We start from the raw sequence: 72,089 nt of genomic DNA, 5'->3' as shown, positions 1-72,089 counted from the left end.
AATGTAAAACTATGGATATTCTAAAAGAAAATGTTGGACAAAACATTTGTGGCCTGGAGACATGACATCTAAAACACAGAGCATAGAGGCAAATATTGATCAATGGAACTTTGTCAAAACTTAAAACTTTTGGGGGAAAATACTTACCCATCCCCTATCTGACACGGGACTTGCATCTCAAGTACGCAAATATATGGGAAGTTTATATCTAGCATATATAAGCACCCGAAAATCTCTCAAAACTAAGCAGGAAGAACAACCCAGTAAAGGTGAGAGCAGCACTTTACCAGAGAGAATATTCAGGTAGCGAATGAGCATTTGAAAAATATTCAACATTGTGAGTCTTTAGAGGACCAAAAATAAAGCCACAATGAATGACCACCTTGCATCCACTAGAAAGGGGGAAAAATGGTGGTGGAAATGCAGAATGGTACAGTGTTCTAAAAAACATATTGACAGCTTCTTATAGACTTAAAGATGAACTTGCAACATGCCCTGATGCTCATGCTCCTGGTCATTCATCCCAGACATGCAAAAATTTATCTTCCCAGCTGGGTGTGGTGGCACATGCCTGTAATCCCAGTGGCTCAGGAAACTGAGGCAGGAGGGTTGCAAGTTCAAATCCAGCCTCAGCAACTTAGCCTGTCTCAAAATGAAAAATAAAAAGGGTTGGGGATGTGGCTCAGTGGTTAAGTGCCCCCAGGTTTAATTCCCAGTGCCAAATAAACAAACAAACAAAAAGCCCCTCAAAACAGAAAAAAAAAATCAACACACACACACACACACACCTTCCCATGAAAAAGTACGTGAATATTCATAGCAGTTTTATTTTTAATAATTGGAAACTGGAACCACCGCAGGAGTCCATCAACAGATGAGTGTGCAGCAGCCTTTGGATCTCAAAGGCAAACCCAGTAAATGGAGATCAGAGGATCTCAAATCCTGATGGAAGGTCATGTACAGTGTAATTCACTTGGAGAATATTCCTGGGTGGGCCAAGCTGTAAAGATGGAGAACAGACTGTGGTTTCCAGGGGTTAGGAGGAGGTGACCACAAAAGGGACATCATGGGGGAGCTGTTCTGTGGAGAGACAACATGGACAGAGCCTGAGAAACAGGAGGCCTTCAGGAACGTGGACTCCGGCTATTGCAGGTAGCTGAGGGTCCCTCCCCTCCACCCAGCAGCCTCACACAACCAGGACGTCTATGGGGGTGAGTGAAATTCTCTCTGATTTTCAGTGTGTGGGTATTCTTCTCTGCATCAATTTCTACCTTAAAAATGTTTTCTGTGGCAACACTAAGTCAAATGAAGTCATCAGTGCACATGTAGAAACCAGGTGGGCAGGAGGCAGGTCAGCTGCTCCCCTGCTGGGGTGTTTCTGGGCTTATTCCTACCTGTGTACTCTTCTGCTTCTTCCCACTCATGTCCCTGAGGGTTTATCCTGAATAGGTCCCAGGAGTGGATCTGCTCAGGTGCTGATAATTTAGAGCCTTAGGTAAGACCGACACATTTCATTTACAATGGATCTTCCTACAGGACACATTGGTTTTGGTGTAGAAGGAAAGGGTTATGGTTTTCTGTTCTAATGATGTTGTTCATTAGACATCCAGGCTCGATACTGAGTCAAATCTTAACATCTGGGCTGGGGTTGTAGCTCAGTGGGAAAGTGCTTGCCTGGCATTTGTGAGGCACTGGGTTTGATTCTCAGCACCACATATAAATAAGCAAAACAAAGGCCTGTTGACAGCTAAAAAAATATTTTAAAAAATCTTAACATTGTATTACAGTAGTTGTCTCCAGTGCTTTATATCAACAAGCAACCCTGATAAGCTTTTATATGGCTTTCTAAGACTAGTTTTGTGATATTTGGGAAAATTTCTTGGGGTTGTTAAATGAGATAGAAGTCATAGCATGTAAGTTCCTATGTCCGGAAAAATTTCTATCCAACATGTTACCCAAAAAGGATTCGATTTTGTAGTAATTCGTAAGGAATATGCCTGGAGATTCCAATTTTCATGGTGTTCACAAATATGTTTACCTTTTAAAAATATTTTTATTCTAATTAGGTATATATGATAGCAGAATGCATTTTGATTCATTGTACACAATTGCATCACAACTTTTCATTTCTCTAGTTGTACACGATATAGCGTCACACCATATATACAGGCATATGTACCTAGGCTACATCTCATTTCACCTTCTTTCCTGCCCCCATGGCCTCACCCCTCCCTCCCTACCTTTTTTTGATGCTTATAGAGTCTGACGTAAGTACATATCATTATTGCATTAAGTTTGAAGAGTAAATGGAAGCTTAGAGAGGTTAATTGCTTTGAGACAAACCCCACAGCTTGTGTTAGAGCTGAGCGCCAAGAACCAGGAAAAGGAAACGTGAGCACATTAGTTGAAACAGTGAAGTTACTAAAGCCAGGAACTAAGAACAGCCTTGGTCTCTGGGGAGTGTCAGTGGGGTTGCAATACAAGGAGGGAGGGAGACTTTCATTTTTAATTAGTAAAAATCATGTACTAGAGGTTTTCTGTATCTATGCATGTCTTGGATATTGTAAAAAGAATCCAGATTGAACAAACAACCAGGAGTGTCATCAGCCATCATGATGGGTTCAATCCCCATACCCGCCTCCATCAAAAAAGTGGTATTTTAAATATACTACATTTTTAAACCCCTGCTTTGTCTTTTTTTTTCCTTTCAATATACGGCGACTTGGAAATGGTCTGCTTCTTGAGAAAATCAGATACGGGGTTTCCAGCTCCTGTCTGTGTGGGGTTGCACTGCATATTCCAGCCTTGATTTCCCCTGCAGAATGTGCACATTGAATGTCATTCCGCAGCTGAGATTTCCCCTTTTGTGTGTTGTTTTTGCCATGATTTATGGCCTGGGCTTTGGTCAAAGGGTCAACTGGCTCATTGGGCTGGACTTGGCCAAACTAAAGCAAGACACATGGTCTAGTGCTGGGGAAGAGGGTGTCCCCTCAATAAGAGTTGTGTCTGGGGTTTTTGTAGACAAAAATGGTGTGTCTAAGCTGTTTACCCTTATGAACACACAGGTATCTGTGCCACTCAAGGCCATTTTACTGGGAAATTCAAGGCTCCTACAGAGTTGGAAGGCAGAGGCATGCCCAGTTCTCAGAAACCGATAGAACAATGCACACAGATTTGATGGTGAGGTGCTAACCACACAGCAGAGCTGGGTGTCTGTTTTCATTGCAGGAATAGCACTCATAGTTTCAGGGCCATCCTATTCTACGTGCGTCAGGGCCAAGCAATGAACAATGTGCTTGGTGAGGCACACACAGGCAAATCTGAAAGAAGGTTGAAGATGGCAGAGAGAACAAGAAAGGATGCAGAGGTAAGGCCAGGGGAAGTGTGTATTTACAAAGAAAATCCCAGTGATATTTTCTATACCACGTTCCCTTCTGCAGGTGACCTTGCCACCCCACCTTCCTCTGTTGGAACCCAGGCCCAGGCCAAATCATCCAGGTTCTCCCTCTCAGAACCCAGCCTTGCAGCAGCCCCAGGAACTGGGAGGACACATCTGTGTGCCTTGATTCACTCCCAGCTGCACTGAGCACTGCGTCGCCCCCCTGTCCTGGGGAACAGACACGTATGCAATGGAGCCTTCAGATACTTCCAACTCCCAGGTATTGAGTCACCCCAGCCTTCCTGTCTTTCCTGCTGAATCCCCAGAAATCATGGAGCAGAGGGACATTGTTCCTGACCCACAGATCCCATGGAAATAGCAAAATTGTTCTTGTATGCCACTCCACTTCTGGTGGCTTTCTAGTGTATCAGCATTTCTCTAGGCCAGAAAGTGGCAGGTGGCCAAGGAGAGTGCGTTGGTGTGCAGACCTGTAGCATGTAGTTTTGGGTTGTCTGTGCAGGCACCAGAAGATTATTGAGGAAATGTTCATGAAGGCTGGAGGGGCCTTGGTTGGACATGGTGAATGCTGGAAGAAGAGGGAGAAACTAATGGAAATCTGAGAAGAAAGAAACTCCATTTGTCCTGGTAGAAAGTTCCATAAAAATGACACTTGTTGTGATATTGAAAACAATAAATATATCTAATGAACTCATGGAGTTACTTGAAAATATTTCTAAGCAGAGTAGTCTATATAACAATTTATTTATTTTAGCCACATTTAGTAAGAACAGAGATATAAGATGGAATAAAAGGAACATGTCCAGTTTCCAGGTCAATTTTAGAGCACATCTATAGAAGTGCCAGAACTTTCTGGATTCAAAAATAAAAATTTCAAAACTCCTGCCTCTCCTAATAGCAAGTTTCTCAAATTTTCCAAAAATTTCCTGGTAAAGATCAGATCAAGGTGTGGCTGTTTGAATTTTTTGAAGACCTTGTGTCTTGGTCTGTTTTCGTTGTTCTAACAAAATACATGAGGCTGGGTGGTTTCTAAGTAAAAGTTCAGGAGCCTGAGCTTCCCGGATGGGTAGACCCATCTTCCCAGTGGGGATGAGGATTGCTGGCTGTGTCACAGCCTGGTGGAGAGTATCAGGGTGTAGGCTCCTGTGACGGGGAGAGCTCACAGGTGAGACAGGAAGCAAGAGAGAGGGGCCTAGTTTAATGTTTACAAAAATAACAACCCATTTCTCAGGAACTCACCAATGGGTGCCAAGAACTACATTAATCTGTTCCAAGGACAGCACCAGAGTAACTCCACCTGCCACTAGGTCCCTCCTCTTAAAGGTTCCACCACCTCAACACCACCACAGTGGGACCAGGATTCCAGCACACGAGCTCCCAGGGACATGGCCAACCATAGCCAGACCATCAGACCTCAGAAGGGTCCAAGGGGACCCTAGTGAGGCCTTTCACCAATACAGGGTGCCCTCTGAGTTTCTGAAGGGCACATCTCCCAGACCTCCCCTGTCAAATACTAGGGTGCTAAGAATCTCTTGTTTTTGTTGTTGTTTATTAGGTTATCATGGAGGATATTATAAACGACACAGATTAACAGCCATTTGAAGCTGTACAGAAGGCAAGGTCTAGAAGGGTCCCAAGTTCAGGGTCTCCCATCCCTGTGGATTTGGGCTGCCTTACCCTCTCGGCACAAGATTGCGTGACCACCCTGGAATCTCCCAAAGAACCTTGAGGTCATTGTCCCTCACTGGGGGGGAAGATAGACAGAAGGTCCTGTATGTGCAGTTTCTGTCTAGTGGGATGACTGCCCTCAACACACACCATAGAAAGCCATAGAGTGTTAAAGATAATTGTACTAAGCAAAGCAGTGCTGGCGTGGTGAACAATGACAGAAAAGTGAAATACAAAGACGCCCATAGGCATCAAATTCTACAGACAGGAAGAAGTCTCCAAAAGTAGTGAGGAACAAACATGAGACAGAGTTGATGGAAAAGGAAGGATGACTCTGGAGGGACCAAGGGTGCTAGGTGCTTGGGGTGGAGCCAATATACAGGGAGAAGCATCAACAGTCAGCAGAAGGGGCCCAAGAACAGAACCAGTTCTGCCAGCTGCCAGTTATCCCCTAAGACAACCTCATTAAAAGACGTGCAGGGGCTGGGCTGGTTGAAAGCACAGAAATTGCCTCATGCAATTGTGGAGGCCTCAAGACCCAAGATTCAGGGTGAGGCAGTGATCAGGAGATTCAGGAGAACCATGGTTAGTTCCACTCCAAGTCCAAGGGCCCCACAGTCAGAAGAGTCCCTGGTGTAGGTCCAGTCTGAAGGGCCGCAGGCTTGAGGCCCAGGAAGAGCTGCCATACATGTTGAGTCTGAAGATAGGGAGAAAATACCACCACCAACGCTCCAGGTTGAAGGCAGTCAGGCAGGTGGAGTTCCCTTTATGCAAGAGAGGGAGTCTTGGTCAGCGTGGGCTACTCTAACAAAGTACCATAGAGTGTGTGGCTTATAAATATCAGAAGTTTCATTTCTCACACTTTGGAGGCTGTATGACTGAGATCAGGTGCCAGGTCAGAAGGGTCACATTCTGGTGAGTCCCTTCTTCCAGGTGCACAGCACCACCTTCAGTTGTATCATCACGTGGCAGAAAGAGGGTAAGAGATCTCTGGAGTTCCTTTTGATGGGCACTAATGCCAATCAAGAGAGCTCCACTTTCATGACATAATCACCTCCAAAGTTCCCACCCCCTGGTATCATCACACTGGAGTTGGGATTGCAGTACAGGAATCTGGGGAGACAGAATAATTTAGTCCATTAAGGAGATCCAGCCTTTTGTTTAAGCCTTCATGTGGTTAGGTCAGGTCCATGTACATTAAGGAGGGCACCTGCTTTAATCATCTGGTAGCTTAAGTGCCAAGTCATCAAAAAAACCACTTCACTAAAACAGTCACAATAATGTTTGACCAAACATCTGGGCACCTCATAGCTCAGTAAATTTAAGTATTACACAGTGTTTTTGACATCCAGCATTTCAGTTTTATTTCTTCTTAGGATTTCCATCACTCTACTACCTTTCCCATCTCTTCTTGCATGTTGTCTACTTTTTCTTTTAGAGGGCTATGTTAGTCTGTTTTCTGTTACCATAACAAAATACCTGAGACTGGATAATAAATACAGAAAAGAGGTTTATTTATCTTATAATTCTGGAGGTCTAAGAGCATGTTGGTAACATCTGCTCAGCTCTGATGAGGGCATCATGTCAGATGGTCACACATAGTGGGGCCACATGTAAAAATGCACATGAGACAGGAATACAGAGATGTCCATGGGGTCAAGCTCACTATTTTATAATAACCCACTTCATGAGAATTCACTTACCCACTTAAACAGAGAAAAGCATTAATCCCTTCCAAGCAGTGTCCTGGTGTCCTAACCACTTCATTTGAGGCCCCAGCTCTTGAAGGTTCCACCACCTCTTCACATTGCCACACTGAAGACCAATCCTCCAGTACACGAATCTTTGGGGGACAGAGTCAAACCGTATCCAACCTAAAGCATCCCTCCCCAGGCTCCCAGGGTCTCTGTCTGCCTTATCATGTGCAATGTGTTCACTCCATGATCCCATTAATTGGGATTTTTTTTTTCTTTTTTTGGTGTGAAGTATCTTGAGTTCTTTATGTATTCTTGATATTAATCTCCTTTCTGAGGAATAGGTGGCAAAGATCTTTTCCCATTCAGTAGGTTCTCTCCTCACACTCTTAATTGCTTTTCTTTGTTGTGCAGAGCTTTTTAATATGATGCATCTAGACCAAAATTAGACAATTCCCATGAAAACAGAAGAGAGATCGGGGGATTAGAGAAAGGGGATAGAGCGGGAGGGAGGAGAGATGGGAAAGGGAGGAAGAGTGGGATGCAATTGACCAGGCTACGCTATGTACATATATGGATACCCCACACTGGACTTCACCTGTATGTGTATCTATAAAGCACTAATTAAAAAAAAACTGTAGATAGAAGGAAGACCAGCAGACGGAGGAAGGGGAACTGGGGGAGGGAAGAGGAGAGCAAATGGAGAGGTACTGGGGACTGAAATGAAGCCATTATAGGCCATGCTTATATAATTATGTCAAAAGAACCCCACTATTATGTCTAACTATAATGCACTAATAAAAGAGTCCTCAAATCCTAACTCATTTCAGCATCATTAAAAAGCCAAATTCAAAGTCTCATTCAAGGCTCAAGGCAAACTCTTCCCAGCCTTGAGCTCCTGTACAATATAAAACAAAATACAATAAAATAAATTACAAGCTGGTGCAGTTCAGAGGTAGAAAGCTGGCCCAGCAAACACAGGCACTGGGTTAAATTCTCAAGGCAAAAAGGAAAACCAAAAAGTTACAAGCTTCCAAGAACAAGAGCAGGACAGGCTCAGGGTAAAATGCTCCTGGACATTAATAAGTGAAAGGGTCGTAGGCCCAGCAAGACCAAAGATCCACAGGGCAGACTCCAAGCCTTAAGCTCCCTGATTGGCACCCAGTGCAGATGGCAGTGTCTAAGGGCCTTGGGCAGCCCTGTCACCCCTGGCTTTGCTGTTCAAGCCCACATGGCTGCTCTCCTGGGCAGTGCAGTGACGTCTGTGGCTTTCCTCTTTGGTTGTTGCACAGAGATGACTGCTCTGCATGTCCGAGATCTGGAGGTAGATGCACTCCCATGGCTGCACTAGGCACTGCCCCGGGGGTGGTGGTGAGGATTTCTATGGCTCCCCCACCCTGCAGCAAACTTCAGGCTGTGTTCCCACGTTTATCATTAAAACCTTGGGTTGCACTGACACTAACCTCACCTGGGCCTGCTTGAACCATGGCTGGAGCAGCCACAGGGCACTGTGTGGGAAAGCAGGGAGCAGAGACCAGGGGAGATCCTGACTCTGGGGAGACCCTGGACTCTGGGGAGACCCTGGACTCTGGGAAGATCCTGGACTTTGGGTCCATAGAGAAAGCCCTGAGCCTCTTTCCCCAAAGCACTCTGCTCTGGCAGGCTTCTGGTGAAGCCACTTTGATGGTGAGACAGACTTGCAGGTTTCTGAGATGCCCCCAGAGTCTAGTGGAAGGAAGTAAGTCATTGGGGATGAGCTGGTTCTGCAGGAATGCAGGATACTGGAGTTAGGGGGTCATGGAGGCTTCCACTGAAATTTCAAAGGAAGGCCTGGGAGGCCAGGCCAAGTGTAGAAGGGTCAGAATCCCTGCAGACCACCTTTGAGAGGGTGATGTGTGAGATGTGAGAAGGAAGCCAAAGCTGCAGTGGAGACCCCAGGGATTAAGAGATGCCAGTAACATGGAACATCTGCTGAAGACAGCTGCAGAAATCAAGCAGAAACAAATCAAGAGAGAGGCCATGTGAGCTACAACCAGCAAGGCCATAGGGGCAGAACTACACAAGCCCTTTGGAGAGCACTTCATGTCACGACCTGCATGGCTGTGAATTCAGGTACCAGACTAGGGCCAATGAGGGGATGCAGAAAAGACAGACAGACACACAAGTAGAGAAAAAGCTGGGGCTTGGAGGTTCCCTAAAATACTTGATAGGGATACAGTGACCCAGAAGAAGCTCAGCACATTTATTATATAGATATAATCATCAAGAGGGATATCGTGAGAAAATTTCTTCAAAACAAGTAGAACAAAGGTCATAAGTATAAGCAGCCCAATTATGATTATCAACTTGTGCCCATAGCTTTCTACCCCTAGGAAGCTATGTCTGTACCTCAAGGTACCCCATGGTGGGCACAGAACCTGCTTTGGAACAGGGTGTCACCATGGCAACTGGGAAATCTTGGATCAGCACTTTTGCACTGAAAGTTCCCAGGAGAGACACCGCCCCTGTTGCAGGACAGCTCAAACACCCTAATTCTGTCACTGCTCCTGATAATCATGATGCCAAGTGCCCCAGATGCTGGATGTGGAGCTATGGATGTGTTTGCCCAGCAGATTTCAGCCTTACTTTGGTCCCATCCCTTCTTTCTATGCTCCTGTTTGGAATGAAATATTCATTCATTTGTGCCATTATATATGGAATATCTGTATTTTTCTTTTGCTCTTTACAGGGCCCACAGCCAAGAGTTTGCCTTGAGTCTTAGCAGAGATTTTGGATTTGGACTTTTGGGCAGTGCTGGAACTGTTAAGACTATGTGATTCTTGGAGATAAACAAAATGCATGAGTTTTGGGGGGCCAGGGTGAAATGTTATGGTTTGGATGTATAGTATCCCACAAAAGTCCATATGTGAGAAAATGTAGGAATGTTCAGAGGTGAAATGACTACATCATTATGGTCTTAACCTAATCAATGGATTAGTCCATTGGATGGATTAAGAATTAGAATGGATTAATGGGTGATAACCATAGGCAGGTGGGGCTTGGATGGATGAAGTAGGTCATTGGGGTGTGCTTTGATAATATCATCCCTGGTCCCTTGGACTCAAGTTCTCTCTCTGCTTCCTGGCTGCCATGTCCTCCACTGCTTTCTTCTATCAAGCCTTTCTGCCATGATGTTCTGCCTCATCTGGGGCCCAGAGCAATGGTGTTGGCCTACCATGACCTGAACCTCTGAAACTGTGAACCTGGTTGGCCAACCATGACCCGAAACTCTGAAACCAAGAGGGAGGCCATGTGAACTACAACCAGCTGTGAGCCAATATGAACTTTTCTTCCCCCAAGTTGTTCTTGCTGGGTCTTTTGATCACAGCAATGGAAACCTGACTAACACACCATATGCTTGTCAGGAGCAGCATTCTCTCCCTATTTATAATCAATTACTTTGGTTAATAAAGAGTTAGGGCTGTAAACTGTGTATCCATTTCTCAAGGCTTCTGATTGATTCTCTGGGCTCCTCTATATCCTTTCAATGAATTTCTTTTCTGGATGTTAGTCACACTCTGTTTATCCTAATTGCAACTCAGACTCCCGAAAGAGCCAGGGGACTTCAGATGGAATTGGAAATGTTTGGGACTTGAGAAGTGAAAAGACTTGCAAAACTGAGCAAATCCTCATGGGATGTTTGTCAGAAGTGACCCATGTGGTAGAGACATTGATCATGCATGTGCTCACAGACACAAGCACCAGCAGCATCATGCAGTGTACATACTGAAATTAGCAAGGATATACAAATGAAGAAATAGATGGGCAACTCATCCCCGGAACTCAGTGTCACCCAGAGAGCTGAGCTGGGGCCAGGCAGAGTGTGAGTGGATGCTCCATGGAAGGCTTCAGTTGTTCTTTACTAGTTTGGCGGAGAGTCTTGATAGAATAGGGGTGAGAATTAGAGGCTATATAGGACTTTAATTTACTCATCCAGAGTGAATACTTATACATTGTGCCCTAGAAATACTGCGTGTCTCTTTTTTAGGTGCTGCCCTGAGATCTCCTCTGCAGATCCTCTGCAGATCTTAAGTGAAAGCATCACACGATCTTTCCAAAACATAATGAATCATGGATTGAAAAATGCTTCATCCCCAGGATGCTGTGCACCACAATCGTTGCTCCTCTCTCCCGCTGCTTTGGGGGATTTTTCTGTAGCTGGTGCTACAATTCCTGTCTCACGTTCTCCATAGGGGAAAATGTGAGGTCTCAGGAGAACCATTGATGCAGTCAGCAACCAGTTTCCAGGAGTTTGTTCAAAGCTGGGAGCTGGTGGAGGATGTGGGGTTGAATGTTGGAGCTTCCAAGAAACAAATGAATGAAAATCAGAAAGCCCATCAAAGCAGGCTAGGAGAGTCCTAGCGCTGAGCATGTCCCCCTCAGCCAGGGGATTTCCCCTCTTGCTTTGTGGGAAGGGTGAGCTTGGGAAGCCACAGGGAGCCACAGGCCAACCACTCCTTGAAAGCCTGAAGAGCAAGTTCAATCCACACCTGGCACATAAAATGTAAATCTGATAATTGTATTTCAATTTCAGATAAAAAGATAAAAATCTTCAGTATAAACGCATAGCAAATGTTGCACTCAAATACTCCAAACAATGGTTTTCTTATTTATCTGAATGTCAAATGTATCTGGGCTTCTGATGTGGGTTGGTGAGGTTTATCTCCAAATGGTCCATGCATGGGCGTCTCAGTCCTCAGGGTGGTGGTATTGGGAGATTGTGGAATACCAAAGAGGTGGAGCCTCATAGGCGGTCCCTAGGACTTTGGGGTGTGCCCTGGAAGGGAATATGGGAGGATTCCTTGTTTGTACTCTTTACAATGTTATTGCAAAAGTCCAAACATTGCCCCACCCAGCCCTCTGTCTTTCCATCTGAAGATGTGATCATTTATATCCACATGTGTTCCATCCCTAGCTGTCTATAATGGTGGGATGCCATGAGGGACCTGTCCAGAGCCAAGCTGATGCAGGTGTCATACCTGCAAACCTCCCTCCAAAACCGTGAGCTAAATCAACTTTCCTTCACATGTTATTTTAGGTTTTCCATTACGATGATGAATGCTGACTAATAAAGTGTCCTGTGCTTTCATTTCCTGAATTTGGCCACCTTAACAAGCAGCATCTAGCTCCGGTGTGCGTGAAATGTCCCTCCACTTCCTCGTAGATTTGAAGTCAAGGAATCCCAGTGCTCCTTCAGAGACCTGTTTAAATTAGAGCCGTGGAAGAGGAACACTTAAGAGAGCATGAATTACTTCTACCCCGTCACACTCTTAACACCACCCCAGCTCAAGTCCACTTCAAGACCAGAGTGAGATCTCATGTGCAGTCGGGTCCTCTTCAGAGTGGGGAGTTCTCTGCTCTGGCCGTGGGCAGTCAGGGAACATCACGGAGGCACATGGGGCTTCAAGCTGCACTGAGTCCAGGTTTCAGGTCTGACCGTCTCCCACAAGGTCTTCCTGTGGCTGCTCCGAAGCCAAGGCCAACAGAAGCTGCCTCTTGGGTAAGGAGGAGCCCAGCTTCCAGTCAAACCAGCACATCCCCAGTCCCATGCACACCTAGCTTTCCTGTTCCACTTTCACTTTCAGCCCATGTCCCTCCCTCTGTCCTCATTGTCCACATGGCACTTGAGCCCTAGTGCCACCCCCACCTGATCAGGAAACTCGCTCCCTTCCCTGGATTCTCATCGTGTCTTTTAGGTGTCTCCTGTGTCTTCACTTTCTTAGATTCCAGGCAGTCCAAGGCCAGGTCCCAGGGACGCTTCCCCCCTCCTGATCACCCAGATCCCCAAAGAGAGCTAAAACTTTTGAACATTCTCCATGAAGGGAACCGATGAAGCTGGATGCAGTGGTGCACACTTGTGATCCCAGTGACACAGGAGGCTGAGGCTGGTGGATCGTATGTTCAAGGTCACCCTGGGTAACTTAGACAGCCCCTGAGCAACTCAGTGAGACCCAGTCTCTAAATTATAAAAAGGGCTGGGGATGTGTCTCCGTGGTTAGGCAGCCCTGGGTTCAATCTCTGGTACCAAAAAAAGTGTGTGGGGGGACAGATGACTGAAAATCAGCCCCATCACCAACTCCATTCCTTTCCACAGAGCTGGTTTGTTTCCTTGCACATCTGTGCTCACACTCACAGGGATTTCCAGTGATGATAGGGGAGACGGAAGAAGCAATTTGTGGTTGTGGGATGGGGCTCCTACAGAAGCCCAACACTGGAACCAGTCTGCTGTTCTCTGGCAATTGAGGACATTACCCAGTGTACCCCAGGGGAGGGCTGGTCAGCTTCCAGGTGAGGGAACCAGATCTTTTACCATGGAGAGCTGATGTGAGTAATAGACCCAGCACCCTTTACCCACCTGGGGATGTAACTATAGCTAACGCTGTTATTCTAGAAATGCTCCTATAAATTTATGGGTCTCCTGGGGCAGATGACCTTGAGACAAAAGGTCCCAGGTGTGAACTGTGACTGCAGAACTCCTTCCACCATCAAGGAGGGCACCAGCTGGGAAGCCTGCTGGGCTCCAGGAAGGAAGGGGCATGGAGAGAGCAGAGGGAGGGCGTCAGCACCTGCCCCTCCTGAGACAGGACCCTGCTGTGTTCTCCATCCCTCCACCTCTTCTCCCAGGTTCTCCTCCACCTGCTCTGCATCTATGTCTCTGGATCCCAACTGCAAAAAGCCTCTCTTTTAGTTTTTTTCAGATGGAAAAAAATAACTTGTCAGAGGAGCCAGAGCGGACAGTCTCTGGAGGAGGCTTAGAGAGGTCTGTAATGCTGGGATGTGGACAGGGGCAGGTTGCACTACAGCTTTAGAGACTGAGGGTCATTTCTCATCAGGACAGAATGACATGTAAAGCAGACCCAATGCAAACATGGTGTTTTCATTGTGTGCTGAGTTGAAAGGGATGCGTTTTACTTATGATTTTGCTTGCAAATTGTGGAATTTGTTAACTAGTTCTGCACTATTTCCTTATTTTTCCTGCTTTGCTGACTCCCCAATCAAAGTGTTGAAGTTCATTTAGAGAACTGTGGGCTTCAAAGCCTCCAGCTGTAAACCTGCTGATGGAACTGTGTTTCTCTGGTTGGCTCCATCTTCCTTTCTGGACTAACTAGTCATGCCACTGGCTTCTCCTTGAGGAACAGAGGGGAAAGATCTGGGTCCAGGATGCAGTCTTGGATGGAGATATTTGTTTTCATTTAAGGAGGAAGACTGACAGATTACTCAGGCAGGCATGGCCGCCCCTTAGCCCCAGGCCACTGCGTGCTTGGCTTTGGAAGGCACAGCACTACAGCCCTGGGGACTGTGACTCTGTGTTTTACTGACCTCAGTTCCCACCAAGAAAACAACGTCATGCTAGAGACCACTTCATCCATGAATGGTGATTAGAGAGCACGTTTCTCCTCTGTGCTTGGGTTCTGGCTGCAGGAGGGGTGCTGAGTCCAGGCCCTGGGGCTGCAGGGAGCACAGGGGAGAGCTGTCCAGTCAGCACTGCTCAGAGAAGAGGCCAGATAAATGCCTCCCTGGACTGGGGAACCCAGGCACATTATTGACTAACCCCAGACAAGAAGTGGGGGCTGCATGGCTTTGTTCCAAGTCCCACCCCAGGGGCAGGCACTGCCCGTGCTTAGAGCAGACCCCCTTCCCCTTCCCCACTTCCTCTCCATCTGGTCCTTCTGTTGCTGAGGTCATTTGCTCTATTTCTGCCCACTCTCTCTGATCCTTCTCTGTCATTCTGACTTTCTGTGTTTTTCAATCTTCAAACATCACTTAAACTAATTGTACAGATAACGAAGCAGAATAGATTAGGGACCCTCCTGCAGGCCCCACTCCACCTGGATTAGCAGAGCTGACCCAAGCCTAAGGATCTACCTTCATCCTGACCCTTGTGGTTTTCAGAAAAGCAAACTTTCCCAACTGTAAACAGTAAGACCCTGTTTCCAGCCAGGCTTGGTGGCACACACCTGTAATCCCAGTGATTTGGGAGACTGAGGCAGGAGGACTGAAAGTCCAAAGCCAGCCTCAGCAACTTAGCAAGACCCTACGCAACTTAGAGGGACCCTGTCTCAAAATAAAACAAAAAGGGGTGGGTATGTGGCTCAGTGGTAATGGGCCCCTGGGCTCAATTCTCAGTACCAAAGGGGGGAAAATCCTGTTTTCTAAAATTTTGCCCTTCCATCCCAAGAAACATACACAGAGATCCCCCTGCAAGTTTGACCTATAGTAAACTAGAGGGGAGAATCCTCTACTTAAAATCTCATATATATTCCTTTTATCTCATCCATCCAATGTAAAACCCAGGAACAAACATTTTAGCAGATTCTCAATAGATAATATGGGTAAGGCATGGGAATCTGTCAGTCATCCTCAATTACCATGAATCACTCCTAGAAAAAAGCTCAACAAAGGTGAACAAAGAACTCAGGAGTCATATAAGCCCATACCCGCTCTGAGTGGGCAGGCAGATGTCTATGCCATGCTCCTGCCGCCAGGGCACAGCATATCTCCCTCCAATAAACTCTCTCAACTGCTTTCCTTTGTCTCAGTGAATTCTTCTTACCTCCCACCCCCTGCTATACTGGCCATCATCTAAAGGTCTTGTGACAGATAATGTAGGAAAATAATGTAGAAAATACACTGAGAACTAGAGATTACACAGTGAGAGCTGCTCTTCACCACACACCCTCCCTTCCCCAGAGGTATTGCATTTATAGGGTGAAGTTCATGTTTTCCCATAAATTCTGCATAGTTGAATACATACATATACGTGCAGGCTGCACATTTGCTTTTTATAGGTAGAATATTATACATAACTCCTTGAATCCCCAAGTGATCACAGGTACACTTCTGCCTGAATTTCCATAAGAGGGATAAATTGTAATGGATTTCATTTGATCCTTTTGAAAGTCATTTAGTTTGCACCTTATTTTTCAGTCTTGACCTAAAAATGCTACAACAAATGTACTTACATTATAACATGGACTTGGAAAGCTGCTTTTGCTAAAAACAGTGACTTTACTCAGGTCTGTAAATGCCCAATGAGTAACTAAAGCAGGATAAATGTTGGCATCTCCTCCTTTGTTCACATCTGTCTCCTTTATTAACTTAAACTTTGGGTCAGATCTCTGCTTACCTCTGCACAGAGTCTTGTCAATCATTTCAGGTGTGTTCGTCTAAAAACAAATAATACAAGGTTTATCAGCCTTAAATTTACCTGACCTCTCATCCCTCTTTGAGATTTGCAGCATCCTGTTTCAGATGCCTGGAATGGCCCTAGAAGTCTCCAGTCACCGTCCTGCACCTTCCAGGAACAGCAGGAGGCAGGCGCACTGCACCATGGTGAGACCCTCCCTCCAAACAGTAGCCTCTTTGGGGATCACAGGTCTGACAGATAAACATCCTGAGTGACCAACTCAAGTTGTTCCCATGAGTAGACAATCTCTGCCTCCCATGGGTAACAGACTTCACACCCCTGCACAATCCTTCCTCCATTTAAACCTAAAGCCCCTGTCAGCAACCTGAAGACGGGGATGAGATGCTTGATCTCATTTTGCCTTCCCAACATGGCCATGTTGATTGAACATCTTTTCCTGTTCTTCACCATCACCTTTTCTGGTTTTTTCTTTTTGGGTGAGTGAGTGGACCTGACTTGTTGGAACCCCTAGAATCAGGTCCCTAACAGCATTTTCTGTGTACCTCTTTGTGCACACATCAGAGGTTTTGGTCAATCACAAGAGTGGATGTGGAAATGCTGATGTAAATAGTGCAGGACAGACTGAGCCATATGTGAAGAAAAAAATTAAACAAATTCCTTACCTAATCTAAAAAGAAGAATGAACAAGAGCACATTGAGGAGTTTGAGTCTATGAGTTTACACGCATTTGGGATGGCTGCCAAAAAAAATTACTAACTCCAAACACTCCACAAGACAGCCATGTTAAGCAGAAATTGTATTCCTGGAGATAACACCTAAAGTTGTGTAATGGTGCAGGTCCTGGGGAACTTGCAACTGAACTGCCTCAATCATGTTCATCACTTTTAGGGGAAAAGAAATAATATAAGATTTCTTTTTATTTTATATTTATTTTTTAGTTTTAGGTGGACACAATATCTTAATTTTATTTTTATGTGGTGCTGAGGATTGAACCCAGGGCCTCACACATGCTAGGCAAGTGCTCTACCACTGAGCCACAACCCCAGCCCCAATATAAGATTTCAAGGTGAACCACCTTCACTAAATCATGACAAGAGGGAGTTATTCAAAATATACTTCCTCTCCAAAAGGAAGGCAGAGCTTGGGGGCTGGAACTCCTGTGCCCTCCCTTGCAGGGCTAGGTCTAAATACTCCTTATCAAGGTAGTTGGATTCCAGTTATTCTGGGTGAGTGTGATGTACTTGGAAGGGTTTAAAAATGTTTTTGTATTTGGAGGAAAAAGAAGTCATTGATAATGGGATAAATCACCTAAGTCTCCAGTTAATTGCAGTGGTAGAGAATATTTGCTCTGTGGAGCACAGGCCCAAACAAGCTTCTAGCCTGCATTTGGGCTGCTTCCCAGTCTTAGCATTGGGGTTGTTGGCTTGGGTGGAATCCAGACTTTATGAATTGCAGGAACCAGGAATCAAGGACATGAATCTTTCTTCTTCCTCCACCTCTCTATCAGCTCAGTTTTTTCATCTGCAAACTTCCTTTAATTCAGTGGCACATGGGCATGAGGTCAAGTTCAGGGATTCAGTACACAGTGAACTAGAACACCAAAGCGCACGTCTCCTTGACCAGGTGCGGCTGAAGAGGTTACTGAATAAGAAGAGTCTATGGTCAGCAGTCAGAAGGGATGGGCCCCCATCGAGTCTTGTTCAGATGCAGGAACACACCAGGAGGCTAACAGGTAGAAATACTAATGGACACCTCAAATGTAAAGGGCTAGGAGGCTCACCTGTGGGAGCTGGCCAGCTCCTTTGTCCCAGAAGCAAGCAAATGGGACGTGGGAGTGAACCCAGATGGGGGTTATAGGAAGAATAAAAACTCAGGCTAAAGGACACACTCATTACTACTTCTTTTCCAATTTTTTTTAGTTGTAGATGGACTCAGAACCTTTATTTTGTGTATTTATTTTATTTGGTGCTGAGGACCTAACCCAGTGCCTCACACAGGGTCCCTAACCCTGAGTTGACTTAGGGCAGGAAAAGTATTGGTATGTGGAACTTAGGTAAAGAAGTTGGCTCAGAGCTAGGCAAGTGTTCTACCAGCTGAGCTACAACCCCAGCCCAACAGATGATACTTTTTCAATGTCTGTTTAACATAGATTTTTCTCTATGCCATATAAGCCCCTAAACTAGTACACCAATTTTTGTGTGTGTGTTAACTGCTTCCCTCCCCTATCTCAGGAGTTCTATTTTTTCTTACTTAAATAAATCCTATTCCTTTTGCTATTTCCTTCCATCATTGCCCATGGATTTTATTATTCAAATTTATAGGACAGGAACCCAGAAGGCGAGGCTGGGGCTATGGCTCAGCGGTAGAGCACTTGCCTAGGCACAGGCTTCGATCCTCAGCACAACATAAAAATAAACAAATAAATAAAATAAAAGTATTGTGTCCAGCTACAACTAAAAATATATTTATAAAACAAAAACCCAGAAGGAAATTGGTGAAGGGGGAACCTAGTCTCATCTCAAAACTCTGGTATCATTTCGTCTTCTCTATAAAAGCAGGACACTTTCCCACGCCCTGTTTCTGCTTTCCAATTTTTCTCTTATATCGCTACTTGGGCACCTTCTCTTCAGTCTAGGACCTCAGAAAGATACACACCAAATGAGCAAATAAATGCACACATATGTAAGTCATGCTCATTTAACTGGAGATGGGGAAGAAGAGGAAGATATGATGATTTGCATTAGAGAACGTAGTGTGAAATCAGGTGTCCTGAAATCTGCTAACCAAGGAAATGAGCAGAAATTTTTAAGAGTTTCATTTTTAACCACAGAAATGGTAGCATGACTGCTGCGCCCCTCCCCTGACTCAGGCAATGGCAAGGCCCTACTGAGGTGGATGGCGCAAGGCGTCCATCCTCTGGAGGAGCGCAGTATGTTTCTGGGAATGGGCTGGTTAGTTTTTGTATTCCTTTAATAAGTATAGTTGCAACTTCTCATATGACCATTAAGTATAAAGAAAAAAAAAAACATGACTTTCCCAATTAAAGAATAGATCTGTTTGCTCTAAATGCAATGATTCCGCTGTGGAGTGTAAATTGTTAATGTTTAATGAAAAACTCCCTGTATTCCTGTCAGGGAAGTTTTTGAGAAATTAAATTAAAATCTAGAGAAGAAGAATTAATGTTATTAAGACAGATTAGTGCTTAGTACTGGGCAAGTTGTTCTTGTTCCTGTGCACAATGGTTTGTGTTCTTACTCTTGTTTGATTAAAATTAATAGCCTCTTTTTTCAAGTTAACCACTTGCCGTAACCGTGGCACCGGTTCTAGTCAGTAAGTCAAGAAAGAATAGTCAAGGTATAGGCCAATAGTCTGGGACATTTCTAACTATTATTAAAAGCTAACTAAGCAGAAACAGCTCAAAGCAAAACGTGAACTGAAAGGAAAACTGCTTGCTTATACATAAGCCAAGATACATTCTCCTATTCTAATTGTAGCTGCGTAATATTTTGTTTCTTTGAAAAATGATTCCTGTTTTGTAACCACAAAGTACTGTGAGCCTGCCAAAATGAAAAGTATATATGATGAACTTCACAAGTAAAGATTGGGATTCAGCACCTTCACTTTGGTGTCTGTGTGGTTTCTCCATCCCCCTTCGCCGACTCCTCACCATGCGTTCGTCTCCTGAGACCCCCTGTTGGAGCTAGTCTCCAACACATGACATTTTAAAATAGTAAAAAAAAAAAAGATTGTAGCATTTTCTCTACCCTGCTAAATAACCTTTAGAAGTGGAGGTGAGGACTGTCATACATACAGCCATGGGGAATGACTAGAAACAGAATAATATTTTTTTTGATATTAATAACTGTGAAACTCGATGAAATATTTTGGGCCTCAACTTTCAGGTATTGGACAAAGGTAGCATACGTTCTCAACCTCTCACAAAGTGAGCTCCTGGATAACCAAGTTCTGTGCCTGGACACTTTCCCAACTGAAACGCAAACTGTGTTTTGCTCTGGACATTGATAGAACTGGGGCGTCTCTGGTGTGGCATCCAGAAAAGTGTGCAGAGGTGAGTCTCAGGTGTCCGTATGAGTTTTGCTAAAATTCCATATGAGAACCAGTCTCCACACAGCAGACATGACCACCCAAAGCCTACCAGAGAGCAGGGCTTGAGGAAGAGCTACCTGTCATCTATACCCACATTATTTTAATCTGTGGAGGTGACAAAAATAGAGAGGCCAATGCCATTGAAAGAAGTCTGAAGTTTCTCAGTTTGCTAGAAGTGAGAGGCCCAGCAGGTCATGTAGGTCACTGAGGATGCACCATGCTTGCTGAGGAGGCATAGTAGGAGTGAGGCGCAATCCTGGACCAGAACTGTTACACTTTTTTTTTTTTTTTGTGGGAAAGGCAGGGTAGGGCAGGAGATCCAGCCCAGGTTTGGCTAGTTTGAGTAATGTCACCAGGCTATGGGACTTAGAGGTATTTGCTGATTTTCTGGTCCCTAACCCTGAGTTGACTTAGGGCAGGGAAAGGGTTGGTATGTGGAACTTAGGTAAAGAAGTTGGCTCAGAGCATGATCTCTGGATCACGGGAGAGACGTAAGCAATGTTGGCAATTAGGCATATAATGAATGGATATCAAAGAGACAAATACTCTAAGAAAACACAAGCACTATAACAGTTGGGAGGCAAAGGAGTCATGATAATCAAAAGGAATGCAGGTTTCTGGATTGAATTCTTCAACAGGAAGTAGGCGTTGGGAACAATTGACAAAATTAGAATCCAATCTTCACATTAGTTAATAACATTGTGTCAGTGTTAATTTCCAGTTTGGAGAACTGAATTCAGATGGTGTAAGCTGTCACACTGGGGAAAGTTGTGTGAAAGATTCATAGAAGTTTTGTTCTTCTTTACAATTCTTTTGAAGTCTGACATTATTAAAAATAGTAAGATAGAAAGTATTTTACTTGATACATACAACACTATTAGTGGAAGAGTTATCATGACCATCCCCCAAAGATATAACCAAGAAGCCCTATGGGTTTTTTCATGCTTGATATTACTATCCTGAACTCTTCTTCTTCTCTGTACTATGTATCTAGGCTCCCTGGGATTTGGCATGGTCCAATGTATTCTTTGGAACCCTGAGGCACAGGTAAAATGGCTACCACCCATAACACAACTGATCAGTTGATGGGCCAGATGCTAGAGTAAAGGCATGCTGGTCATTTTAGAATGTGGTGGGCATGTTGTGTACACTCAGGGAGGCAATGTCCTGACTACCAAATGTAACCCAGATAAATCATTCAAGACTGAACTGGTCTGGTAGTATGGTATGCATGTGATGTGTCCCCCACCCCCAGATCTCATGTCAATGCAGGAATGCTTTGAGTGTGAGAACGTATCCTAATCAGTCCATCCTAGTTTGAATAGATGGACTGGGTGGTAACTGTAGGCAGGTGGGGTATGGTTGGAAAAGATGAGTCACTTGGGGTTTGTCCTGAAAGTGTTCATCTTTCTTCTTGATCTTCCTCACTTCTCTCTGTTTCTTGGCTGCCATGAATAAAACAGTTTTCCTTCATCTGGCCCTGCACCATTTTGTGCTGCTACATCTTGGGCCCAGAGCTGTGGGGTCAGCCATGAATTGACCAAGACTTCTGAAATCATGAGCTCCAAATAATCTTCCTCTAAGTTGTTCTTATTGGGTATTTTGGGTCCAGCAACACAAAACTTACTAAAGGAGGAACTGGTACCAGGGGTGGGGCTCTGCTATTGACTAACCTGACCGAGTGGTTCAAAAATCTTTGGAAATGGTTTGCAGGAGGAGTTTGGATAAGACTGTGTAGGGAGCCATCTGTGAAAAACACATGAGGATCTTCTCTTGCATGAAGCCAGGGAGATTTGAGGTTTAAACTTGGGAAATATTCATGGCTCTCCCATGCAATAGATGCCTAAGGCACATGACCTTTATCTTTGCTCTGCTAGGAAGAGCTCTCGTGGTTGCTCCAGAGATGTGCATAACTGTTGGGAAATGGACAGCTCACCTTTAGCCTTTTTTGGAGAAGAAATTCTATAAAAGGCCTTTGACGTCCCCCAATATAAATAAAGCAGGTGTGGGCTCCATTTTGCCATAGTATGGAAGCTGTATCCATATGATCAGCTTGCTTGTCCCCCCCTAACTTTGAAAATATTTTCTGTATCCTGTGGTTTTTTTCATCATTCTAATTTTCATAGCTTTTATTTCTCAGCCAGCCCGTTCCACTGAGGGGAACCCCATTTCCATCACCTGTGCAAGACAGGGGTGAGAAGTCAGGCTGGAAAAACTCTAGAATGTTGGAAGCAGAGCTTAATAGGTGATTCTGGTGGGAACTCAGAAGGCCAGAATGAATGCCCATAGTCATGCGATCATCGCTCATGACGTTTCAGAGCAAAGCTCAGAGGACTCTTGGGAAGTGGACTAGAGGCCATTCACGTTACATTCTGTCAGAGAGGCTGTCTACAATTTGACCGTATCCTGAGATTTTCAGTGAGGCTGAGTATAATAGTGTGAGCTAGTTAATCTGCTGGAGGAAATTTCATGGCGACCTAACATTCAGTCTGTAGCATGGAAATTGCTGGCAGTTTTTAGCCAGTGTACTGTGAGAATCAGGAGCAGAGAGCAAGGCTGACAGATGTTTAAAACTTGCAGCTCCACTAGAAAATGACTTGTAAAACTAGGATCAAGGAAGGTGTACTTATTAAAGAGATTATAGTCCTAGACATTCTTTGTGGAATTAGGGCAGAGGATGGGACCTGTTTGCCCAGCTGCCTTTTGGTCTTATTTTAGTCCCATTCCTTCTTTCTAAGTCCCTATTCCTCTCTTTAGGAATGAGAATGTTTACCACTGTATATTGCATGCACACACACACACACACACATTTATATATGACTTTCTTTTGATATTTACAGGGGCGTGTATCTAAGACTTTTCCTTGAATCTCAGAGGAGATTTTGGACTTGGACTTTTGAGCAAGGCAGAATATTATGGTTTGGATATGAGGTGTGGCAATAAACTCCTGTGTGTTAATGCAGAACTATTCAGAGGTGAAATGATTAGATTCTGAGAGCTGCAACCTAATCAGTCCGTCTTAATTTAAATGGATGGACTGTCGGCAGGTGGACATGATTGGAGGAGCTGGGTCACTCGGGGGTGACCCAGCTTTCTTGTGGCCCCTTCCTTCTCCCTTCTCCGTCTTTCTGTCTTCTGGCTGCCATCAAGGGAGAAGAGCTCCTCCACCATGCTCTTCTTCCATTATGTAGTCCTTCACCTTGTGCCCAGAGCAATGGTCTTAGCCATCTCTGATTAGACCTCTGAAACCCTGAGCCCCTAAAAAACTTTGCTTCTCTAAGTTGTTCTTGTTGGGAACTTTGGGTATAGTGACTCAAGGCTGATTAAACATCCAGCCTCTACTAACAGTCCGTATTGCCTGGGCTTTACCTGACAGCAACACATGCTGGGAAAACTGCGGGGACTTGGCAAACATTTGTGTCATGAGAAGCAGAATTACTACTAGCATTTAAATAAGATCATTTTGCTGAGAAATCTTGATTGACAAAATATTATTACAAACCACATTTCCTCATTATTAGTGGCTTAAAAAACAACACTCATTTCTTTTCCTCACACACACATAATTGGTGCAAGTCTCACTTGTGTTTCACATAGTGGTAATGGGTGAAGAGAACTGGCCTGGAGAATTTTCATCCAGAATGGCTCATTTGTGTTCCCTGGAAGCTGGTGCTGAGTGCTCTTTGGGAGCTGAGGCCAGGCCTTTGACTGGGGCCCTAGTTCTCTCACGTGAGCCTTTTGATAGGGCTGCTTGGTCTTTTTTACACCTGACAGATGAGCTCCATGAGCAATTTTTTAAAAAGTGAGTTTCTGAACTGGGGATTGAACCAGGGGGTGCTTCAGCACTGATCCACACCCCAGCCCTTTTTATTCTTTATTTTGAGATAGTATCTTGCTAAGGCTTGTCTCAAACTTGCCATTCTCCTGCTTTGGCCTCCCAGGTTGCTGGAATTTCAAGTGTGCGCCACTGAATCTGACTCATGAGCAGGATTTCCTAGAAGAGTGCGCAGTAGCCTCAAAGTTTATAGTCTACCTTTGGAAATTAGCCATGATGATGGAAAACCATGCCATTGACACAAAACTCAGACCATTTCCAACACATTCTTCACTGCATTCCCAGATTTAACAGGGTGGGAGGACAAATTAGATTCTACTCTTCTGTGGGAAAAATAGGAAGCATTTGTGGCTATCTTTAATCTACCAGATACATGGAAGTATCAATATTTAAAAATAAATACTTCAGTCTCCGTGCCTCAGGCCCCACGTGGTCACCACCACTCCTGTAGCTCTCGTTGTCACCACCTCTGAGTAGAAGATGGTGGTGCCTGCCACATATGCTGATTTTGGCAAATGTTCCAGGGACATCTTCACCAAGGGCTATGGATTGGGCTCAGTAAAACTTTTTTTCAAAACAAAATCTGAAAGTGGATTGGAATTACAGTCTCAGGCTCAGCCAGCACAGAGATCACCAAAATGACAGGCGGCCTGGAAAGCAAGGACAGGTGGAGGAATGCTACCTGATATCTACAGAGAAGCAGGGCAGTGACAACACACTGAGGCTGTGGTGGAAGACTATCTTGCTCCTGGACTGACACTGACCTTCAATTCATCCTTCTCACCCAACACTGGGGGGAAATGCTAAAATCAAGAAGAATACCAGCAGGAGCACCCCAACCTGGGCTCCACGGTGGCTTTGACATCACTGGGCCTTCCCTAGGGGTGCTCTGGTGCTGGGTCATAAGGGCTGGTTGGATGGATGACAAATGAATTCTGAGACTGCAGTGTCCCAAAAGATCCAGAGCAACTTCACAGTTGGCTACAAGACTGATGAGTTCCAGCTTCACTCTAATGTGAATGACAGAAGCAGAGTCTGGTGGCTTCACTTAACAGAAGGTGAACAAGAATTTTGGGACTGCTGTGTATCTCACCTGGACAGCAGGAAACACTAACACCTGCTTTGGAGTAGCAGCAAAGTGACAGTTCCACCCCGATGTCTACTTCTCAGCCAAAGTGAACAACTCCAGGATACACCCAGATCCAAAATCAGGTGTCAAACTAACACAGCTCCACTGGACGGCAGGAATTTCAATGCTGGTGGTCACAAACTTGGTCTAGGACTGAAATTTCAAGCAGAAATGAATATTGTACCCTGGTTAATTTTAAACTATTTTGCAGCATAGCTGCCTTCGGAATTTAGTGTACCTTTTAATGTTGTATGTACGGGATACAAGAATTGCTCAAAAATCACGCTAGACCTTAGGTCAAAGAGGATTCAGTTTTAATGCATTACCATTTATTTTGGAGTATAGAGGGAACCTGAGTCCAAAAAAAAAGTCCTTTCAGCTGTAGACTTGTGTGTAAGAGGGACTTGGTAGCCCCTCTACAAATACTGGGTCTCTCTCTCTTTTGACTTAGACATGACTGGAAGCTGATAATGTGTGAGCACTTTGTAAACTGTGCTGAGTAAAGGAATGGAGGTGTGGGCTTCCTGAGAATCACACCTTGGTTTCCTAATCCTAATGGATGAGAAGCCCGTGTGGGGTGGTGTGTACAAACTCACCTGAAGGGACTTTTTTAGACAGATTTTCATGACTCTTTTCTTCCCTAGTCCATCATCACCTCTTCTACACCCAAAGTAGTCTGCATGGTGTGGTTACTGTTTCTTTTGTGCCATTTTGGGGTGGTATATGCAACAGTATATGAAATAGCTTGAGGAGCTCCAGATACAAGCTGGGCAGAGGCTGCATGATTGTGATCCACAGTGATAACTCTAGGAATCTAAATTGGACTTCTGTTGTATTCTCACCACTATTTTTTAGCAGTTTAATGGGGACACTTTAACATCTTCCCTTTTGTATGGAATTGAAACTTCCCCTTAAAATAATGTAATTAACATCACTTAAAATGAAACTTGAACATTATTGAAACCTCTAAAAACTCAATTCATTTTTTGGAACAGCTTTAAGTTTATAGAGAAATTAGGAAACAAATAACGGTTTCCATACACCTTCAATCTGTTTTCTCAGTATTAAGTTCTTAAATCAGCATGGTACATTTGTTATAATTAACGAAGCAATATTGATACATTGCTACTGATTAAAGCCCATGGCCTACTCAGAATTCTCAGGGTTGCTCTCCAGACAGGGAAATGGGAGGTTTCAGGGGAACTACTGAGGCAATTGGAACCAGTTTTTAGGAGTTTGATCAACGCCAGGAACTTGTGGGCAGTGTGTGGGGCTGAGTGTTGGAGCTGCCATGAAACAAATGAATGAGAACAAGGGAGCCCATCAAAGTGGGTGTGTCCCGGGGGCACGCTCCCCCCAGCCAGCAAACTCCTTCCCTGGACTCTCCCTCACTTTTTAGGAGCATCCTTTCATGCCTTCCCCTCTCTGGGTCTCAGAGAGCTCAAGACCAGCTCCCAGGACCACTGCCCAGTCCCTGAGGAGCTAGGTCCCCAAAAGAGCAGTCCCAAAGCAACACTCACCTTAGAATATCAGAACTACCTTACAACATGCCCAGGTAGGAACTATGAGGACATACAGCCCATCAACAGCTCATTCTTCCCCCCACAGGACTGATTTGCATCCTCCCCCACCTGTATTCAGACTCAGGGAGTTTCCAGGGAGGAAAGGGTGATGAATAGGGAGGAGGGGATTTTTGGTTTAGGGATGGGCTCCCACAAACCCCAGAACCAGAGCCAAGCCTGTTGCTCTCTGGCACCCACATCTAATGCACCCCAGGGGAGAGCGGGCCAGCTTCCAGGTGAGGGAACTAAATCCATTACACCATGGAGAGCTGACGAGTTGAATAGACCACAGCACCCTTTACCCACCTGGGGGTACAACTACACCTAATGCCACATTTCTAAAAATGCTCCTCTAATTATATGGGTCTCCTGGGGCAGATGACCTTGAGACAAAAGGTCCCAGGTGTGAACTGTGACTGCAGGACTCCTTCCACCATCAAGGAGGGCACCAGCTGGGAAGCCTGCTGGGCTCCAGGAAGGAAGGGGCATGGAGAGAGCAGAGGGAGGGCGTCAGCACCTGCCCCTCCTGAGACAGGACCCTGCTGTGTTCTCCATCCCTCCACCTCTTCTCCCAGGTTCTCCTCCACCTCCTCTGCATCTATGTCTCTGAACCCCAACTGCAAAAAATTCTCTCCTTATTGGAGAGTGGATACTGGGGATTGAACCCAGAGGTACTTTACCCGTAATTCACATCCCCAGTCTTTTCTGATTTTTTAAAAAAATTTTCAATAAGTTCTCACTAAATTGCTGAGGGTCTATGTTACCAAAGCTGACCTTGAACTTGAGATACTCCTGCCTCAGCCTTCCCAGTTGCTGTGCCACAACACTGGGCTCTCTTTATCTTTTCAGATATAAAAAAGACTCATTCAAAGATGTCCAGTGGATGCTCTTTGGCAGGGGCTTAGAGAGGAGTCTGGTCCTGGGATGTGGGGATGGGCAGTTTATATTACAGCTGTAGGAACCACAGGCTCTGAGCATCATTTCTTACCAGTATAAAGAGCAATGTGAAATACTCCATTTTTGTTGATTGTGTGATAATTTGAAAAGAATGGTCCTTTCTTGATGTTTTTTTTTCTTGTCACTTATGAGCATATAGAACTCTTATTTGTCCTCCTGCCTTGATGATTTCCCAAGGAAGGGCTTGGAGTTTATGTTGGAGTCCAGGGCCTCAATGCCTGATAGGAGGGCTGTGCACTCACCGATAGAGTTGATTTTTCTGGTGGTCTCCATCCTCCTCCCTGGGCTAGGCAGTCATGCCCATGGTCTTCTCTGTGATAGATTTTTGGGAACAACTGAAGACAAACCATAGAGTTTTGTCTGGATGAGGTCTGAGGCATTTGTTTTTGTCCAAGGAGGAGGAGATAGAGAAAAAAATGATTTCATCAACACAAGGACCAGGCATGGCTGCCCCTCAGGCGACAGCCCTGGGGACCTGCGTCTCTGTGTTTTACTGACCTCAGTTCCCACCAAGAAAACAACGTCATGCTAGAGACCACTTCAGCCATGACTGGTGATTAGAGAACACGTTTCTCCTCTGTGCTTGGGTTCTGGCTGCAGAAGGGGTGCTGAGTCCAGGCCCTGGGGCTGCAGGGAGCACAGGGGAGAGCTGTCCAGTCAGCACTGCTCAGAGAAGAGGCCAGATAAATGCCTCCCTGGACTGGGGAACCCAGGCACATTATTGACTGTCCCCAGACAAGAGGTGGGGGCTGCATGGCTTGGTTCCAGGCCCACCCCAGGAGCAGGCACTGCCCGTGCTAAGCAGATTCCCCTGCCCCTCCCATCTGGTCCTTCTGTTGATGAAATAATTTTTTTCTATCTATTCCCACTCTCTGTGATTCCCCTTTGTCATTCCATCTTTCTCTGTTTTTTAATCTTCCAATATCACTTAAATCACTAACACAGATAACGTAGGAATACATTATATTGAACAATATTCATCTGCTGACACAGCCAGGGCTGGTCATCCCTATCACACATCCCCCTCTCCTCAGAGGAAGTTTCATGGGCAGTGCAGTGTTTGCCTTTTCCTCTGTGTTCTGAAGAGTTGTTTGCATATAAATATGTCTATGTACAGTTACCCAGTTCCCTTTATGTAAATAGAATATTATATTCCCTTGAAACACTAGAGGACTGGAGATATTTCTTAGGGTTTGCCGGATTTGAATTTTATGAATAAATCGTAATTTATTTTGTTGGATCTTTTGGAAGTCATCTAACTTGAACCCACTGTTTCTGTTTTGCCTTAAAAATGCTGCAGTGAATATCTTTGTACATCAACATGTACACATTAGTGTGTTTGGTCAGTCACAGAGATACAAGTGGGAATTCTAATACAAATCTTGTAGAACAGACTAAGCCACATGTGGGTGATAAACTGCTGAAACCAAAACAATAAACAAATTGATTACTTCACATGAGAAGAAGCCTGATCTATGGTGAATCCAGGGTTCCTATTCTGCTACAATACACTCACACCAACACTACAAACATGATGATCATGTTCATCAGAGACTTCATCTCTGGAGATCTTACCCACTGCTGTGTGATGTGCAGGTCCTAGGGAACTTCTGATGTAAATACCTTACATAAGGTCAAAATTTCCAGTCCCTTCCTAGGGAAAAGAGGTCAACATCAGAGGTTAAGGGTGACTGCCCAATTGCAGCCAGTGGAAGTGCAATCGCCTTGACCCATAAACTGAGAGCGGGTGGTGCCATCCTGCTGCCATGTTGCTTGGGTGTAGAAGTGCCATCTGTGGGTTGGGATAGAAGCTTCAGAGAGATTAATGATTAGTAAAAGAAGGAGAGGGTTGGCGAGAAATCTTGAGTTTGGTGGGCCTCAGCGTGGTGAAAGTCCAGGACTGGACATTTGGAACAAGTGCTTTCTTAAGGCAGGAGACATGGTACCAGGGGGAGTGGCCCAAGAACTTGGCCGCTGTTGGGGTAGTAAGTATGACTGTAGGGGGTCCCATCCAGTGAGGTTCCAATGATTGAGGATGCAGCTGTTGAAGTAAAACTGCGTCACCCGGTTGAAGAGGGTCCAATTCAGATCCTGGTGGTACTGGGACAGAGGTAACAGATGGCATAGGAAGACACTGGTCTGCATGTTCTCTTAGGAGTTTGTGTAGAAGTGTGAGATAGGGCAGGTAGGACATAAGGGGAGGAGGAGTGACTGGAAAGCTTTGGTTGATTAAGGAAGGGCACCCATGGAGTAGCTAAAAGGGGCTAAGGCCTGAGGGGGCTCTAGAGGCTGCCTGAATTCGGGTGAGGGCCAATGGCAGGAGATTGGGCCAGGACAGCCTCAGTTCAATAGTAAGATTAGAGGGATGATCCTTGAAAGTGCCATTAGCCCTCTCAACCTGACCCAAGGATTGGGTTCAGTAGGGAATGTGGAGCCTCCAGGTGATGTTGAGGCCTTTGGAGACTAGTCGAACAACCTGAGAAGTGAAGGTCGGACCATTGTCTGACTGGTTGGAGGCAGGAAGTCTGAACCTGGGAATGATCTGCTCGATGAGGATGTAGGTGACATTGTCAGCAGTTTCCCTGGAGGTAGGGAAGGCTTCTATCCAACTGTAAGAGAGTGCTGTCCCCAAGTCCAAGCAGTTAGGTCCTATGCCAAGGCCTGCCCAAAGAGGGGGGAACTGTCCCTGAAGCCTTGGGGTAGGACTGTCCATGTCAGCTGTTGAGACCTGAAGGATGTAGGGTCTTCCCATGTGAAGGCAAAGGGGTAATAAGGGTCAGGATGGAGGGGCACTATAAAGAAGGCAGCTTTAGATCTGGGATAGTAAAGTGAGTGATCGAAGGTGGGATATGAGAAAGAAGAGTGTGAGGTTGGGAACCAGCAGGTGGATGGGAATAACCGCCTCATTAATTAGGCGGAGATCCTGGACTAAGGCTCCTGAGGGTTTGCACACGGCAATAAGGGGGTGTTGCAGGGGGAGTCAGTAGGGATGAGGAGTCCCTGGGCAAGTAACCAGTCTATGAGGGATTTAAGTCCCTCCCTGTGGGTTTTGGCGATGTGAAATTGGGGTTTCAGCTGGATATGGACTGGCTTGTGGTGGGAGGCTATGACCAGCTTGGAGATGTCCCAGTCCTGGGGATCTACTAGGTCAGGGGTCAATGGCACAGTAGGTACTGTCAGGTTTTTAGAGAGGGTAAGGATTAGAGGCAGAAGGAGATGGGTGGTAGCATTCTTGGGGTGTAGTTGGAGGGTGGCTCCTAGTAATTGGAGAACATCTCTGCCTAGGAGAGGAACCGGACAGGATGGAACGACCAGAAAAGAGTGTGTGAAAGGGTGTCCCTCCAGGGCACAGGCCAGCTTAGCAGTTCGGTTTGGGGAGGAGGGTTTGCTGTCAATCTCCATAACCGAGACCTGGGATGGAAACAGAGGCCCAGAGTGGGTGAAAAGGCACAGGAAAGTTATGGATACCCGCTACCTGGAGCATTAACTTGGGCTTGGTGAGGGTGATGGGGGTCTTCGAGTTGGGCTTCTTCAGTCTTCTGTGAGCCCCAATAGTTCAAGAGAAGGCACTTCCTGGCTGGTCATACCCCCACGTGGAGGCACTGAGGAAGGGCCAGCCATGGGGCAGTCACTCTTCCAATGTCTTGTCTACTAACAAGTGGGGCATGGCCTGGAAGGAGGCCTTGGGTTTAGGCATTAGCGAGCCCAGTGACCTTCGCATCCACATTTGAAGCAAGCCCCCCTGGTGGAGAGGAATGCTGGGTCCCCTGTGGAGCTCTTGCTTGAGCCATAGGCCTCAGGGCCGCTGCCAAGGCCTGGGTTTGGAGTGTTACCTTTTTCTGCAATGGAGCCTACTTGGCTAGTTCAGCTGACTCCTTCCGGACATGATAAACTTTAAAGGCCATCTTCACAGATCTCAGATAGGGGACTGAAGGCCCTCTTCAGCTCGTTTGAGCTTTTTCTAATATCATGGGCCGATTGAGTAATAATGAAATGGGTTGCTCACACTGTAGCCCCAGAGGGAGTCTCAGGATCCAGTTTAGTATATTTGGTGAGGGCCTCCATAAGGCGGTTGAGAAATAAGGCTCTCATCTGGATCCTCTGTGATTTCTCTCAGCTTATCAAGGTTAACCACTGCCTGCATTGCTGCTATAAGGTCGGCGACCTAGTTGGCCATCTTGATAGTCCCAGTTGGGTTCCCGGGGCCTTGAACGGAATGGGTGGGAGTCTATGGCGTGCATGTGTCTTATGGATAGAACCCATGGACAGAAAGGGGCTGGAAGGTGGGGGAAACAGGGGAACTTACCCCCCTCCTGTCGGCCCAGATGAAGGGAGAGGGAAGGAAGGAGCAGCTTAGGAATTCCGCAGTTCGTTTGGAGGGGGAAGAAATGGACTTAAATACCTTGAGAGAGAAGCACTAAAATCCCTCCTGGGTTTTGTCACCAGATGTAAGGTCAGGCAGTGGCGGTGACCAAAGGAGGCAGATTTTTTTTTTTTAATTGGTTGTTCAAAACATTACAAAGCTCTTGACATATCATCTTTCATACATTAGATTCAAGTGGGTTATGAACTCCCATTTTTACCCCCAATACAGATTGCAGAATCACATCAGTTACACATCCACATTTTTACATAATGCCCTATTAGTAACTGTTGTATTCTGCTACCTTTCCTATCCTCTACTATCCCCCCTCCCCTCCCCTCCCATCTTCTAAACAAGGAGAGAAATGAATTACAGTAGAAGGAGGCAGATTTAAAAGGCCACTGAACGTCACTCTGGGACAGAACTCCATCAGACAGACAGAGTGGATAGGAGGAGGGTCTGAGGAGAAACCGCAGGGGGGCTGGACAGGACTGGAATTTTATGGGGCTCATGGCAGGAAGGGAAGGGCTTGGGACAGGAAAAGGGATTTTTAGAGTCCCTTGTCCCAATGGAGTTGGTCCGGGAAGCTGGCTGAGATCCAGGATTGGTCAGGAGACCCTGCTGATTGACAGGCGGTTCCCTTGGTGCCTGGTTGATGTTTCTTTCTTGTGCGTGGGCTGCTTGGTGCTTTGTTCCTAAGTCACTGCCACTGACCTGACAGTGAGCAGCACACGCCCCAAAGGGCTGCCCCCTTGCTGCCTTTCCGTTCTCCTCATACATCACTAGTTGGGCAGCTTCTGTCCAATCCCCAAACTGGGAAAATTTCACATCAAATAAGGAAATGAACACACGAATGCATGAATGACCTTCATAGAACAGGAGATGTGAAGTAAAAGAGAAAGATGGTGGTGACTGGCATGACAGAAAGTGGTATGAAATCAGGATTCCAGAAGCTCCTACTGACCAAGGACATGAGCAGAACTTTTTGAGAATCTTGTTAACCACACATGTGGTTGTATCACATTTTTAAGGTGGTGAAAAAATGCCACCAATGTGGACTTCTAAACCCTGCTAAATTATCCTTCATAAATGAAGTCCCAAATATCCCATGCACAGCCCTGAGGGCAGTGACAGGAACCACGCAAGGTCTCCTGCTATTAGCAGCTGAGGAGACAGATGAAATATGAGGCCACTGCTCCCAGGTAGTGGGCAAAGGCAGCATAGGTTCTCAATCTCCGAAAGGAGAGAAACTCACAAAGCGAACTCCTGGATAACCAAACTCTATGCCTTGGGACACTTTCCCAGTTGAAGTGCAAGTTGCAGGGATGGAAGTTGAGCAGTACAGTCTGCAGAGCTCTGGTTACTCTGGACACAGATGGAATTCAAAATTCTCAGGTGTGGGGCATGAAGAGAAGTGTGCAGTGGTGATCCACAGGAGTCCATGTGGCATCTGCCAAAGTTCTGCACCAGGACCAGGCTCCATACTATAGGCAAGATTCCCCAAAGTCTACCGGAGAGGAAAGGCTTGAGGAAGAGCTACCTGTCTCATCTATTCCCACAGGATTTTCATCTGTGGAGCGTCCGCTTAGAGAGGCTGATACAATTGAAAGGTGTCTATTGTTTCTCAGCTCGATAGAAGTGAGAGGCCCAGCACATCTAGCAGGGCACAGGGGGAAGCACCAGGCTGCTGAGGAGGCAGAAGCAGGAGTGAGGGGGAAGTGGGCCAGAGCTGTTACTGTTCCTGTGGGAAAGGCAGAGCCAGGAGGGACATGGAGCTTAACTGGCTGAGCAGCGATCCCAGGCTCTGGGGCATAAGTTGCTAGTTTTCTGCTGCCTGGCCCTGGGTTGATTTAGAGGAGGGGAAATGCTAGGTTGGAGTGTGGGACATAGATATGTGAACATGATCATAGATGAGATGTAAACAGTTTTGGTGATTAGTTGAGTCCTGTAATTAATGGATACCAAAGAGATAAATAGAGACTGTGAAAACTCAGAACACTCTTCCAGTTGGAAGGATACAAAAGTTATGATAATGAAAAGTAATGCAGGTTCCTGGAGCAAGAAATAGACATTAGGGGACAAGTGACAAAATTGAAGTCAAGCCTGTAGGTGAGTTAATAGTATCATGTCAATGTCAGCTTCCTGTTTTGAGAACTGAGTGGGATTACATAAGATGATTGCAACAGAGGAAGTTGCGTGAAAGACAGACACTCTGTCCTGTCTTCCCGACTAGTTTGTAAGTCTGAAATAATTTCAAAATAGTAAGTCAGAAAATATTTTAAATGACCTAAGTGTGGTGGCACACTCCTATAATCCCAGCTAGGGATTAGATCTAGGCAGTAGATCTCAAGTTTGAGGCTGTCCTTGGCAACTTAGAGAGGCCCTGTCTCAGAATAAAAATAAAAAGGACTGGGGATGTAGCTCAGCAGTAGAGCACCCTGGGTCTAATCCCAGTAAAAAACACACACAGAGACACACACAACTCACGCACACAAACACGGAAAATATTTTAAATGATACTTGGAACAATAGCACAAGAGAGGCTGCTGCCTCTGAATAAAGCATGTTCAGTATCCCAAAACACAAACAAACAAAATCAGCGCAAGAGCAACCTGGAAACTCACTGAAGATACAATCAGGTGCTGTAAATGCCTCCTCAAGCCTGAAGTTACAATTACAAACACCTCTTCTCAGTACTATTGTCTGGCTCCCTGGGCTTTAGTGTGGCATAGGTTGGCACAGTGTTACTTTCTGAGTCATAAGGAGAGAGTTCATGGGAATTCTGGGGCACAGGTAGGATGACTCTACCCAGAAGATAACTGGCTCATTGTTGGACCAAGTATAAGAGCAAAGCCAGTTTATCATTTCAGTGTGCGATTGGTGTGGGGTTGACACACAGAGAGGCAAAGTACTCCACACCATATGAAACCCAGATAAACCTCCAGAGACTGACCTGGTCCAGTTTCTACCTGCACCAGAGGAACCACATTCCTTCCCCCAGGCCAAGCTGCCTGGCCCTCTCCTGAAAAACTCATGCTGGGGAAATTCCAGAGACTTGGCCCTGAAACAGTCATGATCTCAACTTCTCTTCTAGACTGTGGGATCTTTACAGATTCAAAGATTTTGGTCAGAATGAGTGAAAGCCCCTTTTTTTTCCCTAATGAGAAATGAAATTACTGTTAATATTTAAATGGAATAATTTTGATGAAAAATCTTGAATTACAGAACATAATTACAAAGCACCTTTCTTCTTTTACTAGTGGTTTGAAAAGTCAAGCATCATTTATTTTCCTCTCACATATGCATTTTTGCAACTCAGTGGGGAGGGCTCAGTGTCCTTCACACAATGGTAATGGGTGGGCTGACTGGGCTTGGAGGATTTGCTTCCAGAATGGGTCATTTGGGTTCCTGGGAGGCTGCTGGTGGGTGTCATTTGGGAGCTCAGTGCAGGCATTTGGCTGAGGCCCTAGTTCCTCCCACATGGTCCTCTCCTTAGGGCTACTTGGGCTTCCTCACAGGCTGGCAGCCAAGCTCCATGAGTGAGTTTTCCAAGACCCTTGGGCTGTAACCATAAGGCTTATGGTCTGTGCTTGATTGTGTAAGTAGCATCATTGACATGAAAATCATGTCACTTTCACTCCATTCTAACAGGCAATCTCATATTTAAGAGGCCATGACTAGATTCCATCTTTCATTGGGAAAAATAGACAGAATTTATAGCTATCTTAAATCCACTGCATACATGGCATTTTCAATACTTAAAAAATCCTCAATTCATGATTGTAGAATAGTTTCAGATTTAAAGAAAAATAGGAAACTACACAGTTTTCATACTTATTGAATCAATCTGGTTTCCCCTAGTATCAACTACTGACATTATGATTGAGGAGGCAATATTGATACAGTGTTACTAACTGAAGTCCAGGGCCTATTTAGAGTTCTTCATTCCCACCTAACGCCCTACTCTGTTCAGGGTACCAAGCTGTATTGAGTTGTCACGTCTCTTCAGCCTTCGCTGGACTGTCACAGTTTCTCAGAATTTCTTGTTTTTGATGACTTTGAGAAGAACTGGTAAAGTATTTTATAGAAGGTCCTGATATTGAAACTTGTGTGATGTTTTTCTCATGATTACACTTGAGCTGTTGGTTTTGGGAGAAAGGCCAGAGAGGTAACTTGCCACGTTCATCTCCTCACAGGCTGTGTACTTCCAACGTGCTCAACACCCGTGACCACGACACCGATCATCTCGAGGTTGGGGTATTCTTCAGCTTTCTCTTGTGTAAAGTTACCCTTTCTTTCTCCTTTCCATGCTGTGGTCTTGGAACCAAGCCATTATTTGCAGCCTAGACATCAGGAGTGGAGTCACTCTTCCCATCCTTGAGGCTGCTGTGTCTACATAAACTGTTTAGAAGTCTTCTGCACTGTGGACGTGTCATTTCCTACTTATTTTTATTTATTTGTTTATTTATTTATATATACAGATCAGTCTGGATTCAATCATACTTATTTCAAACTTTGGGTTTGTCTTAGTCTGTCCTGCTATAACACAATATCTTAGACTGGGCAATTTATCAACAACAGAAATTTACTTCTCCTGGTTCTGGAGGTGGCCAGTCCAAGATCCAGGTACCAGCAAGATTCCATGTCTGGTGAGAGCTGCTCTGGACTTCAGAGGTGGTGCCTTTTTTAATGGGGATTTTTCTATGGTTCCCAGGCTAGTCTTGAGCTCCTGGCCTCCAGTGATCCTCCTGCCTCACCCTCCTGAGTAGCTGGGGCTACAGGTGTGTGCCACCAGACCTGGCTCAGATGGTGCCTGGTTGTGATGCCCTTGTCTGGCGCATGTTAGTCAGTTTTTCATAACTGTCACAAATACCTGGGGTAAATCAACCTCGTGAGAGAATAAGCCTCCTCGACCCACAGTTCTGTAGGATTCAGTCCATGGTCAGTGGGCTCTGCTGCTTTGGGGCCTGTGATGAGGCAGCCCAGAGGGCAGGAGTGGGTGGCAAAGGAGGCCGCTCACTTGGTGGCAGCCAGGAAGTAAAGGGAGGAAGGGGCAGGGTCCCAATGTCACCTACAGGGACATGCCCCACTGACTTGAATTCCCACAAGTAGGCCCCACCTCTTAAAGGTTCAACCACCTCCCAGGAGAGCCACATACTTGGACCACGCTGTAAACTCATGGGACTTTGGGGGACATTGGAGAACAAAACTATTGCAGAGTAAAGGGGGGAAAGTGACCACAGAATTCCTCAGTCCCTTTATGTGGGCAGCAATTTCTACCAGGAGGGTAGAAGAGTGACAACCTAATCTCTTCCCGAGGTTCCCACCTCTTAATACTGTTCCATTGGGGGTTAAGTTTCAGCATCTTTTTGGGAGGGACACAAACATTCAAACCATACCAGGGTTGTCAGCCAATACACTTAACTTGTTTTTGCCTTAATGGTTTCAGTGTTGGCCCCTGAGAGCTTTTCCAGTTGGCTCCTGAGCCCCCGACACACGGTCATCAGTGTGGGTTTTACAAGTTTTATATGGATGGTTTTATTTTTTCCCATTGCCTTATTCCTGACACAGATGGTCCTGGCTCAGGTAGTCTGCTTCCTGCCCCACTCCTAGAATCTCACATTTCTCCAAAGACCCTGGAGATTGCTTTTACATATTTTTCCATATGAGTTGATTCTGTGATTCTAGTCCCTCCTTGACTTGGATTAAAATCATTTTTTTCTGGTTATTTTTAGTTAACATATATTCTCTTTCTTGCTTTATTTTTTAAAAAACAAATGACAGCGGAATGCATTACAGTTCTTATTACACATATACAGCACAATTTTTCATATCTGATTGTATATAAAGTATGTTGACACCAATTCGTGTCTTCATGTACTTTGGATAATGATGTCTATCACATTTCGCCATCCTTGTTAATCCTCTGCCCCTCCCTTTCCCTCCCACCCCTCTGCCCTACCTAGAATTTATCTAGATTGGAAACAGAAAGTAAGCTTTCACCAGATACCATATCTGCCAGAACATTGATCCTGGACTTCCCAGCATCCAGGATTGTGAGAAATAAATTTATGCTGATAAATTATTCACTCTGGGGATCCAAGATGGCGTAATAGAGGAGGTCCTGTTTCTGGCTGCTCTGTGGCATGGAACCAAGAAAGCAGCAGGCAGCCTCTCCACAAGGTCTCGCCTAGACGGAATACAACATCTCAGAGAGTGTGAGAGGACTCTATACAGTGGCTTTTTGCAGAAATCAGAGCCTCTGGGCTCTGGTAAGTCTCTGGACTCTGGACCCAAAGCCCGCAGTTCTAGCTCACACAGGGCTCACAAGCGGCTTAGCAGAACCACTATCAGCACCTCTGCACAACTCCAGAGGGCGCACCGCTCGCACACAGGTCACTCGGCTACTACCTACCCACAGCACAAGGCCATTGCCCAGTTCCCCCCACTTCACCAGACTCCCCAGTGCTTGAAGCAGACTGACTCCATCTTGGAAAACCTTCCTGGCCATTTTTTGGTGGGCCTGGCTAGCAGATGGGATCGCCATTTGAGCAGGTACCTGATTTCCAATTCCCCCCTCTCCCCAGCGGCGATAACTCGGCACAGTGACCACCCAACACAAAAACATCTCTCAGTTGGACAGGAGTGCAGTGCGACCAGGGCATCACCCACCTGGTGTGAGCCTGGGGGTGAGAGGTCCCACAGTAAGAGAGCGGAGGGGACTAAAGTCTAGAGCATAACAGAGACACCAGGATCTGGGAAATCTCCAGTCAAGAGAGGGAGACAATACTGGGGGCTCAAGTCAGAGGAGTGGTCACAAAAAAAGACCCGTGAGGTGCTGTTTACCTGCTGGGAGTGGTGGGCAGCACTCCCGGCTTCCAGACACTCCACGGCAGGTCCAGTCTTCTCACCCTGGTTACCTACACCATCCTGAGGGCAGAGACACCAGCTTAAAACAGACAACTCCACCTACTGGATGAGAAGAGAAGCAGGAAAGAAACAGATATCTAAGAGAATTTTTTTTCTCCTTTCTCTTCTACCCTTCTATCTTATGGCCCTCACATCCTCAACATATGTAAAACCAAGAACTTTGCATGAAATAGGACTTTGAGGACTGAGTCACTTGAATAATATAATATAGAATATATCTATTCCTCCCATGCTCCCCCTCCTTACCTCACTATGAACCAGCCTCATTATATCAGAGAAAACATTTGGCATTTGTTTTTTTGGGATTGGCTAACTTCACGTAGCATTATCTTCTCCAATGCCATCCATTTATCTGCAAATGTCATGATTTTATTCTCATTTATTGCATTTATTTGAGCAGGTACCTGATTTCCAATTCCATTGTGTAAATATGCCATATATATATATTTTTTTATCCATTTATCCACTAAAGGACATCTAGGTTGGCTCCACAGTTTAGCTGTTGTGAATTGTGCTGCCATAAACATTGATGTGTCTGTAACATTAGGGTGATCGTCCGCTGTGGATATTGCAGACATTTAAGGCTGAGAACCTCACGGTGGCATCTGGCTTCAGCAGAGACAGGAATGTCGAGATCTCTCATCTGAATTTCCCTGGAGAAGATAGCAATGGCTGTTCACAGCCCTCCTCTTCTCTGGCAGGTCCCTGAGCCAAAGCCAGGCTGCCGCTGAGCTGGCTGTAGTTCTGCACACGTAGGTGCAGGTGGAGCAGATGCGCAGCAGTTGTGTTTCCCCAGATACTGGAGTTTCCAAGCGAGGTGGACTTGAAGGCTTCCAAACCACATGTGAGCAGTCTGATTCTGTCAAGCCAAGGGGATGCCTGCTGTCTCTAGTCCACAGTAGGATGCACTTTAGTGACGTGCACGGGCTGCAAAACCACTGAGCTTGTTTCGAGAAGATGAACTCCAGTTTCGACCGCGGGCCGACATACAAGGGGAAGGTTGGCTACTTGCCATTCCCCACACATCTCCAGGGCTGCACTTGCAATTTCTTTATGTAACAGCTTTAGAATCTTGGCAGCCAAACTCCAGGGAGCCCGCGAGTCCCCTGGATCTACATAGAGGTGCCTGCGCACTCAGGTCCTGAGCCCTTTCCCAGAGCGTCTCTTCCTGCCACTGCTGGGGTGTCACCTTGAAAACAGGCGGAGAGAGCTGCTCTCCTTTTGAGAGAGAATGTGAATGTGACATACAGCCGTGTTTGATTCATTTTAAACTCGCCCTTGACCTCACGCTTACATGATTCTGTAATACTTACAATAACGGACAAAAGCCCCAGATTTAGCGTGCGAAGAGTCCACCAGTGCCAGTGGAAAGTAAGATCTGGTGGTTTATTACAAAACTTGTTAATCCAAGTTCAAGGAGGTGTTGAGGGGAAAAAGTTCACAACAGAGTTCAGCATCTCTCCGTGGTCAGTTGGCTTCAGGTTCTCTTATCCCAAGACTGTTCTTTTAGACCCATCTTAGGGTTAAAATAAAATAAAGTAAAATAAAATAAAGGTTGGGGTGTTATCAGGCAGCATTCTGTATCATTAAAAAGACCCTCGATTTGTATTGAAAGGACTGTGACTGGTGTGACTGGACACAGAGGCCCAGAGGATCTGTGCAGCTCAGACGTCAAAAAAAAAAAAAAGTGTAAGAAATGGGAGTTGCTTTCCCTGGGAGGAGTCTCTTGTTACTGAGCACGTCAGCGGGTGTTGGAATCTTAAGGGCAATACCAGCTATTGGTTCCTATGTGTATTCGATGGTTGTTTGCTGGACTAATCTGCACCATAACCCTGCCAAAGCACAAGATACAGGAGTGACTGAATGACCTTCAGGGGTACTAACCTCAGCCACCACTTCTCTGCAGTGACCCAAGTGAGAACCAGTTGGCTCAGCTGAGGTAAGAATTGTGAGAGGGGAGAGTAGAGTTATTGCTGCTGTCTCCACCCTCTGCATTTTGGGATGGTTTGTTACACCGTAATGGATACCTGAGAGCTTCCACTACACAGTGATGTTATGAATTATTTCTCTGCAAATTATATCTAGGAATGGAAACGCAGGATGTCAACCAGCACAGGTCCAAGCAGAGTAGGTGGAATTCTATAAATATGATATTTTGTCTTCTGGGAAAGATGGATAAGGAATAATTTGTAAGAGCTTGAACATTATAGAGTGGAGAAGTTGGGGAGAGAGAGGTGCATGATATTGAGATGGCTAACATGCCTCAGTGCTCCCATTTGAGGGTTGCTGTTACTGTACATTTTAGTGAAATCAAACTGTAAGATCAGAGTCATTTGACAGAAGTAGGGATTTTCTTCATTGTGTCCCTGGAAATAGAACTGTGCTAACTCCCAAAAGGTTTGCATTATCTGAAAAATTATGCTCATCTTGTGTCTGCTGGCCCTTGAGCCATGGATTCAGAGTTAATTCAGAGTTAATTTTCTCCTTCCCACAGTTCTATCGACCACTACACCTTCAACTCCACTTTACATTGTATCACTTTTCCCAAAGAACCAATTTGTACTCTGCTGAGTTTTTCTCTTGTGTGTCTATTTTCTACTCACAACTGCCAGGTGAGAGCAGATTGGAGTTCTTGGATTCATATTGGCATTCACATCCAGGGGGGAAAAGTGGACTTTGGCCTGGCACCAGGGCTCAAGGACACTCTGGGTGGTGCAGACTTTGGCCTGGGTTTTGAGGCCACAGGGGCTGGAGGACTGTAGCAGGGCACTGGCTGTGGTGCTCCCCACTCAGGTATAGTGCAGTGGGGCTGGTCCTGGGCCCAAGGTTCTAATCACTGGCCAAGTCCAGAGGGGCCATGGAGGGGGGGGGGCGCCCCGTGTGGCATGGTTGTGGGAGGGAAGCTGAATGAGTCCAAAATGGCTTCCAAACAATTACAGTTTCAGGATTATTATGTTATAGGCCCACATTATTACATTTTAATTTTTAAAAGTTCTATTGTTTAAGAAGATGGAAAAAGGAGATAATTTGGAGAAGCATTCTAGATTTGCTGGAAATTATGTATTTTATTTTTTAAAAATATATTTATTTATTTATTTCTATGTGGTGCTGAGAATCAAACCCAGTGACTCACCCATGCTAAGCAAGCACTCTACCACTGAGCCACAACCCCAGCCCGAAATTATGTACTTTAATAGAGCTTCTCCTTGGACAATTTTCCCCATATCTATCAAAATTTGATTCAGAGATGGGTTTCCTAAATATATTTTTAATCGTAGAGACACAGTCACTCTTCTGCATGCCGATGGTATTAGTCAGTTTTTCATTACTGTGGTCAAAATATCTGAACTAAACCAGTTAAAAGAAATTTATTTGGACTCACGGTTTCAGACAGTCTATGGTGAGCTGGTCCCTCTGCTCTGAGCCTGAGGGCAGGCAGAACATCATGGTGGAAAAGCATGGCAGAGGAAAGCTACTTATCTCAGGGTAGCCAGGGAGCAGCAGGGAGGGCCTGGGCACAATATATGCCCTTCCAGGGCAGCCCTCAGTGACATAATTCCTGACCTAGGCTCCACCTCCCGGTATCTACTCACCTATCAATGGATTAGTTCAGATGATGTCAGAGCACTCAAGATGCAACCATTTCCTAGAGGCCCCACCTCTGAACCTTGCTGCATTGGGAGTGAAGACTTCAACACAGGAGTCTTTGGAGGGACACTTCATATCCAAAGCACAACACTGATATTTATTATAACATTGCTTACACTAGCAAAAGATTGGAAACAATCTAAATGGGGGGAGGTGAGCTGATTAAACAGATCAAGGAATGCTTCTGTTCAATAAACATAATGCAATAAGTTTTTAATAAAGAAAACTTTATGTCAACTTCCCATGGAGAAGGGGTTGAGATCTGCTGTGAACCATTTTTTACTGACCTTCCCATGAGCTTGAATCAGCAAGTTTTAAACAGACTACCAGGATCAATAGTATCCACAGGAGCATAGATGGCCACCTCACACTCTGATTATTATTTTCTTTTTGTCCACCAGGTTTTTGTGATTTTTTTTCCTATTGTAGAAAATGTGCATATTTTAAAAATTAGCATTTTAACCATCTTTACAGTACCATTAAATGACATTAGTATATTACAAGGTTGATCCTTACAAGGTTGAAGTCTATCTGCAATAATATACAAATAGACACGTAGGTGCAATGGGAGCCGATCCGCCGCCGCTGCGGGGCTCCCAAGAGCTGCAGTCTATTATTGTCTATTTGTATTTTTCCTCCATTGGATTAATGTCTATTCTTGACCTTCACCTAATTGTAAATTGCGTTGTTTGTTATTGAGTAGTGGGAGTTCTTGATATGTTCTGGGTATTAATTTCTTATCTGAAATATTGTTAGCAAGTGTTCTCTCTCCTTCTGTGGGTCGTCTTTTCCGAACGCTTCTTGTATGGGTTATAAAACCATTTAATTTAGGGATCAAAGGCACGTTTATCGTATTCCCAACGAAGCACTCTGTCACTTTAATACTCTCAAGCCTGGCGTGGTAGCTCCTACCTGTAATCCTAGCAACCGGGGAGGCTTAGGCTGGAGAATCCCAAGGTCGACACCCATCTCAGCAATTTAGAGAGGCCTTGTAGCAAAATTTTAAAAAATAAAAGTAAAAAGGGCCCGGCATGTGGCTCAGTGATAAAGCGCCACTTGTTGAATCCCCAACACAAATAAAAACAAAACAACAACAACAAAAAACCTCCTTCAAAATGTGTCCATCACTCTCCGGGGTTTTCCAGCGGTATCCCTGTATTCTCCCCTAGGTGGCAGCCGGCGACTGCTCAGAGTACACGGTGACACGCAGACGTGCAGCGCGCAGGCGCTTCAGGCAGCGCTCATTCGCGCAGCGCACCAGCGCAGAGCGGGTGGCTGGCCAAATTTCTGATGCTGTCACCTCGCTGGTGTCACCACTATTCAGTATCTATTGCTGCCTCCTGATGCTCTGGACTCTCGGGAACCGTGACCGAGGCAGTCCTCTCGCTCTGACTGGGATTTAGTGGCCTCAGTGCTGTGCCAAGCCGCGCTGTGGCTGTCTTCCTGAGTGTCAGGCTGTCCGGGTTCCTCGCCCTGAAAATAGAGTCCAGTGAATTGCAGCGCACCTGCCTTTGCAGCGCGTCACTCAGGTGCCTCCACCTAGAGGTTTGGGTCTCCTTAGCCCGGCTGAGAGCCAGGTCACACCTGTGAGGATCAAGACGTGCCTGTCCTCCTCCGACCCTGGCCTGTCCTCCAGCCCAGCAGCGGAGTTGCCTGGCCGCCGTCTGCACTTGGAGACTGCAGCTCTTGGGAGCCCCGCAGCGGCAGCGGACCGGCTCCCCTTGCACCTACGTGTGCACCACACCCGCCAGCTCAGTGGCAGCCAGACTTTGGCTGGAAAAGCTTTCAGAGCGGACGAGAGATACAAATATCCACACGAAATCGAGATATCATTGCTCTGACCTCCGGGGAAGCTCACATGAGAGATCCTTGGCATTCCTGTCGCTACTGAAGCCAGATGCCATTGTGAGGTTCTCAGCCTTACATGTCTGCAACCGCCGTGGTGTCAGTGGTCGATCACCCTAATGTTACAAACCAGGAAAAAGCCTTCCCGCAGCAGCCAGGCCAGCATCGCAGAAGATGCATTAGAGTTAGGTGGGGAGACAGAGAGGTGCCCATATCCTGTCCTGTCTCTGGCTTCTGGGAAGATAGAATGAAATGTAACTTTTTAATCATGATTAGGTGTTTCTGGACATTTAAAGTTGATCAAGTGAGAATATTAAATAATATTTAATTGTTATTAGATATTAATAATATTATTAAATAATAATATTAAATAATATTAATTTAATTTAATTATTTAATATTAAATAATAGTATTAAATAATATTATTAATTATAATTAAATAAAAATGTTAAGTAAAAGTGACCAGAAAAATTCATGTAATTTGTACTGACTTTTCTCTAAGTCAGGAAGGAGCTAGAATCACAGAATAAATTTAAAAGAGGAAAGACATGTGAAAGTAAGCTGAAGGATTCTTGGAGATATGTCTGCTTCTAGGTGTAGGTTAGGAAGCACACAACCTGAGCATGGAACCTGTAGTTCCAGGTAATAAGGAAATGGAAAAAATGATCATTACTAAAATGCTAAGACCCACATTGGTGATGGTGGCAGCACAGGATCCATTAAAGTGAAAATTAAGTCAGTGGTATGGGATGATAACTGTGTGTATTGTTTGAATGTTTATGTCCCTCCCAGTTAATGACTGAGACTTTATCATCAATACGCTAGTATTATTAAGAGGTGGGAAACTTAGGAGATGATTCAGTCTTGACTCCTCATGAATAAATTGTGTGCTTCCATTAAAGGACATGAAGTAGTCTCTTTGTCCCTGTTTTCCCTTTGTGCCATGTGTGTGCACAGTAAGAAGGCCCCATGGTGTAAACAGACAGCAGCCCTCACCAGACTTAGGATATGCTGGCACCATGCTCTTGGACTCTTTAGCTTCCAGAATCAAGATAAGTAAATTTCTGTTGTTTATAAATGACCCAGTCTAAGGCTGCCTAGCTCAGGAAGGAAGATGGAGACCACCAGAAAAATCAACTCTATCAGTGAGTGCACAGCCCTCCTATCAGGCATTGAGGCCCTCGACTCCCAACATAAGCCCAAAGCCCTTCCTTGGGGAATCATCAAGGCAGGAGGAAAAATAAGAGAAAAATTCATATATGCTGAAATTATCACACAATTGGCAAGAAAGTCAAGAAAGAACCGTTTTCTCAATTTATCACAAAAAGCATTTGGACTACTTTCACTGATCTTCATAATGATAAGAAATGATGCTCAGAGCCTGTGGTTCCTACAGCTGTAATATAAACTGCCCATCCCCACATCCCAGGACCAGACTCCTCTCTAAGCCCCTGCCAAAGAGCATCCACTGGACATGTTTGAATGTCATTTTTACATCTGGAAAGACAAAGAAATTCAGGCATGGTGGTGCGTGCCTATAATCCCAGCAACTGGGGAAGCTGAGTCAGGAGGATCCCAAGTTCAAGGGTAGCCTCATCAACTTAGACTGAATTGCAAAATAAAAATAGAAATGCCTGGGGAAGTACCTTAGTGGTAAAGTGCCCCTGAATTCAATTACCAGTATGCACTGTCCAAAACAAACAAACAAAAATAGAAACTTTTTACAATTGGGGTTCAGAAAGACAGATGCAGAGCAGGTGGAAGAGAATCTGGGAGAAGAGGTGGAGGGATGGAGAACACAGCAGGGTCCTCTCTCAGGAGGGAAAGGTGCTGACATCCTCCCTGCCACTCTCTCCATGCCCCTTCTTGGAGCCCAGCAGGCTTCCCAGCTGGTGCCTTCCTTGATGGTGGAAGATGTCCTACTGTCACAGTTGACACCTAGGAGCTTTTGCCTCAAAGTCATCTGCACCAGGAGACCCACAAATTTGAGGGAGCATTTCCCGAATCAGGACATTAGCTATAGTTACATCCCAGGTGGGTAAAGGGTGCTGTGGTCTCTCCACACATCAGCTCTCCGTGGTGTAATAGATTTAGTGCCCTCACCTGGAAGCTGGCCCGCCCTCCCCTGGAGTGCATTAGATGTGGGTGCCAGAGAGCAACAGGCTTGGCTCTGGTTCTGGGGTTTGTGGGAGCCCATCCCTAAACCACAAATCCCCTCCTCCCTATTCATCACCCTTTCCTCCCTGGAAACTCCCTGAGTCTGAATACAGGTGGGGGAGGATGAAAATCAGTCCTGTTGGGGGGAAGAATGTACAATAATTTGAGGATGAGAGATGCTTTGTAGTCATGTTTCCTGAGCATGCTATAAGGTAATTCTGGTGTTTCTAAACCCAGTGTTTTGGGGAGCTAAGCATTTGGGGATCTAGCTCCTCAGGGACCTGACAATGTCTTGAGCTGTCTGAGACCCAGAAAGGGGAAGGCATGAAAGGCTGCTCCAAAAAACAAGGTGAGAGTCCAGGGAAGGAGTGTTTCCTGGCTGGGTGGAGGGTGGCACTGGGACAGAGCTGCTTTGATGGACTCTCTGGCTCTCATTCATTTGTGTCAGTATCTAAATAAATTATTGTACCTTGACAAGAAGAAATATCTCAATGGAAAATATAGTTAACGCCTTTGGATATTTCTGTGGACAGAATCATATTTCTTTGTCATAATGTTTGTACAATAATTTGAGTATGAAAGATTACTTGATTATCTCTTGGAAGTAAATTTTTATAGTAAAATACAGTTATCTTAAATATTTCTAAGTACAAAAGGCAGAGCATCAGATAAATGTATATATAGATTATATATGTTATGTTTTGTTGAAGAAAATTACTATATAATCACATATTAATTAAACAATTAGACATATATGTTACTTATTTTATGAATTAATGACTATAGATTATCCAAATATCTGGGAAAATATGTATTAAGAATAAGGGCATAGTTTATAATTATGTAAACCTTATGAAGCCACATTTAAAAAATATTTGGATCCATTTATTTTACTTTGGACTGGAAGTGCACTTTTTATATTTGTGATGTTGTAATAAGGTCCTTGCATGTATATTTGTTTCTTGTAATTATATAGTCAGGAATGAGTAAGGATTTTTTGTTTATCTCAGGAACATTGCCAGCTTTGTTCCTGTGACAAGCAAAATGTATCCCCATATCCTCCAAAATTAAAAGCAAAATACAGAAAAGCTTATGTTTGATACCTCTCATCAATAGAACATTATTTAGTAATATTGCCATAAAGAGGAAAAGGAAGGATTTTAAAGGAAGCTGTTGAGAGATAAAAAATCAAGTTATTTAGCTTTGAGAGCAAGTCAGGCTTAGGGCTGCAACTTAGAAACTGAGGAATTAGATTTTGTCTGAAAAAGATTTCTTTCATTAGCATTTAAAAATGCTGGCTCTGTGTAGCTCTGGGAGCAGGTCTCTGTGAAACAGAGAGTACAAGTTAGTGGCTGGAAGGCGGGACCAGAAGTCCTGTCTGAGTGACAGTGGAAGGACCAATGGGAAGCTCAAAAAAATGAGAGAGGTGGGACCAGGAAGCTTGCTGGGCTGGCTAGGCGCCTGGTGATTACCATGGTGATGAGCCAGATGCCCATTGTCAGGGCAAAGGCTCCAGGAGCTGGTTGCATTCCATTTGATTTGTTGATATTTCTCCACCCAGCAGGATCCTACAGTGGGCAGTGGCTTATCTTGTCTTTGGGACCTGCACTTGCAGCATGTGCTCTCCTGTTTTTTGTTCTTTCCCTTGCAGCACTGGGCACTTTAAAGTGAGTTTTAATGGCAGACGCCAGTGTTACTATCAGCTCTTCAGGCAGTCTGTGTTTGGCACCCAGGCCAGGTTGTTTAAGGGTTAAAAGCACTGCTGGGGGTGGGGTCTAGTTACAGGCCCCATAGGGAATAGCAGCTAGAGCCTTTTGTCTGCAGGGGCTGAGTTACAGGCATTCTGATCCAGCAGGACAAGAATGTGGTGAAAAGATTCAATATAAATTGTTTGAGCACCTTTAAAAAACAGCAAAAAACAAAATATGCCTCTCTAGAAGTAGAAGATCTCTTGTATCAAATTTCACCACAAAAAAATCTTTCCCTTTTCTCTTTCACACTCTTCAAGCACAGATTTATAGCATATAACACCCCCCATATCTTTACCTAATATTTTAAAAATCCAAAAAAGTCCACAAAGGCACTTTTCCCATGGGAGAAGACTGAACTTAACAACATATCCCATTAATCATCTTAATAATTATTTACATTTATTTAGGGTTTCTAGAATTGCAAAAATAAACTTTCTGAAGATGAAGTATTTCCAAATATTAAAAAAGTTTAACAGCACAGATTTTTCTTCTAATTCACTTACTTTCTACAATTCAGTCCACAATACTCTGAAGTCCTAAGCATGCTTAACTTCTAGAGAGAAATTTCAAACCCATTAAATTTCTCAAATTCACCTTGGAGTCTCCATGTGGGCCACCAATTGTCACATCTCATGACTAAATGCTTAAGGTCACTCCAGGTGAACTGAGTTGACACAAAATAATCACACAGAGACAGAGAAATACCTTTTTCTTTGGTCCTGTGATGGTTCCTCTGACTTTAGGGAGGAAAAGAGAAACAGAGGAGCATGTGTTGATCCCTTTTATTGGGAAAAAGCCATTCAAATAAGGCAAGGGGTAGTTTTACAAAGGAATAGTTGAGTGTAGTTCAACCCCTGCAGGTGATGCCTACACCTGAAGACCTGCCTTGCTATCCAAGCCAGACATCACCCAAGTCACCACAAAATGTAGTGATTGGTCAGAGCCTCCTGCTTCAGGACTGGAAGGTGTGGTCATTCAGAGTGGCTCCCCACAGTTACTGGCTTCTTTGTATATTAGATGTATTCACATCCTCCAAGGATACAAGTCTTTAAAATATAAGGCTTAATAACTGGATTCAAATAATTTTTAGTTCATATGATTTAAACATTTAAAAAATTTCAACTTAAATTGATTAAACAGATAAGAGTTTAAGATTGCTTTGTTAAGAACACTTTACCAAGCTAGTGTAACTAACACTTTCTGTAGAGTAGTCTCTTTTAAAATTACATAAAAATATCAAATTTAGTTGTGAATTTATTTATGTCATTTAATAATTTGTGATTAGATAAAAATAACAGGTCATCACTAAATTATATATAAAATTTCATGTTACTTTTTACACTGGGATGGGAACTCGAATGCCTGAAAGGTAATAAGGAGAGCATGGATTATGTAAAGTTTGATAATATGGGATATGAAGATATTTTGTCACTTTCACACAAAAGGGGTTAAAAGCTCTCTTGGCTTTTTTGATTCATGTTTCATATGTTATGTTGTATTATGTTAACTGATATTTATATGGACTCAGGAAATAATATATGAAAACTATGTAAAATAATATTTAAGAAAGAAGCAATTCAGCTTCAGAAATAAAATACTTTACCTAAGTTTTGACAAGAGGCTACCTCACTTGAGTTAAGACTGTCTCTAACCTTATTCCATGTTAGGATAACCATTCAAGTTTATTTGAAATTAAGTTTAAAAGAGATTTTTTTTTTGTTATGAGGATTACTTATTACTGTGATCTTAAAATAAATAGGGAATAGAATACATAAAAAATAAAGGTTTGGTATTATAAAAAGTATGTTTCTTGGTTTATAGATATCATAAAACCTAAATGTGTTTTTACTCCTGTTAATTTCTTTTTGTATTTGCCTTGTAAACTTTGTAAGTTTTGTCTCTCAGTGCTTTATAGAAGTATAACTTCTAATGTTATAACCTGAGTTAATTTGAGATAATTAGCCATCACCTATATGCTAAACAAAAATAAAGCTGACTTCCAGTTTAATATGGACTCCAAATAAATATAATGGGTAAATAACAGTAAAATTATAAACATAAAATTAAAACTCAGTACTCCTACATTAAGGCTACTGAAACTGGCCTCTTATATATCAAACCAAAATTTGGAGACTTAAAGAAAATAAGAGAGCCAAGGAAAATAGCCAATATTGGTTCTTGCCCTCTGAGGTCAGCTTGAACCCAGGGAACGATGGGACTTCCTTAAGGGCTTTACAACTCTTGTTCACGTGATCTCCCAATCAGGGGGATCAATGGTACTCTAGAGAACAGAAAGCCAACTAATGCATATTCTGCAAAGAGTAGGGCTACTGGAGAGGGAAATGTCCCTAAAGCTTCCAAGGGAAGCCACATGTGGTCAGCAAGAACTTGACCTATCCTAGTAAAGGAAAAGTTTATTTGAAACTCATTATTTCAGAGATCTCAGACTCCATTGCTCTGGTCCAAGATGCAACCCACAAAATGGTGGAAAAGCCCGATTATTGCCCCCAACCAGCTCGGGCAGCTAAACTAAGGGTCACTTGAGGGAATTTCCTAAGGTATTAAATAAAACACAGAAACACAATTTACCTTTAATTTAAGCCCTGGGATGGCTGCTCTGCCCTCAGGCTCAAGTCCCCAAATGGGACAGTGAGAAGTGTCATGAGAGGAGAGAGAGAGAGAGAGAGAGAGAGAGAGAGAGAGAGAGAGAGACAGAGAGGTCTTTTATTGAGGGGACTTTCATTCTTTAGAAACTTCCATGCAGTAAAGGCCAAGAGGGGCAGGATTAGTCAGGTAACTTGACCTCTGGGCTGTAGGAAGGCATGCCTACGCATGAAGACACATTTGAGACATTTTTACGACTTCCAAGATTGGGGCTGCTGTCTAGGGCCACTTGATTTGGCCAGATCATGGGAAGTGAACAACACCAATCAGGGAAGGAAAATGCTGGTCACATGGCATGGAGGCCTCCCACATATTCCCCATTTTTTTCATTGAAAAAGCAGGTGATGGGTCACTTTTTTGAGTCCCCGAATCCTTGTTCTGAAGGCTTGCAATCCTACAATTAAATACAAGAGAGAATTAGTAGCAAAGAGAACAACACAAGAATATACCATGCAGAGTGTTTAAGAATGTTCCCAGGGTTAAAGCTGTTTAACTCTTTTAATATTTGATTAGCTAAGGAAGTAGGATCCAAAAAAAAAATCAATTTTACTTTTTTTGTATATCTTGAATATGATGATGGAGCTTCAAATGATTCAAGCTTTATTATTATTTTGCCAAATACTCAACAAATGGTTTTTAACCTTCTCCTATTCCCATTGGGAAGCATTGTATTTGACAGCAGTAACACACACATACTTATAGCTAGCGTGACATTTAAGTCTTTCCTTGAACTTCAAAGCCAAAAGTTCGTTACCAATATTTATGACAGTAGCCTTTAAGGCATTTAGCTTAGTCTCAATTCTTTCACTAAATTTATTTGATTATGAAGAGCCTTGGAAGTATTCTGAGCCAAATTATTAAGAAAATTTGCATGTTGAATATTTTGACATATGGACACCGAAGATGTGACTGTTGAAGCAATAAATTAAATCAAGGCAAGAACTCCTACTATTATGAGCACAAGAGCATGTTTATGTCTCACTAGCTGGGTGTGTATTTGTTGTAAGATTTGAAAATCAGCATCAGCATACCATGGCTCTGAAATATTAGCTGGCAATAAGACAAAAGATGGCTGATGGAGTATCAGCATTCCTTTCCCTCTATTATATCTGGTGACACAATTAGTTAAATTACATTTACTACATGTTACAAGATATCTATTAATTTTCCATTTAACTTTTCATTTCCAGTAATTAAAACATAAGGGGACTGAACACAGGCAAGTAGGCCATAACAAGAACCTTCCTTACAGTTTTTGCCTACAAATTCTGGTAAAGATCTGTCAGTAAAATGTAAGAATTCTGAGGCAACAATTAAGCACCAAACATCTTTCTGAATGCCACCTTCGCTGAAGGTCAAGATGTTGCTAACAAATCCTCTAGGAGTCATGGTAGTACTCTTGCACAATTGCCTTTTGTCAATTTTAGGAGATCAGTCCAAAATATATCCATTATTCCTAGACACCATATGCTGTACTGGAAAGGTTATACAATCCATTCACTTAGGAAAGGTGCCAATTTCTATCGTACAATGGTTAGGACAATGAGGTATTTGTGGACGTTCTGCTGAGATGACTGGTTTGTTATGAGAAAGTCCTATTTTAACAACTGATCTAATATAAGGTTTTGAGTCTCCATTAACAGTACGATTAGTTGGTGTAGGTCTTCCAACTGCGGTCTTTTCCTTAAGTGACACTTTTAGACAGCCGGCATGTTTATTGTGGGACCAACACAAAGGTAGTTGGGCACTATCGCCAGAATAATTAAATCCAGTCACATGGTTGGGAGTAATATGAGTGTCTGTAAATCCTCCATCATGAATGAGTCATTAGTAAACACTGGGATGGATTCTCCAGTCCAAACTCCTAGGTGTACTAGAGGTGGATCTGGAAAGTATGTCCAATAAGTTTCTCCTTGATTCCCTTTTACCTGACAGCTCAATAGAGCTATTACTGCAGCAAGAAAAATCATTGGATGATGCTTTCCTTTGCTGTTGAATCATTCGTGTAGCTCATAGCATCAATTTCTTTAGGTTCTTCCATGGGGTCACTTCCTTGTTCGGCTTCTCTGAGTCACTCTTCTTCTTTTGAGGTTTCTTCTTTTTGAGGGAAGGTTTCTATGGGTTGATCTTCAGTCCTTTCAATCTTGGTTCTATGTCCTCCGTGCCAGATGGTGCATTCATGAACCCAAATAGGATGAAAAGCACCTTCTGGAAAAATACAAGCATGACCTCTGCCCCACATAATCACTGGGTCTGGTCCTTTCCATTGACCAGTCTTTAAGTCCTTCCACCAAACTCGGCCTAAAGGGCCTATTGCTATGGAAGACATGTGTCGCTCAGCTGCAGTGTGAACTTCTGAGTCACAATTTAGAAAATTTAAAACAAACAAAGCATTATTGAGGTTATTTTTGGGAGTCATAGTCCTATCTCCCCCTTTTAGTTTTTGTAATTGTAGCTTAATAGATAAATGAGCTCGTTCCACAATGGCTTGACCTTGGGGGTTATAAGGAATTCCTGTTTTATGGTCAATCCAAAACTCTTGGCAAAATTGTTGAAAAGAAGAGCTAACATAGGCCAGTGCATTATCCGTTTGAATCTGTAAAGGACATCCTAATACTGCAAAGGCAGCTAAGCAATGAGAAATAACATGCTGAGTATTTTCTTTTGCATGGGCTGTAGCAAAGATAAATCTAGAATAAGTATCTACAATTAAATGTACATAACAATCTTTACCAAATTGAGGAATGTGAGTTACATCCATTTGTCATAATTGGTTTGGTTTTAATCCACGGGGATTTACCCCAGATGGTAAAGATGGAGTGTGTCTAACGCACGGGGGGCAGTGACATACAAGTTGACAAGCTTGTTCTCTAGTAATATTAAATTTTTTACGTAAGCTAGAAGCATTTTGATGATGCAAAGAATGTGAAGCTTGTGCACAGTCATACAAAGACATTTGTTGACAAACAGCAACTAATTTATCAATCTTATCATTACCTGATGTCAGAGGCCCTGGAAGATGAGTGTGGGCCCGTATGTGGCCTATAAAACATGGGTGCTTTTGCATTTGCATGATCCTTTGTAGGATATAAAACAAACTGAATAACTCTTGTGATAGTGTATACCCAATAACTGAAGTTTCAATATTATTTGTAACTCCAACTGCATATCAGCTGTTAGAATAAATATTGATGGACTCATTTGCATAATGACTTAAAGCACAAATGAGAGCTTGAAGTTCTGCTTGTTGGGCAGAAGCATATGAGGTTTGTATTACCCCTGTATGAGCATGACTATAAAACCCTGCTTTACCCGAGCTTGAACTGTCAGTGAATACTGTTAGTGCACAATTTATTGGTTGTGCATGTACAATTCTTGGTAATATGAATGGTGTTACCAATGGAAATTGAATAATTTTATCATAAGGATAATGACTCTGACTAGAAAAATTAGCAAAAGCTACTTGCTAAAAATTAGAAGTTTGAAAGAGCCAATCATTGTGTTGAATAGAAAATGGAATGATTATAATATTAGGTTCTGATCCAACGAGCTGTAAAACTTTTGTTCTGCTCTTTATCACTAATTGAGCTACAAAATCATGAAGAGGAGTTAATGACTTTTGAGGAGAGGAGCTAAATGAATCCACTCAATAACTCCAATGTTTGCCATATTGTCCCAGTAGGAGCATGAGCAGTTAGAATATCAATAAATGTATAGGCTGTTATGGATTAATTCTAGTAAGCTGAACGTTTTTTTAAAAATTTTTAAAATTTGTTTTAATTAGTTATACATGACAGTAGAATGCACTTATATCTTTTGATGTATCATACATAGATGGGACATAATTTCTCATTTTTCTGAGTATACATATTATAGAATCACATTGGTCATACAGGCACATGCATACATATAGTAATAATGTCTGTTTCATTCTACTATTTTTCTTATCACCACATCCCCTGCCTTTCCCTCCTTTCACTTCCCTCTGCCTAATCTAAGGTAATGTTATGTTTTTTGCATTACAATTCTTAATACACATAAATATCACACTTTTTGTATTTCTGCTTGTATATAAAGTATGTTGACACCCAATTCAAATTTTCATACATGTACTTTGTATAATGATGTCCATCACATTTCATCATCCTTGTTAATCCCCTCCCTTTCCCTCCCACCCCTCTTTCCTATCTAGATTAAATCTATTCCTCCCATGCTCTCTCTCCCAAAGCTGAGCATTTTTAATAGCAATTTCAACTTTCCTTAAAGCTGTTCTCACCTCTGCTGTGAGCTGATGAGAAGAAGTTGGAGAAGGATCCCCCTTGTAATTTCTGGAATAAAGGACTCAAATCTGAGGTAGTTAGCTTTAAAGATGGCCTCATCCAATTAATATATCCTAATAACTTTTGAAAATCATTAAGGGTATGCAGCTCCTTGACTATTATTTGTAAGTTTTGAGGACAGGTTGTATGTCCTTTGATCACATGACCTATATATTGAAAAGGAGATGTCTTTTGTATCTTCTGAGGTGCAATGCACACATCGATTGCTATGAGTGAAGCCTCTAATTGGCAAAACTTTTTAAGAGTACATCTGAATTAGCATAAGCTAAAAACTTGTCATCCATAAAATGAACAATATATGCATCAGGGAATTTTTCCCTCACAGGTGTGATAGCCTGTGCCATAAAATTCTGATATAGAGTAGGACTGTAACACATTCCCTGAGGAAACTCTTTCCAGCAATATCTTTTAACTGTTTCTTTAAAATTAATTGCTAGGACACTAAAGACAAATCTCTTATAGTCATCTGGGTGCAAAGGTATAGAGAAAAAACAATCTTTTAGATCTACTAGTATCAAATAATAATCTAAAGGGATAGCTGTGGGAGAAGGAAGCCCAGATTGTAAGTTCCCATGGGCTCTATGACCTGATTAATAGCTCTAAGGTCTTGTAATAATCTCCAGTTATCAGATTTTTTAAATTACAAAGATGGGTGTATTCCAAGGGCTGAGCATAGGTTCTAAATGACCAGTGAGCCAGAACACCTCTGCCTTGACCATGAGGGGCTGAAGAAGTTACCCCATCACTAGGTGAGCAGCACATGCCCCAAAGGGATGCTCCCTTGCTGCCTTCCAGTTCTCATATGTCACTAGTTGAGCAGCTTATATCCAATCTCAAACCTGGGCAAATTTCACATCAAATAAACAAATAAACACACAATTGCATAAATAAATAATGTTCATATAGCAGGAGATGTGGAAGTTAAAGAGAAATGTGGTGGTGTCTGGCATGATAGAAAGTGGTATGAAATCAGGATTCTGGAAGCTGCTGCTGACCAAGGACATGAGCAGAACTTTTTCAGAATTCTTGTTAACCATAGATGTGGTTGTATCACATTTTTAAAGTGATAAAAATTACTACCAATATAGATTTCTATACTGTACTAAATTAGCCTTCCACAATGAAGTGCCAAGTCTATCAGCTCTGAGGGCAGTGACTGGAAGCAGACTAGTTCTCTTGCTATTAATAACTGTGAAGCTGAATGAATTATTAGGCCATTGTTTTCAGGTAGTGGACAAAGGCAGCATAAATTTTCATTCTGGAAGAAGAGAAACTCACAAAGTGAGCTCCTGGAATACCAAGATTTCTGCCTGAGACACTTTCCCAGCGAAGTACAAGTGACAGGGATGGAAGTTGGACACCACAGAGCTGCAAGAGCTGTGGTTGCTCTGAACAGTGATGGAGCTGGAACCTCTCAAGTGTGGCATTAATAAAAGTTGAGCCCCAAAAGTCCATGTGGGGGTCTGCCAAAGTTCCACATCAGGACCAGGCTCCATGCAACAGGCAAGACCATCAAAAGCCTACCAGAAAGGTAAGGCTGTCTCATCTACACCCACAGGATTTTCATCTGTGGAGTGACCACTTAGGCTAATGCAATTGAAAGAAATCTAATATTTCTCAGTTTGCTAGAAGTGAGGGGCCCTGCATGTCTAGTAGGGTACTTGGGGAAGCTTGCTGAGGAGGCAGAGGCAGGAGTGAAGGGAAAACCTGGGCCAGAGCTTTTACTGTTTCCAGTGGGAAAGGCAGAGCCAGGTGGGAGATAGAGCTGAAGCCTGCCTAGTTTGAGTAGCAGTGGCAGGCTTTGGAGCATAAGTTGCTATTTTTCTGCTGCCTGGCCTGGGGTTGATTTAGAGTAGGAGAAATACTGGCTTGGTGTGTGGGATGATCATATAAGAGATGTAAACAGTGTTGGTGTTTAGTTGGGTCGTATAATTAATGGATACCAAAGAGATAAATAGACACTGTGAAAACACAGAAACTCTTCCAGTTGGAAGGGTACAAAAATCATGGTAATAAAAAGTAATGCAGGTTCCTGGAGCAAATAATTAAAATCAGAGCTGAAATTAATGAAATCGAAACAAAAGAAACAATTGAAAAAATTGACAAAACTAAAAGTTGGTTCTTTGAAAAAATAAACAAAATCGACAGACCCTTAGCCATGCTAGCGAAGAGAAGAAGAGAGAGAACTCAAATTACTAGCATACGGGATGAAAAAGGCAATATCACAACAGACACTTCAGAAATACAGAAGATAATCAAAAACTATTTTGAATCCTTATACTCCAATAAATTAGAAGATAGTGAAGGCATAGATAAATTTCTTAAGTCATATGATCTGCCCAGATTGAGTCAGGAGGATATAGAAAACCTAAACAGACCAATATCAATTGAGGAAATAGAAGAAACCATAAAAAGACTACCAACCAAGAAAAGCCCAGGACAGGATGGGTATACAGCAGAATTTTACAAAACCTTTAAAGAAGAACTAATACCAATACTTTTCAAGCTACTTCAGGAAATAGAAAAGGAGGGAGAACTTCCAAATTCATTCTATGAGGCCAACATCACCCTGATACCTAAACCAGACAAAGACACTTCAAAGAAAGAAAACTACAGACCAATATCTCTAATGAACCTATATGCAAAAATCCTCAATAAAATTCTGGCAAATCGGATACAAAAACATATCAAAAAAATTGTACACCATGATCAAGTAGGATTCATCCCTGGGATGCAAGGCTGGTTCAATATACGGAAATCAATAAATGTTATTCACCACATCAATAGACTTAAAAATAAGAACCATATGATCATCTCGATAGATGCGGAAAAAGCATTCGACAAAGTACAGCATCCCTTTATGTTCAAAACTCTAGAAAAACTAGGGATAACAGGAACATACCTCAATATTGTAAAAGCAATCTATGCTAAGCCTCAGGCTAGCATCATTCTGAATGGAGAAAAACTGAAGGCATTCCCTCTAAAATCTGGAACAAGACAGGGATGCCCTCTCTCTCCACTTCTGTTCAACATAGTTCTCGAAACACTGGCCAGAGCAATTAGACAGACGAAAGAAATTAAAGGCATAAAGATAGGAAAAGAAGAACTTAAATTATCACTATTTGCAGATGATATGATTCTATACCTAGCAACCCAAAAGGGTCTACAAAGAAACTATTAGAGCTAATAAATGAATTCAGCAAAGTGGCAGGATATAAAATCAACACACATAAATCAAAGGCATTCCTGTATATCAGAGACAAATCCTCTGAAATGGAAATGAGGACAACCACTCCATTCAAAATATCTTCAAAAAAAAATAAAATACTTGGGAATCAACCTAACAAAAGAGGTGAAAGACTTATACAATGAAAACTACAGAACCCTAAAGAGAGAAATAGAAGAAGATCTTAGAAGATGGAAAAATATACCCTGTTCATGGATAGGCAGAACTAACATCATCAAAATGGCGATATTACCAAAAGTTCTCTATAGGTTTAATGCAATGCCAATCAAAATCCCAACGGCATTTCTTGTAGAAATAGAAAAAGCAATCATGAAATTCATATGGAAAAATAAACGACCCAGAATAGCAAAAACAACTCTAAGCAGGAAGTGTGAATCAGGCGGTATAGCGATACCAGACTTCAAACTATACTACAGAGCAATAGTAACAAAAACAGCATGGTACTGGTACCAAAACAGGCGGGTGGACCAATGGTACAGAATAGAGGACACAGAAACCAATCCACAAAACTACAACTACCTTATATTTGATAAAGGGGCTAAAAGCATGCAATGGAGGAAGGATAGCATCTTCAACAAATGGTGCTGGGAAAACTGGAAATCCATATGCAACAAAATGAAACTGAATCCCTTTCTCTCACCATGCACAAAAGTTAATTCAAAATGGATCAAGGAGCTTGATATCAAATCAGAGACACGCCGTCTGATAGAAGAAAAAGTTGGCTACGATCTACATACTGTGGGGTCGGGCTCCAAATTCCTCAATAGGACACCCATAGCACAAAAGTTAATAACTAGAATCAACAAATGGGACTTACTCAAACTAAAAAGTTTTTTCTCAGCAAAAGAAACAATAAGAGAGGTAAATAGGGAGCCTACACCCTGGGAACAAATCTTTACTCCTCACACTTCAGATAGAGCCCTAATATCCAGAGTATACAAAGAACTCAAAAAATTAGACAATAAGAGAACAAACAACCCAATCAACAAATGGGTCAAGGACCTGAACAGACACTTCTCAGAGGAGGACATACAATCAATCAACAAGTACATGAAAAAATGCTCACCATCTCTAGCAGTCAGAGAAATGCAAATCAAAACCACCCTAAGATACCATCTCACTCCAGTTAGATTGGCAGCCATTATGAAGTCAAACAACAACAAGTGCTGGCGAGGATGTGGGGAAAAGGGTACACTTGTACATTGCTGGTGGGACTGCAGATTGGTGCAGCCAATTTGGAAAGCAGTATGGAGATTTCTTGGAAAGCTGGGAATGGAGCCACCATTTGACCCAGCTATTCCCCTTCTTGGTCTATTCCCTAAAGACCTAAAAAGAGCATGCTACAGGGACACTGCTACATCGATGTTCATAGCAGCACAGTTCACAATAGCAAGACTGTGGAACCAACCTAGATGCCCTTCAATAGACGAATGGATAAAAAAAATGTGGCATTTATACACAATGGAGTATTACTCTGCATTAAAAAATGACAAAATCATAGAATTTACAGGGAAATGGATGGCATTAGAGCAGATTATGCTAAGTGAAGCTAGCCAATCCCTAAAAAACAAATGCCAAATGTCTTCTTTGATATAAGGAGAGTAACTAAGAACAGAGTAGGGACAAAGAGCAGGAGAAGAAGATTAACATTTAACAGGGATGAGAGGTGGGAGGGAAAGGGAGAGAGAGGGGAAATTGCATGGTAATGGAAGGAGACCCTCAGGGTTATACAGTGGAGGGGGTAGAGAGAGAGGAGGGGAGGGGAGGGGAGAGGTGGGGAGGGGGGAGGGTGGAGGATGGGAAAGGCAGCGGAGCACAACAGACACTAGTATGGCAATATGTAAATCAATGGATGTGTAACTGATGTGATTCTGCAATCTGTGTATGGGGTGAAGGTGGGAGTTCATAACCCACTTGAATCAAAGTGTGGAATATGATATGTCAAGAAATTTGTAATGTTTTGAACAACCCACAATAAAAAATTTAAAAAAAAAGAAATCATTTGGCAGTTGTGAAATTTGCAAAAATATAGCTACTCTATAGCTTATTTTTTCATTTTCTTAATTGTATCTTTTTCAGGGAAAATAATGTTAATTTTTGTTGTTGTGTTGTACCAGGGATTGAACCCAGAGGTGCTTAATCACTGGGCCACATCCCCAGCCCTTTTTATTTTTTATTTAGAGATAGGGTCTCACTAAGTTGCTGAGACTGGCTTTGAACTTTTGATCCTCCTGCCTCAGGCTCCTGAGCCACTGAGGTTGTCAATTTTGGTGAAGATCAGTTTGCCTTTTTTCTTTTATGCATGTGCTTTTGGTATTATAGCTAAAATTCTTTGCCTGACCCAAAGTCACAAGATTTCCTTCTGAAAGTTTTACAGGTTTCAGTTTACATTGGGCTCTGTGACCCATTTTGTTTGATTAAAAAAATATAATAATTAAAAAAAAAAAAGACACACACAGACTGAAGGTGAAAGATTGGGAAAAATCATACCACTCACATGGACCTCGGAAGCCAGCAGGGGTGTCCATATTTGTGTCAAATAAAATAGACTTCAAGCCAAAGTTACTCAAAAGGGATAAAGAAGGACACTACATACTAGTCAAGGGAACCATACACCAACAAGACTTAACAATCATTAATATATATGCCCCAAACAATGGTGCAACTAGGTTCATCAAACAAACTCAAGTTTAAGAGTCAAATAGACCACAATACAATAATTATGGGTGACTTCAACACACCTCTCTCACCACTGGACAGATCTTCCAAACAAAAGTTGAATAAAGAAACTATAGAACTCAACAATACAATGAATAACTTAGACTTAGTCAACATATATAGAATATACCACCCAACATCAAGCGGTTACACTTTTTTCTCAGCAGCACATGGATCCTTCTAAAAAATAAACCATATATTATGTTACAGGGCAACTCTTAGAAATTATAAAGGAGTAGAGATAATACCATGCATCTTATCTGATCATAATGGAATGAAACTGGAAATCAACGATAAAAGAAAGAAGGAAAAATCCTATATCAGTTGGAGAATGAACAATATGTTACTGAATGATCAATGGGTTACAAAAGACATCAAGGAGGAAATTAAAAAATTCTTAGAGATACATGAAAACACAGACACAACATATCAGAATCTATGGGACACAATGAAAGCAGTTCTAAGAGGAAAATTCATTGCTTGGAGTTCATTCCTCAAAAAAAGAAAAAAACCAACAAATAAATGATCTCACACTTCATCTCAAAACCCTAGAAAAAGAAGAGCAAAACAACAGCAAAAGTAGTAGAAGGCAAGAAATAATTAAAATCAGAGTTGAAATCAATGAAATTGAAACAAAAGAAAAAATTGAAAAAACTAAAAGTTGGTTCTTTGAAAAAATAAATAAGATTGACAGACTCTTAGCCATGCTATCGAAGAGAAGAAGAGAGAGAACTCAAATTACTAGCATACGGGATGAAAAAGGCAATATCACAACAGACACTACAGAAATACAGAAGATAATTAGAAATTATTTTGAAACCTTATACTCCAATAAAATAGAAGATAGTGAAGGCGTCAATAAATTTCTTAAGTCATATAATCTGCACAGATTGAGTCAGGAGGATATATACAACTTAAACAGACCAATATCATTGAGGAAATAGAAGAAACCATCAAAAGACTACCAACCAAGAAAAGCCCAGGACCAGATGGGTATACAGCAGAGTTTTACAAAACCTTTAAAGAAGAACTAATACCAATACTTTTCAAGCTATTTCAGGAAATAGAAAAAGAGGGAGCCATTCCAAATTCATTCTACAAGGCCAACATCACCCTGATTCCCAAACCAGACAAAGACACTTCAAAGAAAGAAAACTACAGACCAATATCTCTAATGAACCTAGATACAAAAATCCTCAATAAAATTCTGGCAAATTGGATACAAAAACATATCAAAAAGATCATGCATCATGATCAAGTAGGATTCATCCCTGGGATGCAAGGCTGGTTCAATATATGGAAATCAATAAATGTTGGGCTGGGGATGTGGCTCAAGTGGTAGCGCGCCCGCCTGGCATGTGTGCAGCCCGGGTTCAATCCTCAGAACCACATACAAACAAAGATGTTGTGTCCGCCGAAAACTAGAAAATAAATATTAAAAAATAATAAAATAAATGTTATTCACCACATCAATATACTTAAAGATAAGAATCATATGATCATCTTGATAGACACAGAAAAAGCATTTGACAAAGTACAGCATCCCTTTATGTTCAAAACACTAGAAAAACTAGGGATAATAGGAACTTACCTCAACATTGTAAAAGCTATCTATGCTAAGCCTCAGGCCAGCATCATTCTAAACGGAGAAAAATTGAAGGCATTCCCTCTAAAATCTGGAACAAGACAGGGATGCCCTCTCTCACCACTTCTATTCAACATATTTCTCAAAACACTGGCCAGAGCAATTAGACAGATGAAAGAAATTAAAGGCATAAAGATAGGAAAAGAAGAACTTAAATTAGCGCTATTTGTGGATGACATGATCCTATACCTAGCAGACCCAAAAGGTTCTACCAAGAAACTTCTAGATCTAGTAAATGAATTCAACAAAGTGGCAGGATATAAAATCAACACACATAACTCAAAGGCATTCCTGTATATCAGTGACAAATCCTCTGAAATGGAAATGAGAACAACCACCCCATTCACAATATCCTCAAAAACAAAACAAAACAAAACAAAGCAAAAAAAACTTGGGAATCAACCTAACAAAAGAGGTGAAAGAATTATACAACGAAAACTACAGAACCCTAAAGAGAGAAATAGAAGAAGACCTTAGAAGATGGAAAGATCTACCATGGATAGGCAGAACTAATATCATTAAAATGGCCATATTACCAAAAGTACTCTGTAGTTCAATGCAATGCCAATCAAAATCCCAATGGCATTCCTCGCAGAAATAGAAAAAGCAATCATGAAATTCATCTGGAAAAATTAAAGACCCAGAATAGCAGAAGCAATTCTAAGCCGGAAGAGTGAAACTGGTGGTATAGCGATACCAGATTTTAAACTATACTACAGAGCAATAGTAACAAAAACAGCATGGTACTGGTACCAAAACAGGCGGGTAGACCACTATGGTACAGAATAGAGGACACAGTGACCAATCCACAAAATTACAACTACCTTATATTAGACAAAGGTGCTAAAGCATGCAATGGAGGAAGGATAGCATCTTCAACAAATGATGCTGGGAGAACTGGAAATCCATATGCAACAAAATGAAATTGAATCCCTTTCTCTCACCTTGCACAAAAGTTAACTCAAAATGGATCAAGGAGCTTGATATCAAATCAGAAACTCTGTGTCTAATAGAAGAAAAAGTTGGCCCTAATCTCCATCTCGTGGGGTCAGGCTCCAAATTCCTTAGTAGGACACCTATAGCACAAGAGTTAAAATCAAGAATCAACAAATTGGATGTATTCAAACTAAAAAGTTTTTTCTCAGCAACAGAAACAATAAGAGAGGTAAATAGGGAGCCTACATCCTGGGAACAAATATTTACCCCTCACACTTCAGATAGAGCTCTAATCTCCAGAGTATACAAAGAAATCAAAAAATTAAACAACAAGAAAACAAATAACCCAATCAACAATGGGACAAGCATTTGAACAGACACTTCTCAGAGGAGGATATACAATCAATCAACAAATACACGAAAAAATGCTCACCATCTCTGTCAATCAGAGAAATGCAAATTAAAACCATTCTAAGATACCATCTCACCCCAGTAAGAATGGCAGCCATTATGAAGTCAAACAGTAACAAGTGCTGGTGAGCATGTGGGGAAAAAGGTACACTTGTACATTGCTGGTGGGGCTGCAAATTGGTGCAGCCAATTTGGAAAGCAGTATGGAGATTCCTTGGAAAGCTGGGAATGGAACCACCATTTGACCCAGTTATTCCCCTTCTCGGACTATACCCAAAAGACCTTAAATGAGCATACTACAGGGACACAGCTACATCAATGTTCATAGCAGCACAATTCACAATAGCTAGACTCAGGAACCAACCCAGATGCCCTTCAATAGATGAATGGATAAAAAAAATGTGGCATTTATACACAATGGAATATCACTCAGCACTAAAAAATAACAAAATCCATGGCATTTTCAGGGAAATGGATGGCATTAGAGCAGATTATGCTAAGTGAAGCTAGCCAATCCCTAAAAAACAAATGACGAATGTCTTCTTTGATATAAGGGGGATGACCCAAAATGGGATAGGGAGGAAGAGCATGAGAAGAATATTACCATTAAATAGGGATTAGAGGTGTGTGGGAATAGGAGAGAGAAGGGTAATTGCATGGAAGATGGAAGGAGACCCTCATTGTTATGCAAAATTACATATAAGATGGTGTGAAGGGGAAGAAAAAAAAGAGAGAGAAATTTGTCACAGTAGATTGGGTAGAGAGAGGTGATGGGAGGGGAGGGGAGGGGAGGGGAGGGGGGATAGGGAGGGCAGCAGAATACAACAGACACTAGTATGGCTGTATGTGTAAACGTGGCTGTATAACCAACGTGATCCTGCAATCTGTACACGTGGAAAAATAAGAATTCATACCCCACTTGAATCAAATGTATGATATGTCAAGATCATTGTAATGTTTTAAGCAACTAATAAAAAAAATTTAAAAAAAAGACTCATCTCATAGGAAAAGACATCCACAGACTGAAAGTGGAAGGTTGGGAAAAATCATACCACTCGTATGGACTGTGGAAGCAAGCAGGGGTTTTCATCCTCATATCAAATAAAATAGACTTCAAACTAAAGTCAATCAAAAAGGATAAAGAAGGGCACTACACACTGCTCAAGGGAAACATACAACAACAAAACTTAACAATTATAAATATATATGCCCCAAAGAATGGTGCAGCTATGTTCATCAACAAACTCTTCTCGAATTCAAGAGTCAAATAGACCACAACACAATAATCTTGGGTGACTTTAACACACCTCTCTCACCATTGGATAGATCTTCCAAACAAAAACTGAACAAAGAAACTAGAACTCAATAATACAATCAGTAATTTAGACTTAACTGACATATATAGAATATATACAATATTTCACCCTTCAACAAGAGAATACACTTTCTTCTCAGCAGCACACGGCTCCTTTCAAAAATAGACCATATACTATGCCACAAACCAACTCTTAACAAATATAAAAAAGTAGAGATACTACCCTGCATTCTATCAGATCATAATGAAATGAAATTAGAAATCAATGACAAAATAAGAAATAAAATCCCCTCCAATACCTGGAGATTAAATAATATGCTACTGAATGAACAATGGGTTGCAGAAGATATTAAGGAGGAGATTAAAAAATTTTTAGAGGTGAATGAGAACACAGATACAACATATCAAAATCTCTGGGACACTATGAAAGCAGTTCTAGGAGGAAAGCTCATTGCATGAAGTTCATTCCTTAAAAGAAGAAAAAGGCAACAAATAAATGACTTAACACTACATCTCAAAGCCCTAGGAAAAAGAAGAACAAATTAACACCAAAAGCAGCAGAAGACAGGAAATAATTAAAATCAGAGTTGAAATCAATGAAATTGAAACAAAAGAAACAATTGAAAAAAATGACAGATCAAAAAGTTGGTTTTTTGAAAAAAATAAATAAAATTGACAGATCCTTAGCCATGATAATGAAGAGAAGGAGAGAGAAAACTCAAATCACTAACATACGTGATGAAAAAGGAAATATGACAACAGACACTACAGAAATACAGAAGATAATTAGAAATTATTTTGAAAACTTGTACTCCAATAAAATAGAAAATATTGAAGGCAAATTTCTAGAATCATATTATTTGCTCAAACTGAATCACAATTTAAACAGATCAATTTCAAGTGACAAAATAGAAGACATCATCAAAAGTCTAACAACCAAGAAAAGCCCAGGATCGGATGGATACAAAGTCAAGGTCTACAAGACCTTTAAAGAAGAACTAACACCAATACTCTTAAATTTATTTCAGGAAATACAAAAAGAGGGAGCACTTCCAAACTCATTCTATGAGGCCAATATCACCCTGATTCCAAAATTAGGCAAAGGCATATCAAAAAAAAAAAAAAAAAAAAAAAGAAGAAAAAAGAAAAAGAAAACCCCAGACCAATATCTCTAATGAACATAGATGCAAAAATTCTCAATAAAATTCTGACAAATTGAATACAAAAATATATCAAAAATATTGTGCACCATGATCAAGTGGGATTTATCCCAGGGATGCAAGGTTGGTTCAACATAAGGAAATCAATAAATGTAATTCATCACATCAACAGACTCAAAGATAAGAATCATATGATCATCTCAATAGAGCAGAAAAAGCATTTGACAAAATACAGCACTCCTTTATGTTCGAAAAACTAGGGATAACAGAAACATATCTCAACATCTTAAAGGCTATCTATGCTAAGCCCTAGGCCAACATCATTCTAAATGGAGAAAAATTGAAGGCATTCCCTCTAAAAACTGGAACAAGACAGAGATGCCCTCTTTCACCACTTCTATTTAACATAGTTCTTGAAACACTAGCCAGAGCAATTAGACAGATGAAAGGAATTAAAGAGATACGTATAGGAAAAGAAGAACTCAAATTAGCACTATTTGCTGATGATATGATTCTATACCTAAAAGACCCTAAGAGTTCCACCAGAAAACTTCTATAACTAGTAAGTGAATTCAGCAAAGTAGCAGGATATAAAATCAACACCCATAAATCAAAGGCATTTCTGTATATCAGCGACAAATCCTTAGAAAGGAAAACTACCCCATTTTCAATAGCCTCAAAAAATAAAATAAAATACTTGGGAATCAACCAAGATGTGAAAGATCTATATAATGAAAATTACAAAACCATAAAGAAAGAAGTCAAAGAAGACCTTAGAAAATAGAAAGATCTATCTTGCTCTTGGATAGGCAGAATTAATATTATCAAAAATGACCATACTACCAAAAGCACTATACAGATTTAGTACAATTCCAATCAAAATCCCAATGACATTCCTCATAGAAATAGAAAAAAATCATGAAATTAATCTGGAAAAATAAGAGAAAAATCATGAAATTAATCTGGAAAAATAAGAGACCCAGAATAGTTAAAGCCATCCTTAGCAGGAAGAGTGAAGCAGGTGGCATCACTATACCAGATCTTAAACTATACTACAGAACAACAGTAACATAAACAACATGGTATTGGCACCAAAACAGGCTGGTAGACCAATGGAACAGAATAGAGAACATAGAGACTTATCCACAAAATTACAATTATCTTATATTAGACAAAGGTGCCCAAAACATACATTGGAGAAAAGATAGCCTCTTTAACAAATGGTGCTGGGAAAACTGGAAATCCATATGCAACAAAATGAAATTAAAGCCCTATCTCTCACCATGCACAAAACTCAACTCAAAATGGATCAAGGATTTAGGAATAAAACGAGAGACCCTGTGTCTAATAGAAGAAAAAGTAGGCCCTAATCTCCATTGTGTGGGATTAGGCCCCAACTTCCTTAATAAGACTCCTATAATGCAAGAATTAAAACCAAGAATCAATAAATGGGGTGGAATCAAACTAAAAAGTTTCTTCTTAGCAAAATAAACAATCTGTGAGGTGAATAGAGAGCCTACATCCTGGGAGCAAATTTTTACCCCTCACACATCAGATAGAACACTAATCTCTAGGGTATATAAAGAACTCAAAAAGCTAAACACCAAAAAAACAAATAACCCAATCAACAAATGGGCCAAGAACCTGAACAGACACTTCTCAGAAGAGGATATACAATCAATCAACAAACATATGAAAAAAAATGTTCATCATCTCTAGCAATCAGAGAAATGCAAATCAAAACCACTCTAAGATTTCATCTCACTCCAGTCAGAATGGCAGCTATTATGAAGACAAACAACAATAAGTGTTGGTGAGGATGTGGGGAAAAAGGTACACGCATACACTGCTGGTGGGACTGCAAATTGGTGCAGCCAATATGGAAAGCAGTATGGAGATTCCTTGGAAAGCTGGGAATGGAACAACCATTTGACTCAGTTATCCCTCTCCTCGGTCTATACCCAAAGGACTTAAAAACAGCTACTTCAGAGACACAGCCACATCAATGTTTATAGCAGCACAATTCACAACAGCTAAATTGTGGAACCAACTTAGATGCCCTTCAGTAGATGAATGGATTGAAAAATGCATCATGTATACACAATGGAATATTACTAAGCAATAAAATAGAATAAAATCATGGCATTTGCAGGTAAATGGATGGAGTTAGAGAAGATAATGCTAACTGAAGTTAGCCAATCCCAAAAAACCAAATGCCAAATGTTTTCTCTGATATAAGGAGGCTGATTCATAGTGGGGTAGGGAGAGGGAGCATGGGAAGAATAGAGGAACTCTAGATAGGGCAGAGGGGAGGGAGGGGAAGGGAGGGGCATGGGGTTAGAAATAATGGTGGAATGTGTTGGTCATTATTATCCAAAGTACATGTATGAAGACAGGAATTGGTGTGAATATACTTTATATACAACCAGAGATATGAAAAACTGTGCTCTATATGTGTCATAAGACTGCTGTCATATATAAATTTAAAAAATAATTAAAATATTTATGTTTTATTTTTAGGTGGACACAATATCTTTATGTTTTATTTTTAGGTGCTCACAATATTTATTTTTTATTTTTATGTGGTGCTGAGGATCGAACCCAGTGCCTCATGCATGCTAGGCAAGCGCTCACCACTAAGCCACAACCCCAGCCCACTTAAAATATTTTGATCTATACTTATTGCAACCCATGAATGTGGAACACACAGATATGAATGACTATAGTATGAACTCATTGATATTCATTTTTATTTGGAGGTTTGTCTTAGTCTGTTTCTGCTATAACAAAGTGCCTTAGACAGGATCATTTTTAACAAAAGAAATTTACTTTTCCTAGATCTGGAGGCTGAAGAGTCCAAGAGCAAGGTGCCAGCATATCTCAAGTCTGGTGAGGGCTTCTCTCTGCTTATACCATGACACCTTCTTGCTGTGGACTCACATGGCACAAAGGGAAAACAGGGACAAATAAACTTCTCCATGTCCTTTAATAGAAACACAAATTCATTTATAAGGAGTCAGGACTGAATCACCTCCTAAGTTTCCCACCCCTTAATATTATTGTATTGATAATTAAATTGATTAAGTCTCAAGACACCAACTGGGAGGGACATAAACATTCAAACCACACCACAGTTACCATTTCATACCACTGACTTAATTTTCACTTTAATGGATCCTGTGCTGCCACCACGACCAATATATGAGTTTTAGCATTTTTTGTAAAGATCATTTTTTTTTAAATTTTTTTACTTATTACCTGGCACTACATGCTCCGGGCTCAGGTTGTGTGCCTCCACACCTAGAATAGGACGTTTCTCCAAGAACCCTACAGCTTACTTTCACACTTCTTTCCTCTTTGTAATTTATTCTAATGTGATTCTAGTTCCTCCCTGACTTAGAGAAAAGTCAAATCATGAATTTTTCTGGTCACTTTCATTTAACATATATTTTCTCTTGATCAACTTTAAATATCCAGAAATACCTAATCTTGATTAAAAAGTTACATTCAACCTATCTTCCTGGAAGACTGTAGTCAGGACAGGGTGTGGGTGCTTTTCCGTCTCCTCAGTTAGAGGCTACCTGCGTGCATCTTTGCTGCTAGCCTGCCTGGGATTCCTCTGCTGCTGGGAGTACAGGCAGGGAAGAGAGGCAGGAAGGGTCTTCCCTGATTTCTAACATTAGGGTGATCTTCCACTGACACCGTGGAAGATGCTGAGAACCTCACGGTAGCATCTGGCTTCAGCAAAGTCAGGAATGCTGAGGATCTCTCATCTGAGCTTCCCTGCAAGTCAGAGTACTAATAATTCCATTTCATGTGGATATTCACTGTCCCTCGTTCATTCGAAAATATCCCTGGCTAAAGACGGGCTGCTGCTGAGCTGGCGGGCGTGGTGCACCAGTGGGTGCTGCTGAGCTGATCTGGCGCCGCTGCAGGGCTCCCAAGCTCAGGCTCCCTCCTGAAGACTCAGGTGCTGGGCTGGAGGGCAGGCTGGGGTAGGAGGAGGACACATATGTCCTGATCCTCACAGGTGTGACTTGGCTCTCAGCCGGGCTGAGGTTCACGCTGTCTCCAATCCACTCGGTGCATATACCTAAGTGACTTCCACGGGCTGCAAAAGCAGATTTGCAGCAATTTGCTGGACTCCATTTTCAAGTAGAGGAACTTTGACAGCCTGACACTCAGGAAGACAACCACAGCGTGACTTGACAGCGCTGAGGCCACCAAAGCCCAGTCATAGAAAGAGGACTGCCTTGGTCATGGTTCTGGCAGTGTCCCAAGCATCCAGAGCTTCCAGAGGCAGCAACAACTACTGATGAATGACACCAACGAGGTGACAGCGGCAGAAATTTGGCCATCCCTACCTTTGGTGCGGCGTGAGCGAGCTCTACCTGAGGCACCTGCACGATGCAAGTTTGCGTGTCACTGCGTACTCTGAGCAGCCGCCTGCTGCCACCTTAGGGATGAATTCTGCTTTGCCGCCAAAAAGTCCTGGAGAGAGTGATGGACACATTTTGAAGTTTTTTGTTATAGTTTTGTTTTTACTTTTACTGGGGGTTCAACAAGGGGTGCTTTAGCACTTAGCCAAATCCCCAGCCCTTTTTATTTTTATATTTTGACACAAGGCCTTGCTGAATCTCTGAGGGCTTGCTACTTTGCTGATGTTGGTCTTGAACTTGCAATTCTCCAGCCTCAGCTTCCCCAGTAGCTGGGATTATAGACACGAGCTACCACACAGGCTTGAGTATGGTAACATGATAGAGTACTATGTTAGGTACATTCCAAAGAAACTTTTGATCCCACAATTAAATGATATAATAACCTATATAAAAAGCATTTGGAAAAGACAATCCATAGAATGGGAGAGAATGTTTGCTAACAATATTTCAGATAAGAAATTAATAACCAGAACATATAAAGAAATCCTACAACTCAATAACAACCCAATTTACAATTAGGTGAAGGTCAAGAACAGACGTTAATCCAAGGTGGAAAAATACAAATAAAAATAACCACATTAAAACATGTTCAATATCACTAATCATTAGGGAAATGCAAATCAAACTACAAGGAAATAGCACTTCTCTCAATTAGGGTGGTGTGACAAAATACATAAATAAATAACAAGAGTTGGCAGGATATGCAGAAATTGGAAACCCATGTGTTGCTAGTCCAAATACAAAAACAAACAAACAAACAAACAAAAAAACTGGTTCCATTCAGTGAAATGAATCTGACCTGACTTTCCTATGCATGTATATGAATACACCACAGTGAATCTCACCATCATGTATATCCACAAAATACTAACTTAAAAAAAAAAACTATTATAGCACAAAGAGAAGAGAGGGAAGGGAACAGGGCAAGAGAGGATCAGAGGGAAAGGGGGAGTACTGGGGACTAAATGGAGCAAATTACATTT

At 42.6% G+C, this 72,089-nt stretch overlaps 1 protein-coding gene and 1 pseudogene across 1 annotated transcript in view; one reads left to right on the top strand and one right to left on the bottom strand.

The window, feature by feature from the left end:
* LOC114100947 (insulin growth factor-like family member 4) overlaps positions 1 to 151 on the bottom strand; it is a 3,346-nt gene extending 3,195 nt beyond the window's left edge. The window contains exon 1 of the mRNA XM_071604170.1: positions 148 to 151. Coding sequence (XP_071460271.1) covers positions 148 to 151 — 4 coding nt within the window. The remainder of the gene's footprint in view (positions 1 to 147) is intronic.
* A 24,217-nt stretch (positions 152 to 24,368) lies between these two features.
* LOC114100949 (non-selective voltage-gated ion channel VDAC1 pseudogene) lies at positions 24,369 to 25,233 on the top strand (annotated as a pseudogene).
* Positions 25,234 to 72,089: the final 46,856 nt, after the last annotated feature.

This window comes from Marmota flaviventris, chromosome 18 (genome assembly GCF_047511675.1).
Source record: "Marmota flaviventris isolate mMarFla1 chromosome 18, mMarFla1.hap1, whole genome shotgun sequence".
Classification (NCBI taxonomy): domain Eukaryota; kingdom Metazoa; phylum Chordata; class Mammalia; order Rodentia; family Sciuridae; genus Marmota; species Marmota flaviventris.
The sequence above is the reverse complement of the archived record's forward strand: the minus strand, read 5'-3'. Positions and strand labels throughout refer to the sequence as shown.